Source organism: Cryptomeria japonica, chromosome 10 (genome assembly GCF_030272615.1).
Source record: "Cryptomeria japonica chromosome 10, Sugi_1.0, whole genome shotgun sequence".
In the NCBI taxonomy this organism is placed as follows: Eukaryota; Viridiplantae; Streptophyta; class Pinopsida; order Cupressales; family Cupressaceae; genus Cryptomeria; species Cryptomeria japonica.
Window position 1 is genome coordinate 218,805,573 of NC_081414.1, and position 72,089 is coordinate 218,877,661.

The 72,089-nt window shown below is 34.8% G+C and overlaps 1 protein-coding gene across 1 annotated transcript; it reads left to right on the forward strand.

Moving 5' to 3' along the window:
• The first annotated feature begins 6,114 nt into the window (after positions 1 to 6,114).
• On the forward strand, positions 6,115 to 39,565 carry LOC131040427 (short-chain dehydrogenase/reductase GME11361). The gene is made up of 3 exons (XM_057973328.2): positions 6,115 to 6,695; positions 6,799 to 6,958; positions 39,202 to 39,565. Exons 1-3 carry the CDS (start codon positions 6,329 to 6,331, stop codon positions 39,563 to 39,565), a joined length of 891 nt encoding a protein of 296 aa, XP_057829311.2. The 5' UTR covers positions 6,115 to 6,328.
• The last annotated feature ends 32,524 nt before the right edge of the window (positions 39,566 to 72,089 follow it).

Genomic DNA, 72,089 nt, shown 5'->3' on the forward strand with positions numbered 1-72,089 from the left:
GGAAGTAATTCTGCATTAGATAAGTCCTATTAGGATGGTGCATTTTTCTAATTATCTTAGAAAAATTTTCATACCTGATATGGTTACAAGAACATTGAGTCTGAGTAGCAGTATTATTATACATACAAGCATTTGTTGCTACACTACATTTCTAAGACGAGCTTGGCAAAACGAAATGAGTATATGATGAAATTTCAAGCACATGCAAACATGAAATGAGTTTAAACCTTTCAAGGATTTCATCACTATGTTAGGAAATTTGCCGCAACTATTTAAGAAAACTCTATTAACAATGCAGACCAATATTCCATCGTTCTGCACAACCTCAGAAACACTATGCGATGCAGACCAATATTCTGTAAAACGTTTGGCAGCACTTCAGAAACACTATGTAATGAGCTCTCTTATGGCAGATAATTTTCTCTTCAAAAGAGTCAAAATTTGTCAATCTTAAGCTAGATAAGGCAGTTATGCTAGGACATAGTTTCGTCAGCTAGTATATCAATTTGGGGTTTGCATAAAATAACAACATTTGCTTAAGATAAAAATAATTCATAAGTGTTAAGGATTCTAAAATAATGTAATGATATAAAGAATCACGAGGAATTGTTGTGATGTACTAGTATGTGTTAGATTCAGCAATTCCTTTCATCCATGTTTTTTTACAAGTAATGGTGAAAATTGCATACCTCGTTGATTTTCATTGTTTTTGACTCATTGAAACTTTGTCTGTCTTAAGCATAATGACTAGCATTTGGTATATTTTAATGTAAAACTTTGCAAATCGCCTTAATCTTATAGATTAAGACGATATACATCTTAAAGGGTTGAATCTGGCTCGGTTGATTTCGTGGGATTGGAAATGAACTTGGATAAGACTAGCACATATGATTGGTATATTTTAATGTAAAACTTTGCAAAGCGCCTTAATCTTATAGTTTAAGACGACCATATACATCTTAAAGGGTTGAATTTAGCTTGGTTGATTTCGTGGGCATGGAAATGAACTTGGATAAAAACAATTGTCATAAATACGTGTATGCTTCTGAACTTGGATAAGACTAGCATATGATTGGTATATTTTAATGTAAAACTTTGCAAAGCGCCTTAATCTTATAGATTAAGACGACCATATACATCTTAAAGGGTTGAATTTAGCTTGGTTAATTTTGTGGGCATGGAAATGAACTTGGATAAAAACAATTGTCATAAATGTGTATGGAAAAAACCTCACACAATCGAATCCAGAAGCATACACGTATTTAGACTAATGGATTGTGGAAATCTTTTGACATTAATTGTAATAAATTTTTAAATTGAGTTATTCTAATGTAATATTTTGCTTACTAGATTTGATTTCTCCTTGAAAATAATAGTAAAACAAATAAAAGTAATAGGAAAGCAAATAAAAGTAGATATAAGTTAAAATAAAACGAGCATGTCTAGAGTACAAATAGAACTGGAAATTTAATTCAGCATTTCATAGTGGGAAAAGGTTGGAAAGTGTTAGGGAATCTAGTGGAAGGACTTTTGGATGTGTTTGAGGTCATAGGAAATATGGTAGACAATAGAGACCTTTTAGGCATGTTGAAATCCTCTATACTATAAAAGGGTGCTATTGTTCGAAAAACTTGCTTGTGACCTTCATATGATAATGTCTTTTGATTATATGCTTGCCTAAGTTTGTGTTACTTTAGGGTGATTATAGAAGTGATTAATGAGTTTTAGAAGTGACTACGAGTAATCGAAAGCTTTTAGAGGAAGAAGAATTTTTGCATATTTGGAGCTTGCTTTACTTTGACCCTTTGTTTTGGCATGTTTTAGCTCAAATTAGATTGGATGTTAGATGTGTGATTTTAGTGTGTAAACGGATGAGTGATGTCTGCAATGGTGATGGGTAGGCTGTAGAAGCTTGCTAAATTGCGAAAGTGTGTGTGAGGTGTTGTGTATGGAGGAACAAAGGTGATCTAGTGATGTTTAAGTGTGCCTAGGATCTTCAACGAAGTTTTATCCTCAATCCTTTAATTGAATCCTTGCAATTGAAGGTCTATACATAAATGAATTGTAAAAATCTTATTGGTAGAATAGAAATAGCAAGAGAGGCGTTGAGAGGTTGATGGAGCTTTTTAAGATAAAACAATTTTGACAAATACATTATTGGAAGGCTTTGTGAGGTTGAGGGTTAAAATAAACCAATTTGGGTGAATGCACTATTGGAAGACTTAGCGAGGTTGAGGATCATTGCAAATCTGCACTTAAAAAATAATTTAAGAGATGTGTAGTTTCCTTTTGATGATAATCAAAGATGACAAAAGTTGTTAATCTTGTTTGCTCCTCATTCTCGAACACCTTCAAGTAAATGTGCTTGAACAAAACATATTGAAAGATGAGTTTGATTTATTTGTTTTCCAAATTTCTTACATTTTTTCTTAATAACTAATGCATTTCATTAATATATCAAGTTGCCTTTACAAATATAAGCTTTACTCTAGAAAACAAGTAAATATAAATTTTCTCAAGACCAATTTAGTAAGAAAAGCTTTTCTTACTAAATTGGTTGATAAATTCATAGTCATGTGCTTTAATTGCTTATAGGACTATGAATTTATCAACCAATTTAGTAAGAAAAGCTTTAAACTAATGCATCTCATTAGTACCTCTCACAAAAAAATGTCTTATTTTTAATCATTAAGGAAATATTAGTTTAGAGTAAAGCACAACATAGAAGAAAATATTTAGTCTTTGTAATAAAACTTCAAATTTTAAAAGTTATTTTCAATTTAGGTTTAAATTATTTTTATGATTAAGTAATTTTTAGATTTATAATTAATAATTAATCTTAATTTTTTTATATTATGAATATTAGAAAATGCATATATTACACATATATATACATATTTTTAAATATAGGTATGCTAGTCTATCTATCTACTTAAATGTAAGGACAAAATCCATTTAAATTTTGATCATTTATATTTTAAAAATTAAAATTAGAAACATACACTTATTCAAATTTATCATGTCAAAGGTGTTCCTTCTATGAGGAAGAGAGCTAACTTGTAGAATCAAGAGATATGGATAGCAATGCAAGATGACACATTTCATTTGGTGGTGACATCATATTATGTAATGCAGGTAGAGACAATTCAATTGGAAGAGGATGGCAATGACAAACTCTAATCTCTTTATTTTTTGTAGAGTTATTTCCACATGTTTAAATTTTAGTTGTTTTCTTTTGCATGCCATTGCATTAGAGATCCCATGCACGACTTAATTAAGTTTTATTTGTTGTAATAAAATGAAAGTAAGAAAGAAAAAAGAGCTTTGAATTTTGACTGTTATTGATGATTGATTTGAGTTTGGGCTAACATGGAATTTAAACTATAGACCTAGTGAAGGGGGATCTTTGTCATCCGATTTACCTCATACATAAGTATGGTCTGGGGTGACATTAGGCATGGACATCCTCTCGTTAATAGCAACTTCACTCTCCTCCTTATCTTTATCTTCAACGTGAATCGACGAAATAGCCAAAGCCAATTTGGGAAGCCATTTGGAAGAGTTAGGCTAACCACCACCACCACCACCACCAAAAGTCGACCAACCACTGCCACCACTTGAAGGTGGCCCTCCACCCTCAAAAGCTCACCCAAAGGCAAAACCTCTGCATAAAGGAGAAGAAGACTCTCATCTAGTCGAACCACTCCCACCACCAAAATGGCGACGAGGAGGTAGAAGCACTTTGGATGGATTTCTACAGGGCTCGTGATGCAGAGGGCATAGAGCAACTCAAACCACTCACCACAACCCTATAAGATTATGAGACCATCTCGACTTATAACCCCTTCAACCCCCGTTACACCGAGGCTCCTAATTGACAAGAAAATGCACTTCTTGGGGCAGCAAAGCCTTCACACCTTTACCCCATGGAACTAATGACCTGGACATTTGAGACACTTATAACACCCAAAAACAACTTACCTTGACTTGACAATGCTTGAGAGACAAGAAAATGGTGTCTTAGACCTACCCAGGTGACTAGGTCTAGAAGCCTTCCCAATGGAGTTTTGCAAACAACTAGGGTCTTAACCAATTGAGAACCCTCCAAGGACACCAAATAGAGTTGGTTTCAACAAAACAAAGAGACACAAATGTTTTTAGAAGGTTTTACAAAGGACTTCTATGACTATCCTAAAACAATGACATTTTTAGGCTTCACAAACAATCTTTCCCCACACAAGTTCCACTCCAATGACCACCCCATTATCCAACTCAGAGAACCAACACTTGTATTCAACCTCTACAAGTCCCTTTCCATCATATTTAGGCATCCAAGGGGTCAATTTCTTATGCTATTCCACTTATTGTTTAGGCTTCACAAACAATCTTTCCCCACACAAGTTCCACTCCAATGACCACCCCATTATCCAACTCAGAGAACCAACACTTGTATTCAACCTCTACAAGTCCCTTTCCATCATATTTAGGCATCCAAGGGGTCAATTTCTTATGCTATTCCACTTATTGTAGCCTTAAGTCACTTTCCTAAGCCTATCACATAGAGATGACAAGCCTAAGGCATCAAATAACCCCTTGCCAACTCCTCATTCTGCCTTGCAACCAAACGAATATGAAAGTACATACAAAAAACTAACATTCCACCAAAAATCAGAATTTTCCCACAGTGGACATGGGAGTTATTACAATTTTTGTGTCCAAGCCCTAGATAAGGAGGGTTTTTGGATTGTTTTTACAAAAAAATCAACATCTCACTCAAAACTCAATGAAATGAACCCAAACCAAAGCCAAATGAAAGGTATCTCATCCCTCTTTCCAAAAATGTCATGTGCAGGTCATGCGGATCCGTAGAACTCCGTACAAATTGACTGTTTTGGAGAAAAACGTGAGAAAAATGCAGAAATCAGAGTTTATTGATTGGATTTCCACCATACAAAACACCAACCACCATGCCTCGACCAAGGGGCAACATATTTAAAGCATTTTTTTGACATAATCCCAACTAATTCTAACCACTTTTCAAATCAGTCAGCCATTGGGGAGCATGATTTAACACAAAAGTGTAAAAAATGCTAATGCAACTTTTGCTCAAAAAGCCCAATATGACTCAAAACTCAATCCTAATCACTTTTTCATATCAAAATGGACCTAAATTGACCAAAATAATCATCTACAACCATTTATGACCCTATTAAGACATATTTGCCACAAAATGATAATTTTGACAATTCTTGAGCAATATCAACAATATGACCCTACTAGGACTTAACCTGACATCCAATGGTCTCAATGACCTTGTTACATCACATATGGTCTTAAAAGACCTTATTTACAACTCTCAACCTTCAAAACACAAAAGACTCATAATTTGCCTCATAGAGGCTTGATGGTGCCTTGGGTGCTCCTACCCCAACTTGTCCTCGGAACTGTGTAGGGGCCTAGAGCTTTACCTTGAGTAGTGATAATGACTTGTTAGAAGATGGGATGGAGTGGTAGGGCAAGCTTAAGGGGGAGGGTGAGAAGAGTGAGATTTAAAAATAAATAGAGAGATATAGGAGACAAGATATATAAAAAGGTGGAGATTAAAAAGAGAGGAAGAGAGATAAATATATAGAGGGGGAAACTCATAAAGAGAGGATAATAGAGAAGAAGATTGAGTAAGAGAGAGATGGAGATAAGAGACACAAATGGAAAAAAAAGATAGAGAAATCAATAGAGAAATCAAATGGCATGAAGAAGTCAAAGAGACATTGAGATAGAAGAAAAGGAAAAAGAAAGAGAAAAAGAAATTTATATAAAAAGTGGAAATGAAATAATGAAATGAGCCCATTAAAACATTACTCTTGAATCAATTATGTATTTAAGTAGGCCTACCTAATATTTCACCTTTAAAACCTCTTCAACATATGTTTCTTGAAGAAGCATTTGCCTCTGTGGGATGCATTACACGTGGAACGGTTCTCTACATAGCTACATCTAAACCAATAATTATAAGGAAGAAGAGTACAAAGAGCCGGCACGTTGTGTTCAATGCGCCGGCATTCTATGGTGAGTAGGATCAAGGCAGGCCTGCTGAGTAGGACCATACGAGATAACCAAACAAGCTAAATAATATTTCTAAAACCATAATACGCCAGAACACATCGTTTCACATTCAATTAAAAATAAAACCGTCGAATCCTGCATACCATGCCCGTCGGTACTTACAACAACCCAGATGAGTTATGGCCTTTCCAGGGCAGAGTAGAAAACAAAAGCAGAATAGACAACTCTGTTATGAATTAACTGCCCAAGAAAAGAGAACAGGCAAATGGCAGAGACAGAGACAGGTGCAGGGGCAGGGGCAGGGAAGGAAGTAGTATTGGTAACAGGGTGCACGCCCGGAGGGATCGGGCACGCCATGGCAATGGAATTTGCCCATATGAAATGCCAAGTAGTGGCCACCGCCCGGTCCTTTTCCTCCCTGGAAGCCCTCCGCACCAATGCTCAGGTGGCCCTCCACACAGTGCAGCTGGATGTTCTATCCGAGACAAGCATTGAAGAGGCAGTACGAACTGTCATGGACATGTATGGGCGCATAGATATACTTGTCAACAATGCAGGCGTGCACAGTGTTGGTCCCCTTGCTGAGCTGCCCATGGAACTTTTGCAATCAACTTTCAACACCAATGTTTTTGGTATAAGTCCTTTTCTGTCCAATTATTATGTTATTTTAGATGGTTGGTACCTGTTGTCTTCAAACAGGAGTAATTTAATTGAATGTTTTTGGTTGTTTGGAAGGTACGATGCAGGTGATAAAGGCTGTCGTGCCTCACATGGCATCGAGGAGGAAGGGGAAGATAGTTAACATTGGAAGCGTGTCAGTGTTGGTTTGCAATCCCTGGGCTGGTGCTTACGCTGCATCCAAAGCTGCCCTTCATTGTTTATCTGATAGTCTCAGGTTAGTACAATTTAAACCAGAACAAACATGCATTTTCTTACCTATCAATTTGTAAAAGTTGCAGGGGATTTTTGTAGTATGAAGTTTCCACGGTACTGTTATTATAAATTTTTTATTTTGATTGCGTGAACTTTCAAATCCTATTGCCATTTGTATAGAAACATGGTATAATGTGAAAGTATGTTGCAAACTCAAAACATCACAATAAATAATAGTGATAAATCATGGATGAAAGGAAATGATCTTACAAGAGATGCAAACTATTACACTATATATATAAGAAAAAAAAACTCCACACTCAAGGTTTGTATTAATCCTTAAAAAAGATATATAAATATTTCTCCTTTTGAATTTTTGGAGCAATTCATTTCTTTTACAACTTGCAAAACAACTTTTTCGTCCTCCTAGTCTAAACTCTAATATATAGACAAAAGTATTACAAAAAAACATAAATGGTTTTCAATGGACTCAAACCATGAGTCAAGTAGTCTACATGTAAAAGATACCTCATGACTTGCATTTGAAAGTTACACATCATTTTAGAAGCTTCAAGGCTTTTCGCATGCACTTGAGCATCCAACTTCATTAGAATACAAAAAATAGTACATTAGAAGACAATACAAATATCTTATGTCCAAAAAAGGCTACCCACTTCTTACTCGCAGTCAAAAATACTTTCTTACACCTCTTACAATGTCATAGATGCTTCTTAAGGTATTGCCATTGGGCAAATTAAGCTTTCCCACTAACACCACCTTGCAAAGAATATTTCAAGTGCCTATAAAATAACATTTAATTACAAAAAATGTTCTCCTTATCTGCAACAATGAAGTTCCCCTCCCATTATTCGTAGAGACACACAAAACAATAACTCACTATTAAAATATTAAAACTATGATGCATGCTCATAGGATGCCAAGGTTAATATTGCTAATCTCAAATTTTTTTTAGAAGATTTGAAAGCACAAAAGACATGAAAATGCATAGTATGTCTAGAGTGTTGTTTTTATTAATGAAATAGTGATGTAGACTACTCTAAATATGATTTGATATCTCTCAAAAGTCTTACAAGCCTTACCAAATTCATCTAACTGGATGGTGAATGGTAATTTTGTTTATGATTAATTTCTCTCTCTTCTTGTGAATAAAGAAAATATAAAATTGGCCTTCCTAGCCTTGATATATTCTACTAGATCTCTAGTTCAAGTATTTAATGGAAAAATATCTAATATGACAAATGGTCCTTTCTTCTTAAAGCTAGTCGGATAGACTCTTTTAGTTGGAAATTGATTAATCACTAGGTTTTTTTTTCAATTTTGTGTAATTCCTTTTAGGCTTTACCTACTATCTTATTACAAGTTGTCTTTACTAGAATTGCAAAAAGTTAAGCTATTGGATCACTAAGACTCTTTCTTTGGTTGGTAAATTCTAGGTGTGCTTTAAATTTTTGGTCACTACTCATGTATATTACTTCTCTTGTTAGGTCCCTTCTAAAGCCTCTTATTTACAAAATAAGAAGTTTCTTGGGGATTTTATTTATGCCTCTATTGAAAGGAATAAATAATTTCATCACATTGCTTCGAAATTTTGTTGTCTCCATGATGATGTTGGTGGTTTAGGATTACTCTCAATTTGTCCACTCTTTGTGCTAAATGGGTTATTGAGGCTTTAGAAGGGAACAATTGCTTAAAAATCTAATCAAACATTGCACTTCATTAGGAGTACCTACTCCTCCTTACCATGAGGGGCCTTGCATGGATACAAGGAACATTAGTTATTATGAGCATTTTGAAGACATGGGAGTACATCAATCCCTAGGGAGAATGTTGAAAATAGATTGATCATAACAAGTTTACATGACTTGCTATATTGATGTTTTTGTTGGGGGAGGTCTAGCACTGATATCCTTTCATCTAACTAATAATGGAAGTCAAGTTATAATCCAAGGGGCTTCATTGCCCGCTAGTAATGACTTCTAAAGTGGCCTCCCAATTAGTAAATATTCCATTTGGCAGTCTCTGGTTTTATGCAATCAAGACCATCCTCTTTCTAAATCCCCTTGAGTTCATGCTTTGAATTTTTTTAATAGAAGAATAAAAATTCTACCAAATCTTCTTGATAGAGTTGACAATTTTCTATCTTGGCCAAAGGCCAAACTAAATTTTGGTTTTCCAATCAAGATCAACAGACGACCTAGACTATTATTGATGCTATCCCTCCCCATATGGTTCAAAAAAGAGTTAGGTCCTTCAAGACTTAGTGGAAAGATTGTAAATAGTAACTTGAAGCACAATTTTAAAGATGCAAACCCTATAAGGGCTACTTGTGTCTTATGCCTCTCTCCTAATGGTGAATTAGTTAAACTATCATTGTTATTTTTATTCTTCCTCCAATCTTCATTTAAGGCACTTGACATTGACAAGTCGAGACTAATTATGTAGTCATTCTTGAGTCTAAATTCACTAATTTTGCATGGTGCATTCTCTACCAAGTTCTTTTGCTTGACTCTTATTTGTCTCATTTGGGGTTTCTTAACCCCTATTGTCCTTTATGTGGATAGGTTGATATTCTTAAGCATCATTTTTTATTTTACACCAAAGTTTAAGAAGCTTGGATTTGAATATATGATTTATTCGAGTGCTTTTGGTTTGACCTTCTCATGACATATGGTTTTTCTTAATGATTAGATTTGTCTCGCCATTTAAATTTCCCCATATTTGACAAGCTTTTAGGATGATAATTTTTAGTATTTAGAAATATGGAAACTTAGCTCTCTTTTCAATTTGTTTAGATGATGTTCACTTTTTTCTCTACACTAAAGCTATGATTTTTTATAATGTCCTTAGAGAAATCTAGGTGTAAGTAAGGTTGCACCTGAAGTTGTCTATTTGTAGGAGCTCTTAAATCATTGGGATAATGCACTTTACATGATTAATAGTTTTCCAATTCTTGACTCTTCTCTACCTCATGGGCATAGGTGTGATCACAATCAATCTACCAAAAGAGTTTGAGGATCTCAGTCTCAATGATCTCATTCTCAAGGCCCTAGGGATTATGAAGCTTGTGGGTGATTTCAACCTCCTCATATATTTTCTGCCTCTTCTCTTGCACACAATGCTCTTGGCTAGACAAAAAGTTTTTTTTTCTAGAGTTCCTCTTATTTGTGCTTATAGTCTACTAAAGAAAATTCCATCCCTATTGATGTTTAGAGTAAACCATATGACCGTGATCCCCCTCTTATTAGTGTTGCTCTTGTTGTTTACTAACTTTTTATGTTTGATGTTCATGCTTTGGCCTTGTGTAGACCATTTTCATTTTCTTTTGATTGAATCTTCATCCTAGTTAGACTTTAAGCATGTGCCTTTTTAACGCCCACCTTATTTTCATGAATAATCTATTATTTTTAATTTCTTAAGAAATAATAAATATTTTATTATTGAAAAAACCCTAACCACCTTGATTCATGTGTAAATGCCCTCCATTATAGATACTTGATTCCACACAGTCATGACTAGAAGATGTAGGGCTAGTCTCTCATTTTCCACTTCTTCAATTACATCTCTTATCATAGCTCTTGTAGACCATGATTGTAATTTATGTATTGTTCATTGAGATTATAGAGGTATAATTTTTTGGTGGAGATGATAGTTCTCAGTTCTCTACAAGATCCCAAATTTAGAAGAATATAATTCTCTATCTATTCTTGAAATCACAGATTTTGCTATGTAAAGTTTGGTTGAAAACCAACAATTATATACACATTCCATGTGTATGCTTTACAAAAGATTCCGCCACATATCTCTTTGGTTGTTTTGGCAGTGGCAGTTGTGTCTATGCTGTGTCTTATTTGATTTTATTATTATTCCTTTGCCACATTAAATTTTATATTGGATTTAAATTATTTTGGAATTGCCCAAAGCGACTCAACTTCCCTATCCAAGCTAGATCTGGAATTGAACTGAATCTTATATAGAGAAATCCTATGAGGCCTACAGTTAGTGGCATATAAAGACACAATTGACAAAAAGAAAATGGGTTGCATTTATGAAGATGTTGTTAGACACAATGCACCACTAAGAGGGGGGTGAATCAGTGGTTCTCAAAATTTTCCCTTTTGCTATCCTATGTGAGTATACTGGTTAATAGTTCTAACTGAATGCAAACTTACCAGTTAGAAGGGAGACTAATCATAAATGCACTCACACATAAAAGGACATCCCATAACACTAGCATATACGAGGAAAACCCAAGATGGGAAAAACCTCGGTGAGAAATGCTGCTGGAGTCTACTGCTCCAATCCAACCTCACAATGAATCTCTGATTACAATATTTAGGGCACCGACCCAAGGAGCACCAACCCTTAATTTAGGGCACCAACCCCTGATTTTAGGGCACCAACCCAAGGAGCTACAACCCCTGCATTGAGCTCCAACTCAGTGAGTACAAAAACATATTTTGATACCAAAGTTATCTTCTTGTTACCAATGGATTTTGTAACTCTTCTTCAAATCTTTCTATTGGTTCTTCTATCCAGTTCACTGTCGGTTCTCTGCTAACCCTCACACTGCTGCAACCTTCCTCTTTGCTGCATTCATGTCTGTTTAGCCTCTTCCCCTTCTCTGTCGGTTATACTCTTTTTCGGTTCTACTGTCTACCAGTTCTACACTTTACCGATTCTCTCTTCTCTTTGCTACATTGTTGCTCTCCATCGGTACTGCACTCCATCGGTTCTATGCTTGCCTTCTCTACAGTCTCCTTCACTTCTTCTTTGCTGGTATGGTCACTGTCAGTTGCTTCACTAATGTCGGTTGCTTCACTGATACTAGTTGCTTCATTGATGTTGGTTGCTTCACTGATACTAGTTGAACACTTCAACCTCTTCTTCTTCTTCTTCCACTGATACTAGTTGAACACTTCAACCTCTTCTTCTTCTTCTTCTTCTTCTTCTTCTTCTTCTTCTTCTTCTTCTTCTTCTTCTTCTTCTTCTTCTTCTTCTTCTTCTGCTGCTGCTCTCCATCGGTACTGCACTCCATCGGTTCTATGCCTGCCTTCTCTGCAGTCTCCTTCACTTCTTCTTTGCTGGTATGGTCACTGTCGGTTGCTTCACTGATGTTGGTTGCTTCACTAATACTAGTTGAACTCTTCTCCTTCTCCTTCTCCTCCTCCTCCTTGATGGTTCTATGCCTGCCTTCTCTGTAGTCTCCTTCACTTCTTCTTTGCTGGTATGGTCACTGTCGATTGCTTCACTGATGTCGGTTGCTTCACTGATACTAGTTGAACCCTTCTCCTTCTCCTTCTCCTTCTCCTCCCCTTTCCTCCTCCTCCTCCTCCTCCTTCTCCTCCTCCTCCTTCTTCTTCTTCTTCTTCTTCTTGATGAGCACTTGATTGATTTTTCTTTGCATGCAACAACACTCTCTCATCCAGCGACACTCTTCAACGATTTTGGCTTGCGTATTTATAACCTGGTTTTCCCTCTAAAAACCAATTCAAATTAGAGCGGTTAGGGTTTCCTCATTGACCTCGAGGCAAACCAAATCCAATCAGATCTCATCCGATCTAATCACCTGGATTGATGAACTGTAACTCATCAATCAATACTGCCATTGTTGTGCCTTTCTGATCACGCCTTCTATTTTTGGCAATTTGCTTTTGATCTATTGGCTGATTTCTTAGTCGATCACCAAGGTTGATTTTTCAGTTTCCTTCACCTGCCTTGATCTCCTCAATCAGTCTAGGTTGGATCTCTATTGTCCTCCTGACCTCGAGCCGCAAACCTCTGTAGTGCATCCCGTGAATCTCGCAGTCGACATAAAAGTTGACTTGTCACCATCTACCTCGCCACCTGACACTTCACCGACTCAACACACCAACCTGTGTATGCATGCCACTTCATCTCCATTTGGCAATTGTGTCAACATCCACCTTTGTGTTGGTATGGATTGGATCACCGACCAACTCCATTATCGAGTTCATCTACCAGCTTGCTAACCCTGTCGATTAAACCCTTAACCGATCTGTCATCAACCTTGCACTTTGCTTCTCTTCCAGTGGAACACTCAACCACTCAACACTCTTGCTAATCCTACCTTATGCACATCTTCATCATATGGGAGTTTTCTGCATCTGCACCTTGTTGCATTACCAGTGTACATGCTTACCGGTAAAACCATTAACGTCACCATGCCATCAACCTTCAACTGACTCCATCTTCAATCCGACAATTGTCCTTTGTCTGCAGCTGCTCAACCTTGCCTTCTTCTCCATCAGCCCAGACCACATCTGAACCGATTTGTCAAAGTGACAAACCCATCACTCTTCATCTGTCCCGACAGCTCATCATGCATTCTCTGTCAGTCCAGTGCATATCCCTGATTTCATGCACTTGAGGCATTCTTTTGATTCACCGATAGATCTGGCATGAGCCTTCAAACATCTTCCTTTACCTCTCCTTCCTTATCTCACAAAACTATGATGCACACTATGCATAATAGGAGATAAGCTCTACTTACCGATGGAAGTGAGTCCTTGCCATCTGCATCCTGCAATGCACTCATGTGGCTTCCCTGTTTGTGCAACATATCTTCAAACATGCACATGTGATCCGGTGTGGGCACATTCACTGTTAGTCATCTCTTCACATGGTGACTGCATCTTTATCTGGTAGGAGTCCTGTTGTTTTGCATCCACACAACATATCGGTGACCTGTACATTCTTCTCCTCCTATGTTGATGTGATTTAGGTAACATTCTGCCTCTTCATCACAAACAAGAGCTCAACATCTTGCCCACTCTACTTGTACACTAGTCATAACCTTGCCAGTTGGCAACTACTCACTGTCAACACAACTCTTACTAGTTGACATCCTTTCCTTATCGGTGATAGGCTATACCGGTAACAAGTCAAACACTGACTTGTTTACCGGTGACTCAAGTGGTCACTCATATGAATGACATCTTTTTCCCTACCGGTGACCTGCAACACTAGTTGACATCAATGACTGCATGTCAACAATACTCCCATATCGGTTGTCCTTCTATACTGGTTGACATCAATGACAACACAATGCCAACAGATGCCTTGTCCAACTAAATCCTTATCTCTTTACCCTCCCGCTTTCCTTCTTTTCCCAGGTTATATACTTTTCCATGTGACTGCCCTTTGAAATTCTTTTCCTCTGTCTTAATCTTCTAAAAGAAGACCAAGCCTATTTGAAAGAAGCACAATATTCTTTGTTGTCTTAATACCTCCTATTCCTTTTATCTAGCTTCTTGTTCCCCATTATCTGTTCCTTTCACACAATGAATCTTCTTTAGATTGTTTACTTGTCCCACTTCTCTAGGATTCGAAACTAGCTGGGCTTCAACATTGGTGAAAAGGGATGTCAAAGATACAGATGGTTGCTAGTAAAGATGAAAGTGCTACAAATTAGAGGAAGTAGGGATGGACCCAACCTAAATGTTAAAAGAAGTGGAACACACCTAATACATGAAAAATGTTTTTTTGAGAGATGCTTTGAACATAGAAGGAATATAAAATGTAAGTAATGTAATGCAGGTACATAACACATGACACTTGATGATGGATGCTTAAATATTTGAAAGGAGATGATGGAGCATACAAACACTATATAACAAATAATAGGGTAACTTGGCCCTTCGTGTCTATATGTGATTGTATTTTGATTGGCATTGAAGAACCTATGGAATAAGTTAGATTAAGGTAAGGAACATTTTATTATAGAATATTTAGAGATATATATTGTTTTTCTAATGAGGATTTAGTTTGGTTTAGGTTAAGTGAGGTTATAAATAAGGGATTTCATCCCTAGGATAAATATAATATGATAATATGAATAGTCTAAATTTGCGAGCTTAGTGATTCTTTTGGGACACACAGTCTATGAGGCGAATGACTTAAAATATAAAGTTGAAAACTTTAACATCAACAACTTTTTAATATGAATGTTTCAAGCCCACAGGCACAATGGTCCACTAAGAGCGCAAAACCTACAAGTACAATGGCCTAACAAAGACACAATATCTATGAGCACAATAACCTAGTAGAGGTTTGAATTTTGGTGGCAATAACAATGATATCACATGTTAACCAGCACACTATGCCATGAAAAACTACATAAACAATGTACTTAGTAAATAGAATAATACAATGTTTAATAATTAAATTTGTTTGTTATCTCAAATATTAATAGAAAAATGTTATGGATACCTACAATTGATTTATAACTATCATAGACAACATAAATATATTTATTTGAAAGACATTAATTTGGAGGTACCTATATTAAATCTAGGAGATTGAATTAGATAGGTGTCTTAAGATTGATATCTCTCAACATCTTTAGATAGAAGTTTTTAAGATATCTATTTAAGTATAATCAAGTTTTTAATCCTTCAAGGTTTGTAGGCACTTTGAAGGTATTATATATGAAACCTTGGTGATTGAGCTGCACAAGGAATTTGGAGATCGCTAAATACATATTGCCTTTTTTATTTTAAAACTTTGACTGCTACATGTGAAAGCCTTGATAAACCATAATGCATAGGGACGATGGGATTTGCAAGATGCCCAAGGTTAAACCTTTTAGGATTTACTAGTAGTTTTAACTCCACAAAAGACACACTTAGTATTCCAAGCACAACATTTGGACAAATAACAAGATAGCATGACAATAGTCTACAAGCAAGGTGATGGACATGCACATGCATCTAAGCCAATACAATGTTGATAACTTATAGTCTCATGGGATCTATGGTCAAACACTACATGTGAAAGTAATGATAAGTTGGATGCAAGACTAGAATAAATCAACTTGTATTCAACTTCTCTAATCCAAAATGCACTCAAACTTAGATTTCTAAAAATGGTAAATGACAAGAGGGAAATAGACTAGAGTTTATTAACATTTGGTATCTAATACTTGAGATTGAATACATGATAGACTATAGACATAAAATACCTAGTGAATCATGATATATGAACAATCTAGATTTGCATAGAAATCATAGACATGAAATGTAATTAGATAGGTTAATCTATTTCCCATGCATTTTGAATCTCACTTCTATGTGTCATAGTTGGATAGTAGACATATGTCACAACTAGATTGCATACATATTTTGTCATTAGAGGTTCTAGTATCTACTATGCAATCTCAAGTTATAATTTGTTCCATCATTCACATCTATAATGTGAAATCTTTTGTGCCCCTAATGTTCTCCTACCCCTAATGTCCTTATTTAGTATAGTTAAGTGACATTCTTGTGTTGATAGAGCACCAAAATGTTATCTTGCTCATACTTAATTCACATCAATATCAACTAATATATTTACAATTAAAAAATTACATTGTTAAACATATAAAACTAACATGTCACCATCAAAAGAACCACTTGGTTCTAACCTTTAAAATGAAAAACTAAATAATGCATACTTGATAAAACAAGTCAATTGAAAATTAAAATAAAAATACAAGGGTGAAATTAAATTGTTGTGTCAATATTTGGTAGGAGGTTGGTTATAGGTACTTTTGATTTTGTAAGGTCTTATGTACTTTTGCAATTATTTTTGGGCTTGAAAATATTTTTGATGTACAAGTTTCCTATTTATATTTTGATATTTGGTGTGACTACTAATGAGTCATAATTCAATGGGAATGAGACAACCATGTAGCCTCTTTTTCGACGGCTATAGGTAGGGAAAAGGGGCCTCCCACCCGCAATCTAGATAGTAGGGCTTCTCTACTTGTAGTGGAATGGAATGAAACTATTATTGGGGAGAGATAGTTAACTCCGATGATTCATTCCACCTTAATCAGGGTTGGGTGGGCAGATACAACTCACTCTTATTCGCTTCCATTCCCTATTCATTAGGGATTCAGGAGTGGAGGTTAAAATACTTTAGGAAAAATTTAAACATAAGCACGTCGTTTTGTGAGAAGACCCTATTTATGGCCATATTCTTTCAATGAGATGGATTGAGCAATGAAAGTAAGTTTTGTAGAAGAAAACATGGAACATAATCTCACAACACGTGCTCTAGAAAAATAATACATAAATAAATATATGGTAATGCAATTGATTCAAACAATTAAATAATAAACCTTAAATAATGAGTTCGCTTGGTAAGTTTATTAAATAAATATAAAAAAAACTAAAGAAATTTAATTTTAGGTTTGATGTAGATTTTGCCTACAATAAATGTTATCAAAAGATTTGTTAATAAGCTATAAAATTAAAAGATGTTATATAATGGTTTTAGGTTCAATCAAAATGTTGTCTTCTACTTCACTCTACTTTCATAATTATGGAATATACCACTACACCCATGAGTCTAAATCTTTTGTGTGGATCTTTATTATGTATTAAAAATGGTTTTGAAAAAAAATCACTAATAACTTTTGTGGCTTAAAGTTCACAATTTGTTAAAAAAATGGTAGTGTTAATATACACCAGTCAAGAGCTTTCTAGGCTAGGATTGCTCTCCTTGGTCAAACCCTTGTTGCCAAGTCAGTGGTATTGAACAATGATCAAACACAAGAGGTAGTCATGCAATATGCTATTTAGAGTTGTGATACAAATAATTTAATTCTCTAGACTAATCTCCCTATTTGATTATGCAACGTGGATAAGAACTCTAAGAGGGATATTCATATCTCTCTCAAATGAACTAACGCTTGTCTTTAACTAAAAAAATTAGCACACAAGTTTATAGTTTTTCCAATCAAGTTGGCTCATTATGGCTAACTGGATGGATTCAAGAAGGGCGTAAAATTTAAAATAAAAAATGTAAAGTTCAAGGATCACTTTTGTCCCTATAAAATTGGCTTGGTTTTATTTTGTACACCTAGATTAGACTCAAGACAATGAATGGAAAAATTGAGAAGTAATATGAGTCCCTAGGGATGTGCACAAATGGGATCAATGTAGGATTTGAGAAATACAAATCCACAGAACCCAAAGAAACTTGCATGCAAGAAACCTATCATAGAGAAAGAGAGAGAACGAAACAAGAGTTTTGGCTCTGACAAAGTGAAAAGATTTATTATCAGAGAAAAATGAATCAAGAATATGACAATAATACAAGAGATCAACCCTTATAAAGGAGATCAACACCGAAAGGAAAACCTAACCCTAAGGTGAGAGCATTTAATAATTAAATATTAATTATTAAATGACTAATATATGCATAAAGTGAAATCTTAAGAGGAGAGTAAAGTTAATTAATTACTTTACTCTAACACTCCCCCTTAAGATGAGCTACAATGCAGCTACAAACAATGTAGAAGAAAGCAAAGGAACTACAATGCAATAAAGGGTCCCGGCAACAAGGCCCGATCAGGTACTCGAATACAAGAAAATCTCTATAAAGTGGAGTAAAGGAGAAAACCCAGTGGGAAAAAACTCCTCTCCAAAAAGAGATAAAGAATCATGCTGAAAAGAAAACATGAAGGAAGGAAGGCCTCACTGAGACCCCCCAAGGACAACTTCCTTCACCCCAAGCATGGAGCGCAACTGAAGATAGCGCGGAGATGCCAAAGGTTTAGTGAAGATGTCTGCAACCTGCTCCTCTGTAGGAATGTACTCCAAGATGAGAGAACCATCCTGAATCAACTGCCTGATGAAGTGCATGTGGATTTCAATGTGCTTTGTCCACTGATGCTCCACTGGGTTGCGAGAAATGTGAATGGCACTCTGATTGTCACACCAAAGAGTAGTGGGATAATCTGGAGGAAACCCAAACTTTGTCATCAACTGCCGAAGCCATAAAACCTCCTGACTGGCTAACACTGCTACTCGGTACTCAGCCTCTGTAGATGATAATGCAATAGCAGATTGCTTCTTGCAAGACCATGTGATAGGACCAGAACCAAGGCAAAAAACAAAGCCAGAAGTAGACTTCCGATCATTGACATCACCAACCCAATCGGAGTCAGTGAAGCCAATGATGTGAGGGGATCCTGAAGTGTAGTGAATGCCATAATGAGTGGTGCCCCGAATGTACCTCAAAATACGTTTGGCTGCTTGCCAATGGCTCTCATGAGGATCATGGGAGAACCGAGAGACAAGGCCAACCGCAAAGGAAAGATCAGGACGAGAATGTGTCACGTACAACAAACTGCCAACCAACTGCCTGTATAAAGTGGGGTCTACTAAAGGAGTAGAGCAAGTGGAAGACAAAACAACACCTGACTGAAATGGAGTGGGGGCAGACTTGCAATCAAGCATGCCAAATCGCTGAAGCATATCAAGAGCATACTTCTCCTGAAATATGGAAATCCCATCCGAAGACTGAATAACCTGTAGACCCAGAAAGAAGTGCAAGAGACCAAGATCTGTCATCTCAAATTGCTCCATCAAAGCTCTCTGAACACTCTGAATCATGGAGGATGAGCTACCTGTAAGGATGAGATCATCGACATATAGCACAAGAATCAAAAGATCACCCTCCTGACGCTGAATATACATAGTGTGATCGGAATGACAACATGTGAAGTGAGAGGAAAGCAAGAAAGAGTCCATCTTCTCATACCAAACCCGAGGGGCTTGTTTGAGACCATACAATGAACGTCGAAGTCTACAAACCAAAGAAGTGTCCTGCACAACCCTGAGGCTGCTCCATATAGATCTCCTCATGTAGGTCTCCATGCAAGAAGGCACTCTTCACATCCATCTGAAACATTGTCCATCCCTGTGAAGCTGCAAGTGAAAGTACCAGGTGTATAGAATTCATCTTGGCGATAGGAGCAAAGGTCTCAGAGTAGTCAATACCCTCTAACTGAGAAAACCCCTTCGCAACAAGACATGCCTTATACTTATCAATAGAACCATCTACAACATACTTGGTACGATACACCCACTTGCACCGAACCAACTTTCTTCCCTTAGGAAGAGGACAGAGATCCCAAGTATGATTCTTCATCAAAGAAGAATACTCCTCATCCATGGCCCTATCCCACTCAAGGTGTCTTGTCGCCTCTGAAAATTTTTGAGGATCATCTGAAATGGCATGACTCAAAAGACTAGAACCAGATGTCTGAGCACGAGTGCGACGAGTATCTGAAGGATCACCTGCCAAAGAACCCGCTGCATCAACAGTATCACGGGCCCACCTCGGCAAAGATGGAGCAACTGGTGGCAGTGGAGATGGTGGATTATCATCTACATCATCCTCAAGAGATAAGTAATCCTCAAGAGATGAAGAGGAAGGAGTAGGCAATGAGGGAGAAGCTGGCGATGGAGAATCCATCTGAGGATAGAGCTCATCAAACTGGACATCCCGTCGAAACAGGACCTCTCTGGAATCAAGATCAAACAACCTGTATGCCTTAACATCCTCACGGTAGCCAACAAATATGAGTGGTCAACTTTTCCTCTCCATGGCTTTCCGCTGAGCATCAGGAATAAATGCCCAAGCCTCACTACCAAAAACTTGGAATGTAGAAACATCAGGCTTGACATGGGTCCAAGCCTCCTCAGGAGTCATATGTTGCAATGCCTTATGAGGCATCCGATTTTGAATATAATTGGCACAATTGACTGCCTCAGCCCAAAATGAAGAACTCATAGCTCGAGACTGTATCATACAATTTGCCATCTCCCATAAGGTTCCGTTCTTTCTCTCAGCAACACCATTCTACTGAGGGGTGTAAGGAATTATAAATTGATGCTGTAAACCATGCTCAGTGCAAAAATCTCTGAAAGCCTGATTAACATACTCCCCCCCATTATCTGTGCGTATCCTCCTGATAGAAAGTCCAGATTGCTTCTCCACAAATGTCTTAAAAATCCTGAATGAGTCAAAGACATCATACTTGTACTTAAGAAAGTACACCCATGTACGTCTGGAGAAGTCATCAATAAAAGTGAGCACATAACGGGCCCCTGAAAAGGAAGGAGTCAGAAAGGACATAAGATCACTATGTACCAACTCTAGGGCTGCCCTAGCACGAGAAGCTCGACCCTTAGGAAAAGGATCTCGATGATGTTTGCCAAGGACACAACCACAACATACACCATCCGTACAAGAAATATGTGGAAGCCCAATTACAAGTGCCTATGTACTCATCTGCTGTAGATATCTATAATTGACATGGCCAAAACACTCATGCCAAAGCCTGCTCACTGAATCTGCATGTGCTATAAGAGAGGAACCAACAATGTCTGAACTCTCAAAGCCATCAAAACTATATAAGTGAGATGCAGAATCCACACTCCCAGTAGCCACAACCAAGTCAGGATCATGAAGATCTCGAATAACCACATCATGAGGTGAGAACTCAACTGTCTTACTAGAGCCAGAGTGGCAAATCTGATAAACGGATAGAAGGTTTGTCGAAATGTCAGGAACCAAAAGCACATCCTGAAGACAACCACCATCCAATGAAACAGTACCAAAACCCTGAACGGAAAGTTGTGCTGAGTCACCAACTGCAATATGTCTAGTACCGGTAGGGGCAAGAGCGGTGACCAAATCCTCTGTGTGTCATATGGTGAGAGGCACCAGAATCTAGAATCCAAGTGGATGCTGAGGACAATGCTCGTGCAGAAAGAGCATGACCTTTCCCTGTGGGCTGTGAAGGAGGCTGAGGTGCACTGATATTATACTGCTGCATGGCCTCCTCCAAAGCCTCTAAACGTTTCCAACACCTGGAAACGAGATGACCTTCCTTGCCACAAAAACTGCAAGGATCACCTGATTTCTTCTTAGTCTTGGAGGAAGACTCACCAGACTTTGAAGATTTGCCTTGTTTAGAATTGGACTGTGGTTTTGAATCAAACTTAGGTGGTGGCTTGGAGGGATTTTCACTAGCCTCTGAATCTTTCTTAGGCTTCGGTTTCTGCTTCTGTTTTCCTTTGGAGGTCTGAGCTACCAATGCTTGGTTCTGTGAACCTGAAAGTGAATCCAACTGCTTAAGCTTAGCTTGCTCACAAGTCAGACGATCACAAAAGACCTCAAAAGAAGGCATGACATGTCGAACACCCAAGTCATCCATGGTGGAATAGAAGGTCGAAGAGAAGATATGAAATGGACCCCGAAGCTTGAAGAGGATCAGGAAAATGCACTCTGTATCAGTCTTAGTCTTACCACAACCCTGCAAGATAGATCTTTGTTGTTTGAACTTCATCAGAAAGTCCTCAATAGAGGGAAACGAATCAGGTACCAAGGAAGTTAACTCCGCCTCAAGCTGCAAAGCTCTGAACTCGTTGACAGTACCAAAAAGTCCATCAAACTTGGTCCAAATGGCTCGAGGAGTGAGACAACCCTCAAGATGAAACTGGAGACTGTCCGAAATGTGTAAAGCCATCAATCCCATAGCCTGATCCATATTGTTCCTGTGTTGCATAACCTCAAAGGGACGTGTCAACTGGGGTTGAACCTCATCCAAACAGGACCATAACCCTCAAGACTGGAGAAGAGTCATCATGCGACCCTTCCAAGTGTGGTAATTATGCGGTGTGAGAGATTCAATAGGTCTGTCGGCCATCTTGTGAACTGTGCCTCAACTGCTCTGAATTTTTTTAATTATTATTAAGTGATCTTTCAGAACTAGACAAAAGATGCAGAAGGGGTTTGGTTGTTTTGTTTTGGTGTTTGTAGATTCTGGTTTTCTGATGTAAATAACAGAAAGCAAGAAAAACACCCCCCCACAATGCAAAAAACTAATCCCCAGTACAAACTGAAAGCCCGAAAATGATAGAAAGAAGTAACTGGTTGAGACAAAATTTTGAGCACCTGAAGAATTTACTGATGAAAAAGACTATAGATCTGGAAAGAGCATTGAACCACCTTTCCGACGCCTATTCGCTTTCGAAAAACGGAGCAAAAACGAGCAAGTTATGCCCCTCGGAGTGCAAAAAGGCTCATCGGACTTTAACTTGCGAAAAAATGCAATCAAACTGGAGAAATATGAAAAAAAATCCTACACCATTAGAACGGGCTCAAAGTCAACTTTCCAACGCCTATTTGTTTTTGAAAAATGGAGATCGGATGCCCGATTTATGCCCGATTTTGTAAAACAGCTCCAAAAAGGTCCAGAGGGGCCCTTATAGCCCTCAAGGGCTTTAAAAAAAAGGCCCTGGTCCGCTGGGCGATCAGGGGCTGGCGCAGGGCTGGTGGCGCGGGGGCGGCACCGCTGGTGCTGGCAGAGAGCGAGAGGCGTGCAGGCGGCGGGTCCGCTAGGCGGCGTGACGGTGGCTATCGGGCCGCGACCGGGTGTTACCGCCGGCGGCAGTGGCCGGGCAGTGGCCGCCGGGCTGCACATCGGCGACGTGCGATTCAAATGGGTGGCGCCCTTTTTTTAAAAAAACTGCGTGGTTTTTTAAAGATTTTTTGAGATTTTGTTTGCCTCGAACTGCGTGCCCCAGGGTCGTACGGCCTTGGGGCAAATTTTTTTTGCCTTCTGGAGCAACTGTGTTCGAATCAGATGAATTTTATATGAAAATAGGGGTTTTTGGGCGCTGCGAGCTCAACGGTGAGGTCCGTTTGGGCTCAAAGTGGACAAAAAAATACCCCCCTATTCCAAAATAAAAAACAGAAGACAAACACAGATCTGATGCAACCAAAACCTAGATCTCAAAATCTTTCAAAAGTCTGAACAAGCTGCAGTAGATATGGCTCTGATACCATGTAGGATTTGAGAAATACAAATCCACAGAACCCAAGGAAACCTGCATGCAAGAAACTTGTCACAAAGAAAGAGAGAGAACAAAACAAGGGTTTTGGCTCTGACAAAGTGAAAAGATTTATTATCAGAGAAAAATGAATCAAGAATATGACAATAATACAAGAGATCAATCCTTACAAAGGAGATCAACGCCGAAAGGAAAACCTAACCCTAAGGTGAGAGCATTTAATAATTAAATATTAATTATTAAATGACTAATATATGCATAAAGTGAAATCTTTAGAGGAGAGTAAAGTTAATTAATTACTTTACTTTAACAATCAAGTAGAGAATAGGTCATTCCCTAACTTTTATGCTATAATACACATATTGTGCTCTATGTTAGCAGCAACCAAGAAGGAAGACTAAGAGAGGGGGGGTGTGGGTGAATCAGTCTTCATCGGAATATAGAACTTTAAGCACAATAACAGATCTACCAAATTACAATAATAGACAGATAATCAAATTAACAACACAACATACAACACCAAGATTTTGACATGAAAAACCCTGTTAAGGGAAAAACCACGGTGGGATCCTACCCATAGTAAGATGATACTCTGTAGTAGTATGTGAAAATATTACAATGGGGAATGCACATGCATTCAGGCACACTACCTAAAGCTCACTGCTCAAAAGATATTTTCTCGGAAGGCTACAACCCTTAGGGAAGTCTCACTGACTTACAATAAGATGTAGACTACAATCCAGAAGAAGTGAACTGAAGGAATAACATCTCCAAATGCTTGATTACAATTCCGGTTATGCATAGTTGTCTCCTCTACAACATCAATCTTACCTCAAACTCAACGTTGAAGGATAAATCACTTGTTCACACACAAATCTCTCTCTGATAATGTAGACACAATATTGACACACAAACTACATGAATAATTTACTTATATATACAATTCATCAACCTTGACAACAAGGTCGACTAAACCCTAACCTTCAACTCATAATTACAAAACTACATCACACGATACAAAGATCGATCATTGGACCAATATAATGATTTACATAGCATAGCAAGGTCCTAAATCAAATTCCCAAATGATCAAATCCACTGGAAATCACACCAACATCAATCACAACACGCTACACCACCAGAAATACCACATAACATGCAAATCAATACCGGTTGATGAAAACCACCAAAAACTTGCACAACGATCAATGTGGATTGCCAAAACAAATAGGGCACAACTAGAAAACACCAACAAACACGTTAGAACCAATCTGAAACAGTTGCACCAACACCATTTATCAAATCTTCATCGATCAACATCTGAAAGCTCAAGAACACAACCAATCAACAACTGTCACGAAGAAAGATAACTTGTGGAGCACCAAATCACAATCCATCTGAAATGAAGATATACAAGACCAACCAAACCAATATTCACACAAGATTTGATCACACCGGAATATACCAGAGGAAATATCAATCTCTACAAAACAACGATCAACAAACTAACACTACAAAGCGGATCAGAAAATCTTTCCAATCACATCGGAATAAATCACAGAATTATGTTGACATCAATGACAACAACATATCCTAACAGCATCAATGACCAACCATATCCAACAATCTGCAACACTCTAGTCATTATGTACTAAGAATAACCTTGTCAAAATGAGCAAAATGGATGGGAAAAGTGCAAGGTATACCATTCCACCTTTACAACAAGAGATGGACCACAATTTACAATTTCAATATTAAAGGAGTAAATTTATTATTCAATATAACCAATGCTACTTTGTACTTACTACCTAAATGACATGTTTTCTCTTTATATAAGTACTACCTAAGTGCCATTTTTTTTATCTCTATATAATTTGGTAAAACTCAAGTTCATTTGATAAATGTAATCATGCAAAATTGAAATTGAAATTACATTAAAATTTAATGTTGAATCATCATTTTTAAAACATTTTTTAGGGTTTCAATAGATGATTGAGGATTTGTTTATACGTTGAATTCATTTGAGATAGATGTCATTACTTACTTAATATAGTAAGTTTTTTATTATTGTTTGTTCAAAGTATTTTCATTCATGTGCATGTTTCTATCTCTTTGCTTCTAATTTATGAATTGTTTGGCAATTTAAATATTTGTTTGCTCAATTATTCAATAATATAAGATGAAATTGATAATATTTAATTTTAATCAAAAGAGACAAAAATGCAAGAAATATGAGATGAATGAAATGCCAATGGATAATAAAGGACCCCTCATAGCAACAAAATATATGATGAAATTATGTAGAATATAGTAAAAAATAAAGTTGTGGCTAGAAATCCAACAATCCTCATTTTAATTTAGTGTGATCATGCTATAGTGTGATTACATTATATTTCAACATTGGAATTAATATCACACCTAAGACCTAGAATCCACTCAAATTTTCAATACTAGATATTGGACTTGCAAAGAAACTCAAAAATTCATGTTTTGGACCTCATCAAAATTACATACTTTATCACAAGATTTTATGAGAACAACATTATAATTTAGTTCTTGTCTTTTTAACCATCTTTTTTTCCATAATTTTAATATACTAAAGTTTTAGTCTTTATTTAGTTTTACAAATGTCTTTATATATTACAAATATATATGTATTGTATATCTAATGTAATTTATATCCTCTCATTCAAATTTGAAAAAAAATGCTCACAAGCTACAATTCATTTTATACACATTGAAAAAATGCATTTTAATTTTTTTTTTGATAGTTAGAGGCTACACTTTATAATTAATTTTTTAAGATCTATCTACTTTGGTAATTAATAAAAAAAATATTGTAATGAAATAACTTGCACAAGAGTAATATAATAGGAAAAATGTTGCTGATACTTGTTCAAATATACCACTTCAAGGTGGCAACCTCCTAATCCACTTCAAGGGGGATACCTCCAATAGTCTTCAATAAGAACTCAATACTCAAAATGATGATAATAACTAGCATATACCTTTTGTATATACCATACTTATGCCTTTGATACCACGTAGGCCGACTTAGATACTTAAATATAACTCCTAGGATGACCTAAATAATATATGATTATACTAATTATTATGTAGCTTATTTAAGTGTTAAGATAGCGACAAGTTGACTACTCATAATACAATACATACTATAGGGTTAGGGGCATAACATTGTCCCCTTCTTTACAAAATCATTGTCCTCAATGCTAACTTTTTCTTTTTCTTCTTTTTATTCTTTGTGATTCTTGTTCTTCTTGTTCTTTCTCTTCCTCTTCCTCTTGCTCATTCTCTTGTTCTTCTTTCTTGTGTTCTTGTTCTCACTCTTACTCTTTTTCTTTCCCTTGTTATTGCTCTTGTGCTTGCTCTTTTTCTTTTTCTTGCTCTTGCTTTAGCTCCTTCTCTTGCTCTTGCTCTTGTTCTTCTACTTCTTTTTCTTTTTCTTTTTTTTTTTTCTTCTACTTCTTGTACTTGTTCTTTTTTCTTTTTTCTTGTTATTCTACATAAGCCTATATATCACTTTCTCAAAAAATTCTCCAAGAAATTAGTTGATTTGCAACCCTAAGAGTGAAGTTATTGGAAACTCTAATTTTACAATTAATAACTTATTTATGCTCCAATTTTTCTCCAAAATTGAAGAAAATGCATTGCCTTCATGATACCAAGGTCACACTCAGATACCACTTGCAATGAAATAACCTGCACAAGAATAATATAATAGGAAATATGTTGCTAATACTTGATAAAATATGCTACTTCAAGGGGGCAACCTCCTAATCCACTTTGAGCGAGATACCTCTAATAGTCTTCAATAAGAACAATACTCAACTTAATGATAATAACTAGCCTATATATCCTATATATACCATACTTATGCCTTGGATACCACCTAGGTTGACTTATATGCTTAAATATAGCTCCTAGGATGACCTAAATACATATATATTACTATAAGAATGGTTATGTAGGTTATTTAAGAGTTAAGGTAGCCATAAGCTAACTACTCATAACACAATACACACTATGTTAGGGGCATAACAACTATGTTGTGGTTAAATGGTTAAGACACATGGTTCTCACAATAGAGATCTAAGGTCAAATCCACCTTAGTGATATCTGTTATCACAAAAGTTTGCACCCTGTGATGATCAAACCTTGATCATCAATCTTGTGAAACATGGAAACAACCTCTCAGGTGTGGGACCTTGTGATGTTGTGAGGTTGAATCTCCAGAGAAGATCAACTTCCTTTCAATTTGATGTAGAGTGTTGGACCAACCTGACACTAGTAAAACTAATTTAAGCTCTGATAGGGAAAATGAAGATGTAGAAGGGTTGCTTTAAAGAAGGGAAATAAGTTTGCACCTAGACTAAAATATGATCTTCCTGCCTATAACTGCACAAGACATCAATAAGACTACCCCAAATATGCACAAGATTTTATCCTAATCAGCTTCCTAAGAAAGAGTGGAGGTTGGAAATTTGTAGGATGGAATGAGGAACTAATTCAATTCATAGATGTCATCCACAAAAGGATCAACACACATACTTGTACTAAGGAAAACAATTAAAATGCATTCATACAAAAGGGTAAAATATTACACAAATTGTAGGAACTGAATAAGGGCAAAATAGGTAAATTCCATTAATGAGAAGGCAAGGCAATTTTTTACAAGTACAGAGAGACATAAGCTTTTTGTAGAAGAAAAAGAAGAGAAGATCTTGAGAAAATTATAAAATTGTGCCTTTATAGTTGAGGCATAACTCAAAATTGAATCACAACTGAAACCCTAACCCATCTAGGGTTAGGTTACAAAATATCCGAAAGGAGGAGAAGATCAGATCGACAAGCTGATAGCATGTTGAATCTCCCCTGCAAGTGGTCATCATCTCTGAAAGAGGAAAAAAGGGCTGCAAGAGAAGACATTTCTACGAATGATGCGTCTGAGATGGCGTATGCAGGCAAAAAGTCCTCATTCTACAATAAAGAGGTATGGGTGGCGTCCAAAATGAACCTGCACATCGTTTGGATTAATGGCCATCGAATCGTGCAGTTGGAGTGAAATTTGATCGAAAATCAGGCCTTGGTCACCAAACTTCGTGTTATGCACCCTCACACCTGTAGAGGATTCAAATTTTCCACTTGTTCGTGAGTTTAAATCTTGGCTATCAGATTTGCCATTCCGCATGAAGATGGACACATGAGATGGCATCAAAATGTCTCCATAGGCATCGACAAGACAAAAAAGTGACTTCGTTGTTGTTTAGAACTTTCGCCGAAAAGGCCTTCACTATCTTCCAGGTAGGCCCATTGGAATCTTGTGTTTCGCTAAGACATGGCCTTTCGCCAAGTTGAAATAATTGCTTTATCAGCCCTCAAAAGTTTGGTCGAAAGGGCCACTTTCCATTCGCAACCTAGACCCACCAAAGTCCACCTGTCCATTGAGACCACATAGAAGTTGCCAACCGGTCCACTTGGAATGACGTGTTGCATGGGAACCTCAAAGCATCTTGCAACATTATGAAATTAGCTTGGCAGCGCATCTTCAATCAATCGCGCAATCATGTGACTCTTATAACCGTTGATCTGGCCAGAGTTGCATGACGAATATAGATCCTTCAGAGCACAGGAAAAGGTCGGGCCCACCATCGCATGTCACATGAAAATGGAACAATTGGCAAAAGGAACAAAAGTTGAAAGCTCTTGACCACGCATTATAGCAAAAGGAATCCCGCCACACAACCTCATCCCCTCTCACCATCATCTATTGCGTTTTCACATGAAAATGGAAGATCAAAATAGAGAACAAAAAGGAAGTGTTCATGTTCGGTGTGACAATGTGATAACCAACTCTGTGAGTCGTTAATAGGTGAAAGGGGAACCGTCTGCCAACGACCATGCCGACCTCAAGTCAGTAAGCCTTAAGTGATTTGACAATCGTGACTTGTCAACTCAAAAAAATAACTTGGAGCCCAAAAACAAATGGTTCTAACTGCTCCCTGCCAACATAATTCATATAACACGAAGGTTATGCAAAAAAACAAAAGATCTCAGATTGGTTGTCATCAGGGCAGGGTTGACACAAAAATGGTCAATATTTCTAGCGACTCGGAGGGGATGGCAAGCCTTCTTGGCACAATATCAGTAGCCTGAAGAGTATCTATTGGGCACAGAGTCAAGGCCTCAACAAAAAAAAAATAATATCTACCCCTGCAACTTGGATTCAACTTTTTTTTCTATTCCACAAAAGAGAAGAGTGTGCACATGCACTTATTGAAAAGAAAGAAACTGAAGCAAAAACCTAACTAACTATGTACATACTTTGCAATGGAAGAAATTAAACAAATCCATTAACTGGCTTGTCAAAGTAGTTGTCTTTCCTGACCAGGCTCTAATGCTCTTCATGCCTGTTGAAGACTAGCCAGGGAAAGAGATTCGACAATCATCCAACAGACTGTTGGAATGCCTCCCAAAACCCGAGAGCAAAGAAACTCACCCATGCTTGAATTTTATCCTCCTGAGGTGGATGGGTGAAAAGAACTTGCTCTCCTTCATGATGCTGAACTTCATGCTTAGAAATAAGCATGACAAGGGGTGAATTGCAGGTCCGAGCCAAATGTCTTTTAGGACATCCCCTTGAAGGAGATAGATTTAGGCCATCACTGCTGGGCTGCCTTTGGCGACAAAACAGGAACCTCTGAGATATGCCCCTACTCTTCAAAATTTATTGCCTCTACTAGCAATGTAAGATCTTCCTCTTGCTCCTCTCGATTCAACTGACTGGAAGATGTCAGCTCAGTGTCAAAACTTGATCAAATGCACTCAAGATCATCCCAAAAGGAATTATCCTCTAACTCCACCCCTAGATTGGTCTCATGTTGTAGCTCAAATGTAGGCACATTCTCCTCCTCAAAGAAGGAGGGGAGCTCATCCATTGAGAAAATGGCCTCCACCTTGTTGTCATCCTTTTTTCTAGCCACAGGGGAGCCGTCTAACTGGTTAACACCACAAAAATCAGCCTCCTGGCAGTTTGAAAAAACAAAATCTCCTTGCGCCACTAAGGCTTGAGAGGCATCTTCATTTCTGCAAGTGGCTTGATTTACATGATTGGACTGCATAGGGACACGTGTTCTTGAGGTACTTGCAGTTGCAGAGTTTAGGCTATTCAAAGGCCTAGGGCTTGTCCATTGGTTTTGCCCTTGAAAATTGGGTTTGTTCTGTTGATAGCCTTGATTTTGTGGTTGGTAAGGCATGTTGTCTTGAGACTGTTTCTTCTCAACTAAAACTAGCTCATTGTTAAATCTCTACAACATCCTCTACATGGAGGTCTCCAAAGAGGACCTGAGCTCTTGAATTTCTGTAGACAATAGAATAGGTGTAGGTAGTTGGCATGTTGGTGCTATTGGTATGGGTGCCAAAGTAGGCTGTTGTGTAGGAGCCCCAGGGAATAAGGGCATTGGAGGCCTAGGATCTAACTTTCCAAGTTGAATTAAACACCTTTCTGCCTTGATAGCAGTGCCATAAGCTCCTAAATTTTATCCCCGCCCATTGACTGTATCATCATAGCTATATCACAATTTAGAGCCCTAAGGAAGTATAAGAAGGTACAATGGGAAGATGGTTTGACTAAAGCAGGGATTCTATCCCAAGTCTTTTGAAACCTATAGTGAAAAATTTGTCATAAACTCATATGGGGCTCTCTTTATGGTTGTTAGTTGTTCTACTAGTGACAACGGGTCACTCTTGTCTTCAAAACTCTTGCATAATCTCTCTCCCAACTCATTCCAGTTATGAATGGAGCTAGAGAGCAGACCCCTATACCATTGTATAGAGCTTTTACCTTGAATGAGGAGGCAAGAAGCCTCACTGCAACATTATCCTCTATGATGTCAAAAACAAAGTAGATGCTTGCAACATCTTTGATGTGCTCAACTGGGGTGACAAAGGTTTCCCCAATAAAAAATGGGATAACCTTTAGGGCTGCAACTGGGAAATCATTATTTTGGGTTAGAGCTAAGGGGTTACCACCATTAAAGGTGGCAAAAGTATGTATTCTAGGGTCTACCATGAGAAATAGCAACCCCCTCTTCTTCTACAATCTGAAAGTTCATAACATTAAAGAAAAATACCTCTAAAAGGTGCTCCTTGTTGAAAACTTGATGTGAAACGATAATTGGTCCTAAACAAGAGCCTAGATTTGATCCTCAGAGTCACCAAGTGCTGAATGTGATTGCCTCCAAAGGCAAGGTTGCTAAGAACAACATTGGATTCTTAGCAAGATGTTGAAATGTGTGTCCCATTAGGCGTGCCAAAAACTTTTGACACAAAAGTTTGCACCTTGTGATGATCAGACCTTAATCATCAACCTTGTGAAACATGGAAACAACCTCTCAAGTGTGGGACCTTGCATTGTTGTGAGGTTGAATCTTCAGAGAAGGCCAACTTCCTTTCAATCTGATGTAGAGTGTTGAACTAACCCAACACTAGTAAAACTAATCTAAGCTCTAACAAGGAAAAGGGAGAGAGAGAAGGGTTCCTTGAAATAAGGGAAAGATGTTTGCACCTAGATTGAAATATGATCTTCCTTCCTATAACAATACAAGACATCAATAAGACTACCCCAAATATGCACAAGATTCTATCCTAATCAGCTTCCTAAGAAAAGAGTGGAAGTTGGAAATCTGTAGGATGGTCTGAGGAACTGATTCAGTTCACAAATGTCATCCACAAAAGGATCAACGCACACACCTGTACTAAGGAAAACAATTAAAATGCATTCATACAAAAGGGTAAAACATTACACAAATTGTAGGAATTGAATAAGGGCAAAACAAGCAATTTTCCATTAATGAGAAGGCAAGGCAATTTTTTACAAGTGCAAAGAGACAAGCTTTCTGCAGAAGAAAAAGAAGAGAAGATCCTAAGAAAATTATACAAATTTTCCTCTATAGTTGAGGCATAACTCAAAATTGAATCATGGTTGCAACCCTAACCCACCTAGGGCTAGGTTATAAAATATCTGAGAGGAGGAGAAGATCAAATTGACAAGCTGATAGTGTGTTGAATCTCCTCTGCAAGTGGTCATCATCTCTGAAAGAGGCAAAAAGGGTTGTAGGAGAAGACATCTCTGTGAATGATGCGTCTAAGATGGCATATGTAGGTAAAAATTCCTTATTCTGCAATAAAGAGGCATGGGTGGCATCTAAAATTGGATTGCACATCAAGTTTGGAGTAATGGCGATGGAATCAGGTAGTTGGAGTGAAATTTGATTGAAAATTGGGCCTTGATCGCCAACCTTCATGTTATGTACCCTCACACCTGTAGAGCATTCAAATTTTTAACCTGTCAGCGAGTTTGAATCCTGGCCATCAGATCTGCCATTTTGCGTGAAGATGGACGCGCAAGATGGCATAAAAAAGTCTCCACAAGCGTCGACAAGACAAAGGACATCAACAGGACAAAAAAAGTTGCTTCGTTGTCATTTAGAACTTTGGCCGAAAAGGCCTTCACTATCTTCCAGCTGAGCCCACTACAATCCCGCGTTTCGCTAAGACATGGCCTTTTTCCAAGATGAAATAATTGCTTTATCGACCCTCAAAAGTTTGGCCGAAAGGGTCCTTTTCCATTCACAAGTCGAACCCACCAAAATCCACCTATCCACTAAGAGCACATATAAGTCGCCAACCGATCCACCTAAGATGACGTGTTGCGAGGGACCCTCAAAGCATCATGCGGCATTATGGAATAGCTTGGCAAGGCATCTTCAATCAATCATGCAATCATGCAACTCTTATAACCATTGATCTGGGCAAAGTTGCATGGCGAATATGGAGCCTTCAGAGCACAGGAAAAGGTCGAGCCCACCATCGCATGTCGCATGAAAATGGAACAATCGCCAAAAGGAACAAAAGCCGAAAGCTCCGGACCACGTGATATAGCAAAAGGAAACTCGCCACACGACCTCATCCCCTCTCACCATTGCTTATCACGTTGTCGTGTGAAAATGGAAGATCAGAACAAAGAACAAAAAAGGAAGTGTTCCTGTTTGGTGTGACAACGCGATAACCAACTCTACCAGCCGGTAACGGGTGAAAGGGGAACTGCCTACCAATGACCCCGCCAACCTCAAGACGGTAAGCCTTAAGTGATTTGACTGCCACAACTGATCAACCTGAAAATAGAACTTGGAGCCCGAAAAGAAAAGGTTCCAACTACTCACTGCCAACATAGTTCGCATAACATGAAGGTTATGCAAAAAAACAAAAGATCTCAGATCGGTTATCATTAAGGTAGGGTTGACACAAAAATGGTCAACAGTATCCTAGTACTATTTAGGTGTGCTAAAGAAGTATTCCCCAAAAGTTCAAGAAGTATCTCCAAAACAAGATCAAGTTTTGAGTGGTAACCTTGAAGGTGAAGAAAATTAAATGGCATGTATTTGAAGAAGGATTTGACATGGAAAAAGGCAAAGTAGGAGGTAGGTGGAATATGGTATCCCTATAAGAAAAGGATTTGGAGCAACAAGCACAATGGTATGCATAATTTGTTAAAATAATATTAATATCTTCTATAATGATCATCTTCTATTTTTAGCAGTTATCTTAGTTGTCGACTTATTTAGCTATTTAGCTTTTTAGTCGACTTATTTAGCTTGTTAAGTTAGCTTTTTATTATTTAGCCTTTTAAGCTATATTTAGCTTTTAAAAGATTTTTAGCTTATTTGATTTCACTTTAACAACTATTTCTATTTATAGAACAACATCTTGTAACTTATATATATACGTGTGTATATCATTCAATGTAATTATCCGATTATTGAATCATTCATTCAATTTATTTTTCATGGTATCAGAGCATGGAAATTAAAAATTTCGAAAGTTTTTGTTATTAAATTTTTTTGAAGTTTTTATTGAAGAGATTTTTTAAAAACTGTCTTTTTTTTTTAAAGAGGAGGTTCTTTTTCTCTTCCTGGGCAGTTTTTTTTTTTTTGTAGGTTAAAAATTTTCCTAGGGTTTCTGCAATTTTTGACTAGGGTTTTGACCCTTCAGTTTAAGTCAAAATTTTATTCTGGTTGCAAATTCTTGGTGGGTTTTTTGAGACCTCAATTGGGTCATCGTCATATTTTTTTGGGAGCATCGTTTTCTATGCCTCAATTTTTTAGCCATTGGATCTGCATTTTGATTTCAGATTCTTGATGGGTTTTTCGAGAGCTTTTCTGGGTTGGTCTCAGATTTTTTGGGTGCCTCATTTTTTGTGCCACGAATTTTGTGCCAGCGAATTTGCCTTGGACTTTAAAAACAGTTCGCGATTTCTACTAATTTTGTGGACGTCAGGAATTTTGGTGTCTTCTGGGCACAGTTTATGTTGAACATCCGACCTTAGGGTATTTTTTTATTTTCTGCAAATTATTATTTTTTTCTGATTATTTTCAAGAAAAATTTGAAGTTTTAAGTTTGTAGAAAATTTTAATTTATGGGTTTCTTCCAAACCTCAAAATTCGCGCCTTCAAATTTATGCCAGAATTCTCCTCCAGGGTTTCAATTTTTCTAGCAACTGCTTCTATTCTGATTTTAAAAAAAATCAGATTCTTTTGTCTTTTGCTTTCACTTGGTTGACCTTGTTCAACCTCGATTTTTGTGATAGCATCTTTGACCAACATTATGTTGGAACACAGTTAGAAGTTCAATGGCCTCAACTACAACACCTGGAAATAACACATGTTCACGATATCTGAATATCGTTACCTTTATCAAATTGATTTAGGCCAGACCTCGTCTTACAGGTCCCAGGGTTTTCATGATTTTTTTCTAAAAAATTGTTCGTCAGTTTTCTAATTTTTTCCACAAAAAATCATGGGTTGGTTTTCACTTATTTTTTTCTTCAAAAATTGTTCACAGGGTTTCAAATTTTTTCCTTACACATTATTATCTGTCATCTGCAAAGCTTGCGTGGGATTTCTAGGTTTTCATAATTTTTCCTTCAAAAATTGTTTGCTGGTTTTTACGATTTTTTCCTCAAAAATCATTTGTAATACACAAAGTTCGCATGGTATTTGTGATTCGCAAAGTTCTCTAGTTTTTATCGATTTTTCTCCTCAAAAATCGATCTTTGTTGCAGTCAGTTTGGGTCTTGCTTGCCAGGGCAAACATTTGCAACTGTGGTATCTTGCAGTAAGTTTTGGAGTTGGTACTCTTCTGCAAAAGGGTTTGCTGATTTTTTCCTCAAAATCATGGTTTCAGGTTTCAATAGTACATGTGTGCCAAATCTCTAATTCGCTTGTGAACGCTACATTAAATTGGATGTCTTTTGGTACTCTTGGTCATTTACATTCTGCAGATCCTAGAAGGGTCTCTGTAGCAACAGAGTGTTCTTTGCATTTGTGATCAAAACACCTGCAGTGTCTTCTCTAGGGTATTGAGTACGATGACCATTAGGGAGGGTGTTAAAATAATATTAATATCTTCTATAATGGTCATCTTCTATTTTTAGCAGTCATCTTAGTTGTCGACTTATTTATCTATTTGGCTTTTTAGTTGACTTATTTAGCTTGTTAAGTTAGCTTTTTATTATTTAGCCTTTTAAGCTATATTTAGCTTTTAAAGCTTTTTAGCTTATTTGATTTCACTTTAACGACTAGTTCTATTTATAGAACATCGTCTTGTAACCTCTATATATACGTGTGTATATCGTTCAATGCAATTATCCGATTATTGAATCATTCATTCAATTTATTTTTCATAATTATAGTACATATGGAGATTGGTATCACCATAGGTGAAACAAGTGAAGTACTGGTGCACATGTGATGAAGTAGGTGTGATTGACAGTTAAGTGAGAAGTGAAGCATGATATCTATATAGGTGAAGGAGTTGAAAAAATTTGCAAGCATAATGGTAAGTGGAGCATACTAACCCAATAGGAGAGCCAATAAATGGAGAGTGGCATTCCCACAAGTGGAGTGGATCAATGTCCCTATAAACAAAAAGTACAATATTGTCCCAATAGGTAGAGTGGTATCCCAATAAGTTGAATTTTAATGTCCCATAATGGACAAGATGTTTATCAAATCCTTACTAAAACTATCTAAAATAATTATTACATTAAATTTCAATTGAAGGATTTAGAAAATACCTAATGAATCTTTAAAAAGGGTGCAAGAAAGCCCACCTATCTACTATGTTTCAATAAAGAATTAGATGTACCTCTTAGAAACGTAACTACCTTTGAACCACTTAAAATTCACTATTTTCAAAAAAATCTTAGAAATTTAGAGAATAGTTGAAAAATCTACCATTACTATTCTTAAAACTTTTTCAATTTTTAAGTGTAGGCATCTTGACTAGTTCATTGAAGTTCAAGTTTCATCATTTTAAAGAAAAAATGATTAATTAAGTCTCTTTTTTGGTCCCCCATCTACATAAACTTACCCATATATCATGTGTAATAGTGGTGGAATATGGAAATATTTATCGTCAATTAGTGATACATTATCCTTACTCATACCATCTAATAATTGCAAAAGATTCTCAAGTTTTACTTTATCCTTATTTATGTCTAAGACAAGAGACTCAATAGAAGATGTTTAAGAGGATGCTCTAAATGTAATAAAGAAATATATCATGGAAAAGAATAAAAGTATATATAAGCATCAAACAAAGATATATAATCATGATGTATAATTTTTATAATAAGATCTCATAAACAAGCTCTCTACTAGAATGTGAATAATGATATTCATGCGAAACAACTATTCAAGAGCCATAAATAAAATAATCTCCAAAGGAAAATGATAAAGAATGGAATAATGCATAATAAGCATGAGGTGAATCAAACTATTGTTTAGCTCGATAAATTGAAGTATTTTCAAACACATGTATCAAAGCATCATCATGTAGTGTATATGATTATAATATGAGGATAAAATAATTTAACATGTCCATTTATATCTTCATTACCACTAAATGATTCCGTCATAAGTGTGTTAAAAGAATGTGTGTCATAGACCAAAGAGTCATCAACCACATCATGAGAAGATAAAGGAATAACACTCTACCACTCATTAAATACATTATTAGTATACCAAGAATAAAAATATGGAGGACTAGAAAACTAATCTACAAAGGTGGAACATGCACATTATCATGAATAGACTTCTAAGAAAGATGAAGCAAGAGAGACACATGGAGAGAATCCATAGATTTGTAAAAAAGGGTTTTTGTGAGTTGGAAAAGGAATGTATGTTCACAAGGAAATCATCGCATGAATAAATATCCCTATCTGTATCAAATGAATATATGACTAAAATGACAACCAATTCATTATCATAGACAATAAAAGAGGTATAATTAGAAAACATGGTAGCTTGTAGGAAGTGAGCTTGGTTAGGTAGGTGGGAAAAGACACCTATAATAAAAAGCTAGCAATGACAATGCATTGGATAGGGCTACTTGTTAAAAATAATATAGGTAGCAAACAACCTTAACCTAAATCAAGGTAAGTTAATAAAATGAAATGAGGGACAATCTATTAGCTAATCAAATTTAAAATTATCAATGCAAACAATCTAAAAATTTAGATCTAAAAGTCTAAGATATAAAAAATGCAAAATATCCTAGGTAAAACCCTAGAGGGTTTCAATGTCAAGTTCACGATTTTATGTAAGAGAAAACAACACATCTACATCAATAAATCTAAGGTAGTGCAATGAATTATCATGAGAAAGCAATAAACCCTAGATCAATGAGTTGGAATTAGTAAAAGAATTTAAATAAATGCTCATGAATTAAATAATAAAAATAAGAATACCCAACTTAAGGTCATATGTAGATTTTGATTATGATAGGTGTCACCAATGCTAATATGTCAAAAGTTAGATATTGTTAGACAATTGCCTCATGACTTCAATGCACTTCTATGACTATAAAATTGATGGCCGCAAAACTTGTGAATCCAAATATTTTGCATGAATTTGAACTATACATGTTAATATCAAAAGTTATTGAAATTTATCTTTCTTTGATGTATTCAACCTACATCTAGAAAAAGTAGTAGTGTAGATATACATCGTTTAGGATTTTGATGTGTTCTAATATCCTCTCTATGTGATGATGCAATGTAGATAAAAGCTTTGAGATGGATGTTCAAATTCATTTCAAATGAATTGATGTGCACATGCTTAAATCCAAAAAAAATTCAAAAAGATTGTGTTCAAATCAATTCATAGTGACTAGTTGGAGGGAGTTGGCCAGGGCCAAAAATTTAAATTTAAATATGAAAAGTTCAAGTAATTATTGTGCTTGTGGAACTAACTTAGATTAGTTCCACACCCACATTTTTCTTTTGGAACAATAAATGTTAAAAGAAGAATCAAGATTGGTATCTATATATGCACATATGAAATTAAGACAGGCTTAGATTATTATCAAATTTTACACTAGATACACTACTTGTATACTAATCATTATACTAAGAAGAAATAGCATTAATTTCATCATTACATTGAATCATATATTTTCAACTAGCTGATATATGTTTCTAACACACTTAAATCTTTTTGTGTTTTTGTAGGGTAGAATTGAAGCCATTTGGGATAGATGTAATCACAGTGGTTCCTGGGGCAATTAAATCTAATTTGGGTTATAATTCCTCAACTATTTACTCGAATCTTCCAGAATGGAGGCTCTACAAACCTTTTGAAAAAGCAATTCGTGAAAGGATTGATATTTTTCAAAAGAATGATTGCACCCCAACAAATGTTTTTGCAAAGAAAACTGTGGATATCCTTCTAAGAAGAAAGTCCCCTCCTTGGTTTTCATATGGCCAGTTCTCCATTATAACATCCATCATGTATTATTTACCAATATGTCTGAGAGATTTTATCGCAAGAAGAGTATATAAAGTATCGACCCTTGAAAATGTCAAGGATAAATAATGTGAATTGCACATATCCTTATGTCATATGTAAATTTTATGAACATAAAATTATATAGTTATCATTATTTTAATTAGTACTTACTACATTTTAGAAGTTAGAAAGACAATAAAAATAAAATTGTATAATTTGGAAAGATCTAATAAATTTGAAAAATAATTTTTTTAATTAAATGAAAATAATATTATGTTGTTTAGTGCTTTTGTTTATGTGTTTATATTCCAAATTGTTGTTCCACAAATATTTTAGAGCCATGTCTATTTCAACTCACCTTTTTTTTCTTGAATATGTGTAACATTATTTTTGTAAATGGTAACATAGGCACTTATTTATAAAAATATTATTAAAATTTTGAATATAAATATCATTAAAATTAAAATTTCTAAATATTTTGAAATATCAAAATAATAATAAATATCTTTTAATATTTATCGGCTCGTTGGTTTTGTTCGCTAAATAAAAACTTGTTTCAAACTTTATAATAGTGTCAGTACATATGATCCAAGATTCCGCATTTTGACTCGAATAGGATTTTGGTTCTTGAACATGATGTTGGTTTTCAAACGACACTTTACCAGGCCCGACTTCATGGTGAGCATGTTTTGCAACAAGTATCTCTCAGCTCGTTGGCAATGCTCCCTTCTCCTGTTGGTAGACCTGACCTCGATGCAAGGTCTCGATTTCATAAGGGCTCGAGTGTTTTTTGGGGGTCGATGCCACATAAGATCATCTCTCTTGCATTTTCTTGGTTAAATGCATGGGTCCACAATGCTTGGATGTCACCTTTCCTCAGGGAGCTCTCATCCAAGTCACCTCTCGATCTTGGTTTTCAATGTCTGGACCTATGGTCTCCTTTTTGTACAAGATCAACTATCTAATCTCGAGTCAGTTGTAGCCTTCTAGGCCTTCCAATCATTGGGTGATTGGTATTTTGTTATCCAACATTTTCTCTGTTTTTTGGGCAAGCTCAGGGTGAGCTTGATTTTTAGACTGTATTAGGATATTTCAGGCTATTAGTCTAGGGTATTTATTTTTTAATCTTGAGTTATAACCAGAGGTTTTCTTACTGGCTCTTTCCTCTCGGTATGCTCTCTGAACCAATTTTTTGTAATCCTTCTTATTACTATATTTATATATTCTGGTGGCTTGCCACCTTTGCCTTAAAAAAAAATTAAAATAAAATCTTTTAAAAAATATATAAATTATTAATTTTTCTATTACAATTAAAAATAAATTTAAACTTAATATATTAATTTATTTTTTAAAAATAATTTTATATTCTAAAAAGAAATATTCAAAATTCATATATTTAATATTGTAATGACAAAGAAAAAACTCATTCACATATTGTATAATAATCTTATACTTGATATTTAAAAAATATTTTAAATTGACATATATTTTTATAAGAAATATTCTAATTTTTACTTTAAATATATATTTTTTAAATTATAATTTCTTATTAAATAATATATTACATTCTTTTAATTATTAATAAATTTTATATACAACCTAAAATTGAAAATTGGTTTGTGTACCATTAAATTTAGGCTTGTGTGGAGCTGGTGGTTCATATTTAGCATTAGTCTTCTTTAATTTTTTAATTAGTTGTCCCATTAATGAAGACGATGAAAATATTTCAATCATAGAACTTTCTTTCCAAGACAACGAGGGACCATGGATTTAACTTGAGAGAGGTTGAAAAGAATGCTAAAATTGAGGCTTAGGTTGATTTTCCCCCTCAACCAAACAAGAACAATTTGTTTAATTATCACTTGAAACACCCAAAGGATGTTTAACACTAGACAATTCAAAACTTACCATGTCCATGGCTAGTGAAGTAGTAGATGATTCATAGATTCTTGATCTCATTTATATAAGATGAAAAACTAAGATTGCTAAAGACCAAATTTATGAATCATATCATGAATTAACATTTTGTTCTAACATACCAAACAAACAAACAAACACACATGCTTTAAATGAGATACATTTGTTTTATAAATATTTTTACAAACCACTCTTCCAAAGGAGGATGTATCTCCCCTTCTCTTGTATATCTAGTATTTAACTTGAACCTTATTGTTTTATCATGTTCCATCCAAGGCTATCATCCTCCACTCATGAGAGAATTCTTCTTTCCTCTAGAAACTTATAGAGGATCTATTTTTTATCTTCTTGAAATTGAATCGATTGTAAGTCTTCCTTTTACTTATCTTCTAACCAAATTAACAAAGGATTCATCTTAATAATCACAAATTTTAGATCCACTTCTTTCAAGCCACGAAAAATAACCAATGGAGGATACCCCTTGTAAAAATCATCCTAAAAATCTACCTTGCCACCTTTCCCAATCTCCTAGGTTAGAAAATTACTCATTGAATTCATAGAACCTACAATAAACTTTCAAACATGTGAATTTTACTACTAAATGAGGGAATGATAAAAAGTGTTACTGTATAAATTGCTTTTAGATTCAACAATTTATATTTTTGCATTGATATTTCAAATTACATTCAGTGATCCATTATCAATGGTGAAATGTATTACTAAAATCTAATAATTGATCTCTTAATAAATCTCATAAAAGTTTTAGAAAATATTTGAGATCATATTAGAAAAAATTATAAAAATATATTATAAAAGGACATATGGGTTCTCATATGAAGTAGTCGGTGCCCTTCCATTCAATAGTAGTTTAATGAAGGCAAATCCATAGTAGTTGTCCATGATTATATTTTATGCTAGAGCTCACTATAAGAACAAATAAAATTCTATAAATTCGAATTTAAAGACTATAGATGAACGTAAAGAGAATATCAAAATTTACATAAGATAAACTTCTCAAATAATATTTTCTCATATGATATTAAATCTCTAATATTACTACTTCTATTTCCTTATTCTTCCATTCCCACCATTTAATTTCTCAAGTGAGGGAAAAAAAACTAATATAAATAGAAATTCCAGGTTATCTAGAAAATAGTGTATTGGAATTTTTATAATTTAACATGACTTCTTGGAAATGGCTTTGCGCTTATGCCCGCGAAAATTTCCAGATATCGAGCGACAAAAATGGTTCTTTGGGCATACAAAATATGTTGTATCTGATTTTAATGTGGGGTGGGCTCCCCTCCCTCAGCCGAAATTGGTTTTCAAATGGCAGACGATGAAATCTAAGAGAATCTAGAACACAGAAAGAAAGGGCTTGAGATTACCGATTAAATCTAGGGCAGGAGGAGGTTTCTGAGGTAAACAAAATACCCTCTGCCTGGAAGGTTCCTGTAGGCGTGCCATCTCCAACAGATTCACCCATCTGCAAGATCTTGAGGGAGGTTGTTCAAAACTAGTTCCCCGGAACAAGCCCCCCAAAAATATTAATCTTTTGGATAGCTAGACATCTGGTGTCAATAAAGCTAAACCTCAGATATCTGATGATGGATGTTGGATACCCAATTCTTTGCATCCTTCCAAACCCACAAAGTCTAAACCGATTATGGAGATAAACCCTAAATCACGAAATAAGATTACATTGGAAATCAATGACAGTTTGGTGGAAAGGCTTCAACAAACATGCAAGACTTTCGGGGTTTTTGCTAGATGGTGTGGACTCGGGGTCCAGATAGAGGTCATCACGGATTGGTTCAAATCTTCCTTCAACCGGATAGTGGGTATTGCTATCTTGTCTGAAGGCTTTCTTTATATTGATTGCGGTAACGCCAAGCGTAAGAATGAATTCCTAATAGGTAAATCTCTGACTTTTAAAGGATATGATTTTAAATTTTTAGATTGGTAACCTGCTTTCAATCCATGTAAATCAGAATCATTTAAAGTAGATAGACCGGTTCTGATCCCTAACTTACCAATAGAATTAATGGATAAAGAAATTATAAGGAAAATAGGTAATCAATTAAGAAAATTTGTAGAGATTAGTGATAAAGGACATATGTATTTAGACAGTGTAATGATAGTTAATATGAATATTAATGTTAATTCTTTCAACCCTATCAAAATTAGAACTAGGGAGTCCTCTTTCTTAATTTACCCTGAAATCTATAGAGGGGTTTTAGATTTAGATTTAGCAGATAAACCAGTGTCGGTGGTTATGCCCTCTCATAAGAACCCTATGGAAGGCCCAAAGCTTGATATTTGTTTCAATGCTGAAAAGGGTGGGTTTGTAATTATGGATAGTTCCCCTCCGACAAAGCACTTTGATGAGGTAGAGGATGGAGAAATTGTGGGAGATTAGAGCATTGCTGAGGGGGTGAATTCTTCTCCCTTGCTATCTCATGTTAAGGAAATGATCATTATGATAGATGGTGAGGGAAGGGATATTGTCACGAATCGTATTTTTGATAATATGTTATTAGGAGAAATAATGTAGGTTTTTATTTATGAATTGAAATTGGAACAAATATGAACATTCATTTTGATGATAATGCAATTATATATAAATAATAGGAAATGGTGTATGCATTCTACTCATGCAATATGTAATTAGATATCTAGTATTATCTTAATTAGGGATTGTCAAGGTTGATGAATTATTGAGTGCAAGTGATGTAGGGATAGGTGAACGAAGATTAAGGCGAGAACATGACTTAGGTAGAGTTATTTTTAGCTTATGACTTCGGTAGACTAGGGGAATCCCACACACCACAAAAGAAAAGTTGTCTCTGTAAATATGACTTCATCGATGCATCATTGTTTGAATTGTGACTTCGTCGATGCTTAATTTTAAATTGAAATGATTTGAGTAAAAATTAGTCGTTACGTTGATTTCATATATAAAAATGTCTAATAGTTGAAAATTTTGAGTTAATTAATTAGCGACTTTACATTTCTATTAAATATGATTTAGAATGCAAACTTTATGTCGACATGATTTCAATCGTATGAAGTTGATTATTGTTTTTATAAGTTATTGTTCATTTGAAAAAGAGAATAATAGTCTTGTCGATTAAGTAATTGTTTGTGAGTATAAATTTCATAATAAGTTTAATGAAATCGATATATATATATATATATATATATATATATATATATATATATATATATATATATATATATATATATATATATATATATATATATATATATATATATATATATATATATATATATATTTTATTAATCATAGAAAATCATATTAGAATTTAATTATTAATGAATTAAAATGCAAAGTTTTAATTCTAATATGTTATTGTTGATATTAATGTTCTATTTCAAAAGGTGGCGGATGTTTGTTCCACAAAAGGTGGCGATGGTGGGTATTAGTTGACTAGTGGAAGTCGACAAAGCCAACCTCTCCGCCAAGTAAGAAAATACACCCCACATAACTACAGATCACCCCACGTAATAGCAGATCACTCCGTTAGACTGCAGAACGACCATAGTTAATGGCTCATGACTGGATGGAGGGAGGAGTAAATGGGGATGTAGTGTAGTGCCCCACCAAGAACCCTAAAGGAAAACAACACAACTAGGCAACTAAACGGTGAAATATTTTTTTTTAAAGATTAAGTGCATTAATTATAACAATTGCACGTTTAATAACACAACAGAAGTCTAACACATGATTTCCTAAGGGTTACCAATGAAGATTAATTTGCAGATTATATTAACACCACGGTTAATCCAACTATCCATTTAATTAGGTAAATTAAATGCTTATGATTAAAACTACACACACATCTAAATTCCAAAATGAAAGAATCAAAGTATTCCATGCATTCAATTATCCATAAATCATTTATAAATAAGATCAAAGCAACTGAATTAGCATACATTCCACTGACATAATATTACAATATCCATAAATACATGGCTTCCAAAAATACCACGAAATCCAAAGTTACAATATCAAGGTTACATAAAAGTCTGATACAATGACCACAAGGTCTCAACTGAACAAAGATCACGAACATGAGCTGGTACATGAACCACGAACCAAGAAACACCAGCGAAGCCTTTTCTCGCTTGAAGATACAATCTAGAACATCCAATGGGAAGTGGCACTACCACCCGACCATGTGATCCCGAAATGGAACCACCCCACCGTGCTAGGAGATAGTAGAAAACCCTCAAGAAAGCAAAGTAGACAAGTACGAAAGAACTACATGACTTCACAAACATCCATGTGACTCAACTCACAAAACACTAGTGACTCTAAGGAGAGAGTGCCATCGCATAGCTTGATGATTACCATGGTAGGCCTCTTAGGTCCTGGATCTCTGTCCTGGTAACCTCTCCCGACTTCTGGCTCCAACTAAGTCTCATGCGGACCCTACCAATCCTTTCGTGAAGACAAGGTGGTAATTTTTCCATTCTAGGCCTTCTCGTAACATTATGAGCCCTGTACAAGCACTCACCTATACACGAGGTACATTATCTTAATTAATATTTATTCCACTCCCCCCTAATATATTATTATGTTATCACTTTTAACTAACTTTCGACAGGTTATCCTGTCATCCACTTCGGGCACAACCCCCGCTCGAAAGCCACTCTCTCTCATAGGACACTAATAGAAAAGGTCTCTCTATGAGAACTCTATGGCGAAACAAACAACCATAACTAATCCCGACAAACCACAGGTGAAGGATACATAGTCACTAACCCAGGATTGACCATTTGGACAAAACACACAATGGCTCACATCAATAAGGTTATACGATAACACCTGACCAAGGAGATATAACAACATATGACATAATGACAACTCAACCAGAATTGCAATGAAATTAAGCTTGATTGCAAACACCATTTACACAAGATCCTACTATAGGCAATCTTTCCTTAAAATAGTCAAATGCATAAATAACTTGCAATTAAAGATTTTCCAGAAAATAAGAAAATACAAGTATACAAATAAATCAATTTTGTCATTTGTTCAATAGGGCTTAAATCAAGCACATAAAAATTAATCTCCTAATGTTTTCAAGCATAAATATAAAATCTCTAAATTTACAAGCTTTTCTGAAAACACCAAACTATAATTTATTTTCATTCATAAAATATACTTATAACTATAAATTAAATTATATTCATATAATATAATTGTATGAATACCTATAAATAATTCACTTATAATTATATTACAGAATATATATTTATCAACTCAGAATTTAATTCCACAGTATTAAAATATTAGTACCAAATAACATAATGTCCAAAATAATATTAACTTACATATAAATAAATAAATATGTATATATATATATATATATATATATATATATATATATATATATATATATATATATATATATATATATATATATATATATATATTATATATATATATATATATATATATATATTTCGTATACTAATAAGTTAATTTAATACCAAATTAAATACCCTACACGGATATCGAAACTCTGTATTTCGGACTGCACAACAAAATTTTAGGGAAAAGCGAATTTAACCATGTCCTTGCCATCGTGCACGGTAGCACGTGCTACCCATGGCAACCCATGCTACCGTCGGTAACATGTGCTACCGCACGGTAGCAGGTGCTACCACCAGTAGCAGATGCTACCACCAGTAGCAGATGCTACCTAGGTTTTATTTTTATTTTTTATTTATATATTTTTTTTGTTTAATTTATTTTAATAATATTTTAAAAAAAAGAAAGAAAGCAAAAACCTAATTTACAATAAACTCTATTTCTAATAAAATTTATTTCCAATGAACTTTTATTACCCAATACCATTTATTTCAAGGAAATTTAATTACTACATATTTTTAAAAAAGAATAATATAGTAAAATAACTTTTCCCAAAATCTAATTAATCCAATAAATTTAATTAATAATTAAGTTTATTTCTAAAGTAAATAACAATTTCAGAGAGAAACAATTAAAAGACTGCCATAGGCAATAACGGAACAAAAACAAACAAGAGGGAATGATTTTTCTGGTAAAACTCATTCCTTCCAAATCTTGCAATTTCTATTCATGCTAAAAATCTTGGCAAAATTTGCCATAATAATTTTCCCAATTTTTTCAAAATTTAATCCACAAACACCCAGGAAACAACTTCTTTCCATACACCAGAAATTCACTTCAGGAACGAACTTTAGCCAAGAACAAGAAATAGACAGGATATGACAAACATCTTAACACACACATCATTCAGAAGATAGAAGAAAAAGAAATATTTTCTTTAAAACAAACAATCAACAAAACCCACCCAACCTGGTATAGCTTTCCTGGAAGAAATTTGTAGAAGAGAACCAATCCTTCAACAAGCTTCCAAATAAATTTCTTCACCTAAATCCCTGACCTTTTTCCTGTGTAAACTAAAATAATGACCTATTCCCCTTTTTAAACTAAAATTCTAGGTTGAATATCTTTTTCTCCAAAAACCTAAATTTAGTAATAAAAGTAATTTTATTTTATTTTCTAATTTTCTAACAAAAGATAAGTTAACATGCAATAATTAAAAATCATTATTCTTTCTTTTATTTTCTCATGCAAATTAATTAATTTCTAAATAAAGAAATTAAAGCAATACTATAATTCTAATTAATTCTTTTATTCATTCATTCATTTATTCTTTTATTTATTTAAAATTCTAGGAAATAATAAATACAATTAATCTAATTTATTTTTCCACTAAAATTTAAATAAAATATATTTTTAATATCATGCAGCTTGCAACTTAATTTTATAACTTCATTTAATTAATTAAATTTACAATCTCAATGCATACATAAATCAACTATGAGATAACTCCATAAACTTAATTAATTAATCAAATCCACTAAAACACACAAACAGAACAAGTCTCAAGCATATACTCATAAAAAGATCAAATGACAAAATACGAAGGCCGAACTAACTGACATGACGACCAACTGACAACACTCACACAAGTGTAAATGAGTAAAATAGGGTCAACTACTATCTCCTCCACTTCCATCAGAAAATATAAGGCACGCTCAGACTTGTGAAGCCAGGTGGAGACAATACCCCGTACCTACCCGATACTTGTACCTGCAAAATCCTGCATCACCGAACCACACATGCATATATATACAATATAGAAAATACGACATACACACCAATGAAGGAGAATCACAACATTCCCTATCTCACCGAAATGAGTGAAGGAAAATCGTCCCCTTGCATCCAATACATTTGCAGACACACAACATATACTTTACACATTGCATAGATAAAGTAAAATGTCAGTACATAGCAATAATCCATAAAATGCTATAAATCACAAGTACTAAAATACTGCAAATAAATTATGCATCTCATATCCAGATAAAGCATGAAATAATGTCATAAAAATTTGAATAACACATCATGGTAATGTATCCACTGAAAACAAACAATAATAAAATATGAGTCTAATGAGTTCAAACGAGTAGGGGTACTACACGTAGTGCCATGGAGATAAGTAATTGCAGATTGTCCATGATCCACAGAGGTAGTTGGAAGACTATAGACTCCACGATGATGGTGGAGAAGACCAACCATCTCTCCATGATCCGAGGTCGATCACTGCAGAAGATATTACTTGGCCTCCCACCACTCCAAGAGGTGTAGACTAGAGAGACCACTAAATTGGTAGCACTTTGGGAAGGAGAAGACATGGAATAGTTAAAGCATCAGACCTGTCGATAATGCAGCAAAGACTACAAATTGATAACAATAACCGAGCCTTAGACATAGCAGATTTTATAGGGAAATATAGTATAAATAAAGGCACAGGCTCGATAGGTAGAGGAGGGAAAAAAAGATAGAAAATAGCAAGTGGAGCAGAGAGAAAGATAGTAAGTTAGAAGAGAGATTAAAGAGAGAGCACTATAGAGCAGAGATAGAAGGAGAATAGATAGGTGGTTAAAGATAGATCCATGAGAGAACTCTTGAGCCATCAAGGAAGAAGTAGGCCAATTTAGAGAAGGCACAGAAGAGTTCATTCCAAGCCAGTCTCAAGCATAAGGAGGTAGGATGTCAATGGGTTAGGAAAGATTTTCAATTAAAGAATGTGTACTCAATTTTAACTCATTTATATGAAAAGAATCATACTTGTGTTACACCTTCTTCTTACTTTGTACTTATTTGATTATTTTTGATGAAAATATATTTGCTCATCAAATTGCGAAATTGTTATTCTACAAAAGATTGTTTTCAATCAGGTGAAAGTAATGAAATAGTGTTTAATTGATGAAAGTGATAGAAAAGATGTTAGTTCTATTAGTCAAAAGATTGTATTCTTTAAGGAAATGTATTCTTGTTTTGTTAGAACCAAGCTAGATAGGCTTGTGTATGGAAAGTTACCTTCCAAGACGAGTGTCGAATATGGAATCTTAGAGAGAATAGTTGCTTTTTCCAAACTATTTATTTTTGCTATGCATGGCATTATACTCGGCCGAGTAATGAATTGAATTATCCATTGAAATAGATGGAATTATTTTATTTTATGCTCTCTACCATATCCTTGATTGATAATGCTTATTTCTTAAAAGAATTAGAAAAATGAAAATGCTTGTATCATCTAGGCACACACCAGATTCCCTCTTGTCTTTCAAATTCTTTGGTTAAAACAATTCGTGCAAGGTCGGGTATTTTTGATTAACCAAGAATTCTGGGGAAGTGTAAGCTTCAAGGTTGGGCGGAAAAAGCGCTTGAATCTTGTTCTAATCTTCATTCGATGGACTGAAAGGAAGCGACTCAAATTGGAGATCGACAGATGTATCTCACTTTTTTTATGTTTGTTTAATACTTAAGGCAATTAGAAAGCCTCAGTATGGTATAATGATATGTAATGAGATATTTGTACCTTCCATTGTATATGAAAATTTTATTTAACTCTTTGATATCTATGATTTTTTTATCAATTTATTAAACTTGTTTTATATTATTTATGAAATAGACTTCTTAATTGATCTATGAGTTTATTTATGAATAAAGAGTAGATTATGTCATATAGAGTAATTTACGTCTTTACAGATATTGACACAAAGGAGGGGAATATCATTTGTGCTCTAGTGGAAGAAGGAAATGAAAGGTTCAGAGATTTAGCTATAGATAATAAGGATGTACTCAATCATGACAGTGCTCGACAGGATACTATTGTGGTGGGGGATTTGGTTCCTATTCCTGATCAGGATTTTGGTGCAAAAACCTTGGGAAGTCGGGAAGCAGTTAGTTTCCCCCAACAAAATGCGATGGTGGCTCCCGACAGATTGGAAGAGAATGAATGAGTGGAGGACTTGGATCGTAAATAATTGGAGGTGAATTGCATTATCAACTATTTATGCGATTTAGTTATTGAGGACATCCTGGAGAATTTATTGGATGATATAGTTGATACAAAAGAGGTAGATTTACAAAAAAGGTTTTTAATGAAAGGAATTACAAATTCTATTGATCCTCCAAATGTCATGAAAATGGAAGCCCTTATAGTGGAATTAAATGATAAAGAAAATGACTATACTTTTGATGCCTTAGGTATTAAACAATGGGATGGGGAAAAGGCTACACCTGACTGTGCAAAAAATTGTAAGAAGAGGGACATAAAGTCCCTATCTTAGTTAAGAGCTAATGATGGAGAAGCTGAGGGTCAGGTTGAACTTACAGATATGTTCCATGCTGGAAAGGGGAAGGTCCTTCCCACAACACCATGAAAGTTTTATCATGGAATGTTAGGGGTTTAAATGCCCCTAGCAAGCAACAGATTGTTAAACATTGCCTTTCTACCTCTAGTTCTGATTTAGTTATGTTATAGGAAACCAAACTAGAGAAAGATGATTTAGCCTCTTTTGGGAAACGATTAGGCTACAGACATATTACAGGAGTACCAACCATTGGAGCCTCTAGGGGTCTGGTATGATTTGGGATCCTCGCAATATTGGCTTCTCATTATTAGAATCCCATGACAATTGGCTCAGTGGCAGAGTCACCAATTTTAAACATAAACTTGACTTTCTTATTATCAATGTTTATGGACCAACACAAAATGAGGAGAAAAGAAGGGTTTGGAAGGAAATTGAGGAATTCATAAGTAACGCCCAGGGATAGACTTGTATCTTAGGAGGCAACTTCAATGCTATTACTAATTAATCTGAGAAACGAGGAGGCAAAGGCAAAACCTCTAGAGGTACTTTAGATTTTGTAGATTGGATTCATTGTAGTGGCTTGGTAGAGATTAACATGGTTAAGGATGCCTTTACCTGGAATAACAGAAGGTTAGGTTTTAGTAATATTGCAGAGAAATTAGATAGATTCTTTTTATTAGGCAGTCTCATCAATTTCCTGTATACGTTAGAAGCCTCGATCTTAACTTTTTCAGGCTCAGATCATTTCCTGATTCAACTGAACATTCTTTTGGACTCAAGACCGAGAAGATGTCCTTTCAAATTTGAACAAATGTGGTTAAAAGATGATAATATTCTTAGGCTTTTAGAGTTTTGGTGGAAGGAAGCAGAGGTTTTTAGGTCCAGGATCTTTAAGGTAGTCAATAAGCTTTAGATAATCAAGCAGAAGCTCATTATATGGAATAGGGAACACTTCGAGAATATATTTGACAAGAAGTCACAGGTGGAAGCAGAGTTAGTGGAAGTAAATAAAACAGCTATGTTGAGGGGGATGAATGAAGCTCTGTTTCTTAGAGAAAAAGAACTACTTTTTGAACTAGAAAACATTCTAGCAAAAGAGGTCTTTTGGAAACAAAAATCCAGGGAAACTTGTCTGGATGAGGGAGATAAGAATACTAAATTATTTCATAATATTGTCAAACTTAGGAGAGCCATTAACAAAATCTCTAAGATTAAGATCGATAATGGCTCATAGGTGGAAGATCTCAAGCTTATCTCCAAGGAGGAAGTAGATTTTTTTCCAATATCCTCAGCATAGATTTGAGTCCTCACCGTTCAGACCAAGATAAGATTCTGAAATTTACACCCAAATTCCTTAGTAAGGAACATACCCATGGTCTTACTGCAAAATTCTCTTTATCAGAAGTAGAAGCAACTCTAATGCAGATGAATCCAGAGAAATCCTCTGGTCCAGATGGCTTTCCGACTGGATTTTTTTAGAAATGTTGGTCCTTCATAGGGGAGGAGGTGATGTGTGCTCTTGAAGGTATGAGGAACTCAGGTAATATTCTAAGAGAAATCAACAATATTTTCTTGGCCCTCATCCCAAAGAAGGAAAAGCTTGACTATTTTGCTGAGTTCAGACCAATTGCACTATATAACACCATCTGTAATCTTTTTACCAAGACCTTAGTTAATAGGGTTCAAAGACTCCTTCCTCTTTTGATTAGTGAGTAACAAACGGGTTTTGTTCCTGGAAGGTCTATTTATGATGGGGTCATAATAGCTCATGAGGCCATAAATTCTGTCCAAAAGAATAGAACCCCTAGCATGCTTTTAAAATTAGACATTAGAAAGGCCTATGACAAGGTGGACTAGAGATTCTTGTGTAAATGCCTAAAAGCCTTTGGTTTCCCCTCTTCATGGATTAATTTAATATTTGAATGCATTTCGATGCCTAAATTCTTGGTGTTAGTCATTGGTACTCTAGAGGGATTTTTCACCTCGTACAAGGGTCTAAGACAAGGAGATCCTATATCCCCTTTCCTTTTCATCATCATGGTGGAATCACTAGGCAAAGCTATTTCTAGAGCCAGGGAAAGCAATCAGATTTCAGGAATAAGGATAACTAGCAACTTAGATCCAACTACGCACCAACAATTTGTGGATGATACTATGTTTTATGAGATTAGTAATATAGGGGAAGCTAGAGCTTAAAAGCAAATCCTAGATTCTTACTCGAAGGCTTTAGGACAAGAAATTAATCTGACTAAATCTGAGGTCTTCTATTTCAACACCAGGGAGTGCTTACAATCTACAAAGTTTTGAATTTTAATATGGGTAGGCTCCCCTGCAAATATCTAGGTTTTCCCTTGGATAAGGGTAATGGATCTTCAAAGTTGTGGGATTCAGTGATAGACAAGATAAAGAAGAAGGTAGCAACATGGAAAGGAAAGTGGCCATCCTCTACAACTAGAGTAGACTATGATTAAATTGGTTTTGGCATCAATGCAAATCTATCAGTCTTCATGTATTAACCTCCCATGGTCCAAAAAGGAAGAGCTAAGTAAACATCTTAGGTCTTTCTTCTAGCAGGGTACTGGGGATAAGAAGAAGATCTCCCTCATAGGGATTAAGAATATTAAGATCTGTAGGCCAAGGTCAGAAGGTGGCATAGGGATTAAGAATATTAAGGATTAGAGTAGAGCGCTAGGGGCAAAATTAGTTTGGAGAATGTTTAGATTTCCCCACCTCAAGTGGGCTCAGATTTTATTCCACAAATATCTCAGTGGTAGGGACCATACTAGCATCTTTAGGAAAATTTCTCCTCCGAAAGGATCTCGAATTTGGAAATTTATGCTCGATTGTAGAAAAATAATCTTAGATAAGTTAACTTGGAACTTGGGTAATGGTGAGAAATCCCTTTCTGGACATATTCTTGGGGATGATTCAAGACAACACATAAGAGTGCTAATCTAGAGACTACTAAAGCAGTGCTTGAATCCACTTGGGGTAGGTATGCCAGGGATTACATAACACCAATTGATAGGGATCTAGCTAAAGGTTGGGAGTGGAAATCCCTGGATCATTTGGATTTCCCAGAGATGGAGAAACTTAAGCTTCAAGACAAGAAGGTCTCCTTCAACTTGGGAACGTATACTCTTGTTTGTGATGGATCAAAATCAGGAGAATACACCCCTAAAGATAGTTATAATCTTCTTCTTAGTCAACAACTCTCCTTCCACACTTATGTCCCCTTAGTTTTGTGTTGGGACAAGATGTGTTTGCAAAAGGTAGGGTTGTTCTCTTGGTTTGCCCTCCAAAATAAGATTCTTACTGCGGATAGATTCAGGAAGATAGGCTTTGAGGGTCCTAGCAGATGCCCTTTATGTGAGAAGGTAGAAGAAGATAAGGATCATATCCTCCTCAATTGTAATTATGCCTCTCGATGCTAGCTATGATTATGTAACAAATTAAGATGGAGCTCCGCTTTCCCTAATTCTATTCTTGGTATGTTTCAAGGATGGCCCATTCTTCATCAACGTTCCCTTTTTGGAGGTGTATGAAAATTGGCCCCTTTTGTGGTAATTTGGGAGCTCTGGAAGGAGCACAATAGGAGACTCTTTAAGGAAAAGAAAATGGAATGGCTTCAACTGGTGAATAAAATTGAGGCCTTAGTAGTAGAAACTCTTAACAACATGACATCTAAATTTCCTAGTAAACTTTCTAAGATGACACACTAGGATGAGAAAATGAGAGGCAGATGGCAGGGTTTGAAGATTCCTCCCTTTGTAGGAGTGAACAACACTAATAAAAAGGAGTTAAGAGAGGCTTGTAAATGGAAGGTCCCAAAGAAGGGTTGGGCTAAGCTTAACTTCGATGGAGCATCTTGTGGGAATCCAGGTCCAACAAGGATAGGATGTTATTTGCATGATGATGTTGAGAGGGAATTAGCTAAGCTGGCCAAGCCTATAGGTATTGAATCCAACAATAAAGCAAAACTTTTAGCTTTAATTGAAGGCCTTCTCTTATGTCAAAACATGGGTATTAGAAAGCTTGCCATAGAAGGGGACTTGGATATTATTATCAATAGCCTAAGAAAGGGTTTTCTTCCTAATTGGAAGCTAAATGTGATTTTATCAAGAGCTCTAAGCCTTCCAAAGGTTTTCAAGAAAGCTACCTTCAATCATATTTATAGAGAAGGAAACTCCAAGGCAGATGAACTAGCCAATGTAGGGGTTGATGGGTGATTTCTAAGTTAGGATAGGTCCCTTCTAATAGTCTTAGGAGCTTGTTTTCAAGATTAGATTTCCTAGGTTAACTGTTCTCCATTAGTTAGGATCTTGGTACCTCTCCATGGTTCTTTCTACGAGCCATGCTACCCCTTTAGGATGAAGGCTTGCATGTCAGGGTTTGATGGTGAGGGCTAGGCTTAAGAAAGTAGAGAAGAAATTCTCTAGATTAGATGACCGTCCCAAATCCAACTCTAAGATCATTGCTATGTTTATAGTCTCAATTCTCCTTATAAACAGGGATAGGACGGACTTAAGAGATCTGTGTAGGGTCCTCTACATTATTTTCTGATTATGTGTATTTGTCTTGGTCCAAGATTAATACTCATACATTCAATCTTCTAATATTCACATGTTAATACACACACACACATATAACCGTACATATATATGCAAACATACATATACACACACATACATACATACATACATACATATATATATGTGTGTGTGTGTGTGTGTGTCTATATATATACCTATTTACATATATACATATATATACTTATATACATATGTACCTATATATATATATACACTCTTATGTAAATTTATTTATCTAAACTAAGCCTTAAGATAGCCTTGAAAACCGCTATCTGCAAAACAATGGGGTAATAATTACTTCAAAGGATGGAAGGATAATAATTAATGAACACTTCAATTGACTCTGGCGTAATTATGAAGGAGCCACCTCACTAGAAATCATGTGAATTGATGGTTCTCTACGATTAGTACTCAGATTTTTTCTCTATATACATTGGTATGTAGGATGTAGTTTTCCAAGGAAGGCTTTAAGATTTCATGCTGAGTATTCTAGCAATGGAGTCGAATATCAAACTGGTATCTGCTAGCGATAACAGGCTCATGGCTTTCCATGGTGAAATTTGATAGTTCTGATACTTAATATAAGTACAAATCCAATAGCCAACAAGATGAGAGGGGCGGGGGGGGGGGGTGAATCATACAAACTTAATCATCCATAAAAACATCAGATTCAACCTCGGTAACATATATTCCAGTAATATAACCAAAACTGTTAAACATGCAAACTCAAAAGCATATAAACATCATAAACCTCATAACACCAGATTTAACATGGAAACCCAAATAGGGAAAAACCACTATGGGATTTCGGACCCACTATGAAATATACTCTTCTAGAGTATGCTCGGTTAAAAGCAAATTCTGTTAAAGATTACAAACACATTGCTAGATCTGACCCGGTTAAGGGATTTCCCTCAGATTTGTTAGGATCTTCACCTTGTTAGAAGTGACCTTGTTAAAGGATTTCAAACACTCAATCAGAATGTCACCTTGCTAGAGGGTTTTACAAATAAGACTGTTCAGTCCACTTGGTTAAGAGATTTTCTGTTACTTTCACAAAATAACAGTAATAAAAATCTATCTGCAACTTCACATCTAAAATGCTAAAGCAGATTCCTATTTGTTCAATACAATCTAGACATAGAACTAATCTTGTCTAACTGCTGGGCTTCTATACTCTGTTATTCAAACAGGTCTTCAAGCTTCTATGCTCGGTAATCACTATGTAGCATCCCTGTGCATACACTTGCCCGCATGCATTGTTTATCAACAATTTCCTATTTATAAACAATTAGGTAACCGCTTAATCTCCTTGATCACATTTCCCATGATCAATCATAGCCATCAGATCTTAGATCTTGTCTAGGTTCAATGCATCTTTCGATCTGAAAATGTTTTACCCCCCCTAGGAACTTGTATATATTTCTTGGAACTTGTGCCAGGGTATTGCGGTTCAATCTGAGTTGTAGATCTTCATGTCGACTTTCTTTTGCCTTAGATTCATTAACAAACTTCATGCACGACTCACCAATCATTTAATTAGTTCCAGCTCATCAGCTTCCTTAATTAAATATCGCATGTAAACATTTAATGCATTCTGTTATAGCTCGGTTACTACTTGGTAACAACTTGGTGAATACTAAACTTCACTCGGTAGACATTCCACCTTCATTAACCGATAGCGATAACCTTAGGGTTTACCGACTAGGTTTCTTTTGTTGGTAACATAGTATAGTATTAACCTTTAAAATTTACAACATATGTATGATGTTAAAACAATCTAAACATCATGATCTCATCATTGTCCGACTCGGTAATAGTTGCCCATTGAATACCTTATTCATCCCCTTATTCATCATATTCTTTCCTGTGTCTTTTACCGACATCTTTATACTCTTTAAATCATACTTCTCAAGATATGGCAACATCATACTGAATTAGAAAATCAATTTCTTGACATCAATGACAAAATAATTATATCAAGACAGTAAACATCCTTAATCAATTATATCCATAATCATCAACAACCTTCTCAATATCCTTATTGAAATGCCAACAATATTTCATTGTCTGTTATAATGCTATATTGCCAACAATCTCCCCCTTTGGCATTGATGGCAAAACCAATTGATTTGACTTTAAAAGATTCGAATTGCTGTGATTCTGAAATGCTGAAATGCTCTCCCCCATACATTAGACTTCTCCTATTTCTCCATTTTTCTTTCCAATCTGTAGTCTTCTCATTAGTCGTCTCCCCTAATATTAGTCTTCTCACCCTTTGACAACAATGCCAAAAAGTAAAGAACTAAAACATAATTACTTTCTGTATGAAGTGATTTCCTGCTGTTGTCTATCAACTGAGTCTTGGTCAGAGCATTTGTCTTTAATTCCTGTTCTCGGTATAATTTCCTGTAATAATTCCTGTACACCTTTAGAAAACATCCTAAAGTGTATAAATCAACATCAACTCCCAAAAGATATTCGATAGAGTCATCGGATTGATCCTTTCACCGAACTTGGTCAGTGAGTAGAAGATAGGGGTAGGACCCCTAACTTACTTCTGAGATATTCAAAAGTGTCCCATGGTAGTGGCTTGGTGAAGATATCTTCTATTTGTTCCTTTGTGCTAACATACTCCAACACCACTTTCTTCTCTTGAGCTTCTTCTCTAAGATAATGATATTTGATAGAGATGTGCTTTGTCTTAGAGTGCATAACAGGATTCTTTGAAATATTAATGGCACTAGTAATGTCACAGAATATAGTTATTGGCTCAGTAACTTTCTCATTTATACCTTCCAATAGTTGTTTGATCCATGCAATGTTGGTACAATTCAATGCTGCAACAATGTATTCAGCTTCTACTATTGACTGTGAAACACATCCTTGTTTCTTGCTAAGCCAACTCACTAGTCTTTCTCCTAAAAAGAAAGTTCCTCCACTTGTGCTTTTTCTGTCATCAATGTTGCCTGCCCAATCAGCATCAGTATAAACTTTTAAATCAAAATCATTGCCTTTATGATATACTAAGCCATAATCCTCAGTGCCTTTTAAGTATCTAAAAATTCTTTTGATTGTTGTCATGTGTGTATCCTTAGGATTTGCAGAGAATCTTGCAACTATACCTACTGCATGTGCTATGTCTGGTCTGCTGTGAACAACATATTGAAGTTTTCCAATCATGGATCGGTAAAGTGTCTCATCAACAAATGCAGATTCATCATTCTTTGATAATTTACAGTTGGTAGTCATAGGAGTACTTACTGGTTTTGAATCCTCCATTCCAAATTTCTTCAAGATTTCCTTTATGTACTTGGATTGAGTAATGAAAATCTCATTTTTCATTTGTAGTATCTGTAAACCTATAAAATACTTTATCTCACCGATTAATGACATCTCAAATTCTTTGCTCATTTCATTTCCAAAGTTCTTGCATAAAGAGTCATTTCCACAAAATATAATATCATCAACAAATATGGCTAAGATCGGTATTCCATTTTCATCATTCTTCATGTACATGTTGTTGTTCTCACTTGTCCTTATAAAACCAATCTTAATCAAATAAGAATGCAATCTTTCATACCATGCTCTAGGTTCTTGTTTCAAACCATATAAAGCTTTGTTCAATTTACATACTTGATCTTTATTATTGTCTTCAACAAATCCTTCAGGTTGTTCATTAAAAACTTCTTCTTCTAATATTCCATTCAGAAATGTAGATTTGACATCCATTTGATATACCTTGAAGTTTTTGAAAGCAGCATAAGCCAACAATGTTCTTACTCCTTCAAGTCTAGCAACAGGTGCAAAAGTTTCACCATAATCAATTCCTTCTTCTTGAGCATAACCTTTGCAAACTAGTCTTGCTTTGTTTCAAATGACCTCTCCTTTTTCATTTAGCTTGTTTCTGAAAATCCACTTTCTACCGATTACATTTTTGTCCTTTGGTCTTGGGATTAGTGTCCATGTGTCATTCTTCTTGATTTGATCAATCTCTTCCATCATAGCATTTATCCAATCTTCATTGTTAAATGCCTCTTTCACTATTCTCTGTTCAAATTCAAATATCAAACATGTGTTTTGTCTTAGTTTGTTCCTTGTCATCACTGGATCATCCTTATCTCCTATAATCTGACTTGGTGCATGATGTCTTCTGACATACTTGGCTAATACAGGCTTGGTAGGCTCTGTATGATCTTCTTCATCACTCGATAACTGGATATTCTCTTCATTTTCTTCAACAGCCTTCTCGGTAAGACTTATCAGTTGAACATAGACAAATTCATCATAGTCTTCTGGTTCCTTGGAATTTCCTTCATCATTTCTTTCTACACATTCATCAATTTTCACATTTGCACTTTCTACTATTTTGTTAGATGATTTGATCAGACATTTAAATGCTTTGCTTCTAGAAGAATAACCTAGAAATGTTCCTTCTTCACTTTTCTGATCAAACTTGCCATTTCTATCATCTTTGTGAACATAGCGTCTACTTCCAAAGATTTTAAAATAACTAACATTAGGTTTCTTATCATACCAGATTTCATATGGTGTCTTCAAAGTACCTTTCTTCAATTGAACTCGGTTCAAGGTGTAAACAACATTGCTTATTGCTTCTCTCCAAAATGTTTGTGGTACCTTCTTTTCAATCATCAGTGTTCTAGCACAATCCACAATAGATCTGTTTCTTCTCTCAGCTATTCCATTCTGCTGTGGAGTTCTCGGTGCAGAGACTTGTCTTTGAATACCATGATCATTGCAGAATAAGTTGAACTCATCAGATGTGAACTCTCCTCCTCTATCTGATCTACGACATTTCAATTGTCTTCCTATTTCATTTTCAACTCTTGCCTTGTACCATTTAAACATTTGAAAAGCTTCTGATTTTTCTTTTAGAAACATTACTGACATCATCCTTGAATAGTCATCCACAAATAATATGAAATATTTATCACCATAATAACTTTGAACTTACATAGGACCACAAAGATCAGTGTGCACTAGATCTAAAATTCCCTTAGAAGTGTAAGACTTACTTGTAAAACTTTATCTTGTCATCTTACCCATCTGGCATCCTCGACACATAGCATTCTCAGGTTTTTCAAGACTCGGTAGACCTCTTACTCGGTGCTTCTTGCTTATTTTGATCAGATTATCAAAATTTACATGACAAAACCTTTTATGCCATAACCAGGTATCATCAATCTTTGCATACAAACACTTATTACGAGTTGAGTCAGGTGAAATGTGTTACCTTTTGTTTGTGTCCCGGTAGCAGCTAACTTTCCATTCTTGTCATGAACTTTGACAATTCCCTTCTGAAATTCTATTCGGTAACCTGTGTTGTTTAGCTGTGCTACACTCAACAAATTATATTTCAAACCTTCAACCCAATAAACATCATTTCATCTTGCATTATCAAGAAGTGTTATAGATCCTTTACCTCTTACTGGACATGGTGCATCATTACCAAATCTAACATAGCCTCCATCATAATCTTCTAATATAACAAACTTGTGTTTATCTCCTGTCATATGATGTGAGCATCCACTATCTATAATCCAAGAATCATTAGTGTTTATGTGAGATATTAGGGCTTTTTCTTCATACCTTTCTTCATCTGATCCATCTTTGATAGCCACATAAACTACTTCCTCTGTATCAGTATCATCTGATTTATCATCATTGGATTCCTCATAAGCTATTAAGCATGTCTTTCTATCTCTTCTTCTGAAGTCTCAGTGTCCTCTGTAATGATTATCTTTCTGTCTGTCATTTCGGTAATCTCTTCTTTCAGTAGAATCTTTGTCAAGACAATTAGAAGCCATATGTCCTATCTTATCACAATTGAAACATTTCAAAGGTAGTTTTCCTTTATACTTACCTTTGCCTCTTGGCAACCTTTTGGCTAATAGTGCTTCAAACTCTTCTTGCTTTCTAATTTCCTCATATAGTTTGTGTACCGCCTCCATGTTCTTACAAAATCTTTCACTTGCTCCACTGTGATCTCCTTCAGAGTACTTATACTTTCTTTCATTGTAATCATTAGATTCATCAAGATGAAAAGAACTAAATGCAGATTCAACTTTATTTACCGAAGATCCACTATTATCAAAATTACTTAACTCAAATGCATGTAGCTTACCAATAGTAGCATCTAAAGAAACTGGCATATTAGGTACAGACCTCAATTCATTGATTACAGAGACTCGGATTGCATAAGCTGGTAGAAGGGTTCTTAACAACTTACTTGTTATGTCCTTTTCTTCAATAGTTCCACCTGCTCCTTTGATTTGATTGACAATCTCCTTTAGTCTTGTACTGTACTGAGTTATGTTCTCACCTTCATTCATCCTCATAGACTCAAGTTGTCCTCTTAGACTATCTACTTTTGATCTTTGAACATGTTCATCTCCTCCATATACTGATATGAGCTTATCCCACATTGCCTTTGCATCATTGCAGCCTTCTAGATCATGAAACATTGAGTCGGTCAATGCAGATGTTATTTCAATCATTGCTTGAATATGTTCTTGCTTTGCCTTATCTCTTCCATAGTCAATGGATAGGTGCTCGATGTAACAAAATCATTCTCCAGATAGTATACAACATATTCTCCAACTCTTGATAGATTTAGCTTCATCGTTTTCTGCCATGTAGAGAAACTTGACTTGTTCAGCTTCGGTGCATCCCTCTTATACATCTTTGGATCTTTAACTCAAGTGCATTTAAACTTTCCTTCCGGAGTCCAAAGCTCTGATACCAATTGATAGTTCTGATACTTAAAATAAGTACAAATCCAATAACCAACAAAATGAGAGGGGGGGGGGTGAATCATACAAACTTAATCATCCATAAAAACATCAGATTCAACCTCAGTAACATATATTTCAGTAATATAGCCAAAACTGTTAAACATGCAAACTCAAAAGCATATAAACATCATAAACCTCATAACACCAGATTTAACGTGGAAACCCAAATAGGGAAAAACCACTATGGGATTTCGGACCCACTATGAAATATACTCTTCTAGAGTATGCTCGGTTAAAAGCAAATCCTGTTAAAGATTACAAACACATTGCTAGATGTGACCCGGTTAAGGGATTTCCCTCAGATCTGTTAGGATCTTCACCTTGTTAAAAGTGACCTTGTTAAAGGATTTCAAACACTCAATCAAAATGTCACCTTGCTAGAGGGTTTTACAAATAAGACTGTTAAGTCCACTCGGTTAAGAGATTTTCTGTTACTTTCACAAAATAACAGTAATAAAAATCTATCTGCAACTTCACATCTAAATTGCTAAAGCAGATTCCTATTTGTTCAATACAATCTAGACATAGAACTAATCTTGTCTAACTGCTGGGCTTCTATACTCTGTTATTCAAATAGGTCTTCAAGCTTCTATGCTCGGTAATCACTATGTAGCATCCCTGTGCATACACTTGCCCGCATGCATTGTTTATCAACAGTTTCCTATTTATAAACAATTAGGTAACCGCTTAATCTCCTTGATCACATTTCCCATGATCAATCATAGCCATCAGATCTTAGATCTTGTCCAGGTTCAATGCATCTTTCGATCTGAAAATGTTTTACCCCACCTAGGAACTTGTATATATTTCTTGGAACTTGTGCCAGGGTATTGCGGTTCAATCTGAGCTGTAGATCTTCATGCCGACTTTCCTTTGCCTTAGATTCATTAACAAACTTCATGCACGACTCACCAATCATTTAATTAGTTCCAGCTCATCAGCTTTCTTCATTAAATATCACATGTAAACATTTAATGCATTCTGTTATAGCTCAGTTACTACTTGATAACAACTCGGTAAATACTAAACTTCACTCAGTAGACATTCCGCCTTCATTAACCGATAGCGATAACCTTAGGGTTTATTGACTAGGTTTCTTTTGTTGGTAACATAGTATAGTATTAACCTTTACAATTTACGACATATGTATGATTTTAAAACAATCTAAACATCATGATCTCATCATTGTCTGACTCAGTAATAGTTGCCCATTGAATACCTTATTCATCCCCTTATTCATCATATTCTTTCCTGTGTCTTTTACTGACATCTTTATACTCTTTAAATCATACTTTACAAGATATGGCAACATCATACTGAATTAGAAAATCAATTTCTTGACATCAATGACAAAATAATAATATCAAGATAGTAAACATCCTTAATCAGTTATATCCATAATCATCAACAACCTTCTCAATATCCTTATTGAAATGCCAACAATCTTTCATTGTTTGTTATAATGCTATATTGCCAACAATTAAGGTAGAGAGATGGTATAGGGTCCTCAAGGATGTTGACAACTTCACCCTCAAGGCAACTCAAGTGATCATGGGGGAAGAGCAATTCAGTCAAGAATTTTTCTATAGGGTAAATTGTGACATCCCTGCAAAATTCTCGGACATCTTGCTGCGAGCAGGCACTCGTAAAAGGAAGGTAATTGTCCTTAGATTAAAGATTTTTAAGAAGGAATTTTTAGGTCTGTTTGAGATTTCTATTGGTAACATAGATGAAAGGCTTTTGATTCCCTTTCCAGAGGATTATGGTAAGAAGGAGAACTATATCACCAAGAGGCCAATGTTAATGGTGAGGGACAAAGCCAAGTTAAATGAACGAATGCCTACCATCTACAAATGCAGATTTCCTACTAAAAATGCCTTCACATTTAGGAGGCCCCTTACCCAAATTGGTGGATTGAATATCTTAAGGAAGAAGGGTATGAAACCCCTGCACCCACATATGATATCTCATTGGATAAAATTCAAGTGCTTCCACCGGTAATTATCAAAGCCGCGTGGGTGAAAGGCATGAACAAAAATGATATGGGGGCCTCTTGTAGCCTTGCAGAACCGAGTCAAACTGGGAAAAGGACCCCTCATTCAACTGCAAAAGACGTTGTGGACCTGTCGGACATGGAAGAGGATTATTTGAGCCTCTCTGATAGGGATGGGGTAGTATCGTTTCTACATATTAATAGGAAGAGGCCAGATACTATAAGATTGTCTTCTGAGGAACTTAATCTCTTTTTGCAGTAATAGACTCTTGTAGTATACTTTAAATCTAGACCCTTGTATAAATGGGGCGGAACTATTTATACTCTTAAGACTGTCAAGGATATATGTTACTCCGATCTATAAATACATGGTTATTACTAACTCGAATGTATTTGCGAGACTTTAGCTATCTCCTGGTGCTCTTGCATGATTTTTAAGTGAACAAATAAGAGGATTAAATTCCTTCTCGGTTAGGCTGAATTGACATGCAATAGATTAAGCTACATAGTAGTATATCTTGTTTTAGCTTTGGTGATGTTAAGATTGAAATGATTCAGTGGATAGGACATCAGTGTTTTGCCTTTCTTGTCTCTCTCTATATATACATATATATACATATATGTATATGTATATATATATATACACATATACATATACATATATATATACATATATATATATATGTATATATACATATATATACATACATATATATATATGTATATATACATATATATATATATATATGTATGTATATATATGTATATATACATATATATATATATGTATGTATATATATGTATATGTATATGTGTATATATATATATACATATACATATAAGTATATGTATATATACACACACAAATATATACGTGTATGTATATATATACATATATATATATGTATACACACATATATATGTATACATATACACACATATACATACATATATGTATACATATACACATGTATGTATCTATACATATGTATGTATACATACATATATGTATATATACATATACATACATACATACATATATATATGTGTGTGTGTGTGTGTATATGTGTATATGTATATATATGTATGTATGTATATGTATATATGTATGTATATGTGTATATATATATATATACACATATACATACATATATACATATACATACATACATATATATACATATACACATATACATGTGTATATACATATATATATATACATATATATATATACATATATATATATACATATATATATATATACATATATATATATATATATATACATACACACACACACACACACACACACACACACAGACACACACACAGACACACACACACACACACATATATATTCAGTTTGTTCTTAATTTTATAATATAGATAAAAGCATACATTTATAAGGAATTGATTCCTAATCAGCAGAAGGGCTGTGAACTATGTGATTTTTTCGTTTCTTTGCTTCACTAAGATATTTGGTCGGGTTAATGGTGGACCTTTGGTGCTACTCTTTACTTTGACTGAAGCCCTGTAGATTCGGTCTCCTGTGTTAGGCTTAAAATAGCCTGGCAATTGACTGTTATTTTGATATGAATTTGTCATTTTTGTGATATGCTCTGTCCTTCTAGGTCCTGACATTCATACAGGAAATTAGTTATGGAGAAGGGCAGGGATGTCTTTTTTTTCTGTTAATACACCAAATTTAATATCATGATCTATTCATGCAATGTAAAGGTTCGATGGCATACATGCTCAGATGGAAAGGAATAAGATGTCATTGATACTTGTTCTGATAGTATAATCATGATGTCTTTAGCTTTGAATTTTATGTACTTTGAAATATCTGGTTATTTCACCTTTCCTTCAGGTTATTATAGCCTTGGTAATCTCTTATAATGATATTAAAACAACAGTGGCGTATGATTCCAAAATAAGAGATGAATCAGGGTACAATACCTTTTATGGGAGGGTGATTTCAACTACTAAGAATAGAAGATTAAATTTAATTATCGATATTTTATTGATTAGCAAGGCTTTTTAGTGCTACTAACAATGGTCTTGGCTATAAGGTGTGTTAAGGTGCTCTATTTTGTAGAATTAAGGAACTCGGTTGCTTCTAAATGAGCTAGAAGGAGCAACAGGGCTCAGATGTCGGCATAATCCCAGACTCTATGATACATGTGGCATGGTATACCTTAGCAAGGAAATCTAAAGAGGTTTGATCCTCAATGTATAAAGGCCGATCTTAAGAAATTTTCCATTATATCCTGGAAATATATGTAACTAGGAATGTACGTTTCTTAGAGAATAAACATCAGTTAGGTAAAATATCAATTTGATTTTTCTGATCCAATAAAGGATCTGGGCTAGACCGGAGGTTTTCTTCCCTCCATTCTTTCCTACCGGTGCCCACACAAAATGGAGCTGTATTATTCATTATTCATTTTTATAATAAAATTTCGACTTCAGCCTTTTACCAATAAAAAAAAAATGTATTAGATATATTACATCATTAGTGAAATTCTAAAACTATATGATTAACTCATATTAGCTTGCTTGAACAACGAATCATTTTTCTACTTCCCTAATTATATAAATAAAAAATAACATAAGTTTCTAGTAAAGGAATGCATTCACTACCCAAATTAGCTTAATTAATATGGTGTATACATGACCCTGCCAAAAACCCCCTTTAAGTGCAACTTAGGGATTGTTTATAATAAAAGAGGATCAAACCTTTGGAATCAAAGAAAAATATATGAATGGATTAATGGAGATACTATAAACAAGTTAATAATATGAATTTATTGTTTCTGTGATGAAAAACTAACAAACATATTTTTTAAGTCTATAAATTATTATATTTTTTCATAAAATCTATTGAATGGTAGCATTTTTTGTAAATAAAATTTTAAGAGCATTTATCAAACAATTAGCAATTAATTGAATTATATTATTTTTTCAAGATTCGATTGTATTCATGTTTGAGTCAAATGCATTGATCCATATTTCATGAGTAACGGTTCACATGAAACTATATCGCATGAGCATGAATAGTCCACTTAGTATTCATTACATCTCATTTATTTGAAAAAATCAGCAAATGAGAGCAGATAGATGGCCCATGATTGCCACAAAAGAAAGTTTTCAATATGAGAGAAGACATAGATGAACCAAAATAACAAATGAAATTTTAGCTTAAATGAATTTTCAAATTATAACAAAGATATAAACACATTTGTTATGAATAAATAATATATGACTATGTATGAATATATGTTATGTGAAAAGATAAAAATTTATATTGATAAATTTAGTCTTATATGTAATTACCATCAAAAGATCTATATAAGGACAAATATCACTTGGAGAGCTCAAAGTTCAATTGAAGACTAACATACATCATATTTGATACAAAACAAGTAAATGAAATAGATTAAAAAGAACAACCAAAAAAGATATATATCTTTTGCCTAACCAAGATAATTGATTCAAAGAAACATTTATTTTAGATTATGAAACTTATAACATTCATGTCAATTATATAAATATTTAAAAACAAAATTACAAAATTCATTTAAAAAATTAAAAAAGACAAAACTCATCATTAAATAATTGACACAAAATTATAGTTATAAAAAAACACAAATAATATCCCATAAAATCATTTTCATTAACATTAAAAACAAGAGCTGTGATACAGCTAGAGTCCTTGCCTATTTGCTAAAAACTGATAAGTTATTGTTTGTTGTTTAGATTTCATAAGGAGTTTTGTGATTGATGTTATGTGGTTTTTGGCTTGTCTAGTACCTTAGGACAACTGTCTTTTTGTTTGTCACCATTTTTGTTTTGATGTTGATACAAACATACCAATATTTCGGTAGTGAAAGTGAAAGAAGACAATTGATGGAGCAATCTAACATCAGCCTTAAACTAGCAATTGCTCCTTGGTGTGCAATAGATATGCCAAAGAGGTGTGGAAGGTCAATTAGGGATTTTTTTTGTCTATTAGTTGCATACTCTTGTGTATTAAATAAGGTCAATTGCTAGGCCATTTAGCAAGTGATGTTGTTATTGGAACAAAGGTCTTAGTGAAGAGATGATATCTTGAAATCAATTATACATCCACTTACGAAGATCTAATTAGGAGTGAAATAAAACCTATGAATTGAGAAGATATTTAGGCTCATGTTATGTTCATAATAGGGAGAGATAGAGTGGGGAAGAGTGAGAGAGAGGGGGGATAAGGAGATAGAGATAAAAAGGGTATAGATAAAGATAGAGATGGAGGAAAGGGATATGGAGAGAAGGAGAGAAGGAGAGGGAGATAAAGAGATGAGATGGGGATAGATAGAGATGAAAGAGATAAATATGTAGAGGTAGAGGTAGAGATCTAGGGAGAGATAGAAAGATAAATATAGAGATAGGGAGTGATATATAGATACAAATAGAATGAGGGAGAGATGTAGGGGTGAAGAGAGAGGACAAGATAACAAGATTGAGATAAAGGGGAGTTTTAGAGAAGAAGTGTGGAGAGATAGAGATAAATAGACATTGAGATACATATATAGAGGCCTAAAAATAGTGAGAGGGACAGAGAGGGAGAGACATAAATGAATGAAGGGACACATGTCTAGAGATAGAGGGGGAGGAAAGAAGATAGAGGGAGACAAATAGATATAGATATAGAGAGAGGTAGAGGGAGAGATAAAGATAGAGAGAGAGAGATATAAAGCAGAAGCGATAGAAAAATATAGAGGAAGAGGGAGAAGGAAAGATAGATGTATATGACAATATAGAGTGTAGAGAGTAATACGGATTCATTGCCAATATGCACATGTTATGTTTGTGATAGGGAGAGAGGAGATAGAAGGGGGAGAGATAATATATAAGAAATAGTATTTAATATAATATCTTAAAATATTTGATATAATAATAAGTATAAATTATGTTATATATTTAAAAAATAAACAAATATAATTGAATAATAATTTTATATAAAAATTAAATATATGACATTTAAGTATATAATATTATTATATGAAGTTTTTTAAAAAAAATGTAACATGTTTATATCATATTATTTTATTTTATAAATTAATTTTAAATTAATATTTTATAGGAATTTTTTAAAACATAATAATTTAAAAAATATATATAACCAAAAGAGCTCAGAAAATAGCTTCAATCCTCTCCATAGGGTTTTTGAAGATATTTATTAGCACTTTGCCTTTCCTTTTGGTGCTATATTTGGTTAAAGATTAAAAAATTACATTTTATAATGTAATTGTGTGGGCCTCGTTATTTGTTAGCCATGTGACTTAATCAAACATTAGAAAATTATCTAAATTTTTTTCTATTCACATTTCATTGGCTATCTATTTTTATTTTAAGGAAAACAATAAAAAGCCCAGGAAAAAGTTCACTAGCCAATCAGAAAAATGTAAAAAGAGAAAGAAAAACATGTTAATAAATAAAATAATGTAAACTATAGTATAACAATTTGACACGGTTTTCGAAGCAAATTTACTTGGACAAATGAGGGAGATGGAAACATTAGTCTCCACCTATAGATAGGCAAGACTAAAAGGTTGTAAGTATTCAAATTTCCACAAGGAATATCATGAAGGATATAAAGGCCATTAGGAAGTTGAAAATGGATGACATGGACTACATGGAGGAATCAAGGGTTGAGATTGAATTTGATTCCTTGGGATGAGGAAATGGACATGCATCCAAGAGATTAGGAGGTTGGACCAATTAGAGGGTAGGAGATTACGAGGGAGGAAATGGGACATGGAGTGGCAAGGGGAGTGGAAACCTCTCGAGGTGCCACTTGACATGTTTGGGAGAGTTCTAACGATTTAAATAAATAAATAAATTAATATTCATATGCATTTTAATCCCAAATTAAATAAATTAAGGCATTTATTTAATTTAGGTGAGAAGGATATGAAATATTAATTAAATGAGATTTAATAAATGTAGAGGAGTGAATATTGATTAAATAATGAGAGATTATTTAATTAAATGATGGATGAAGGGATAGTAATTAAATAATAAAATATTATTTAATTAATGGGACAGTAAATTAAATTGGAGGGAATTTAATGAGAGATTAGGGGAAATGGAGAAAATTGATATGTCGATCTTAGGTGTTTATAATTTAAATTCTATTAAATTAAATTATTAAGTAATAATGATGATTCCTTTATTAAACCATTACATTATTAAGTGAATATTAATATTTATTCCAAATAAATATGGAATGTGCCTCTATCATTAAACATATACTAAAATTTTAATAAAAAAAATTGGAAAGCTTAGAAAGGAGATTTGTTGGTAAATCATTAGATTATAATTGTGAATCATTTTACATTGTACACCATGCAATATAATGCTACTAAGAAAAAATATTTTTAAAAATATTTTAAACTTATATTTAGATACTAAATAATAAACATCTATTTTTTTAAGTAACATTTAATTATGAATTTATTGTTGAAATTTTTAATATTTATATATATGTCAAAATTTACAATAATTACATAAAAAGATGCTCTATTTTAAAATAACAATAAGTCACAAATTGACATGTTATAACTAATGTATAAAAAAAATAGACATTATAATTATATATAAAAACCAAAAAATAATAAATAAATATTAAAAAAAAATTAATATCCTTAATTATTGATATTAAAAAATTTATATTATTTCAACACTATTCTTTTAAAATTTCATGAAACCGCCAACACTATATATTAGAGTTCAATGTTATTTACTTTCCTCATCACCGAAGTCTTTATATCTGTGTTATATTATTTCATTGGTCAAGGTATATATGTAGGACATTTAATTTCCTTATGAACCGGCACTGAATGTGGGACTTAAAAAACAAGCCTAATAGACACTTTGCATCAAGAGAAGGACTCTTGAATCGAGAAGCAAACTGCTACGGGAACAGGAGGGGCAAACGACAAATGAAAACGGAGGAAAAAAACGTTACAGAAACGGAATCGTTGAAAGGACAAGGAATGGAAACCTGAGATAAAGTGGGCCCGGCCACCTAAGCTGTCAGCTTAGTGTGTCGTTGTACTCTTCAATGTAAAAATAATGAATCTTGTACCTGTCATGTACCTGCACGGGTAAACAAATATTTTTAAATTTCAATTTGACAGCTGGGTTGCAATATACCTTGTCTAATAATAATAGCAAATATTTTCAAAAATAAAATAAATAAACCCCAACAAAAAATGAAACAGCCAATGATGGATAAAAAAATTAATAATTTTTAAAATAGTTTAATAAGAACAAAAATAAAACTTTGATATAAGATTAAATTTTTCAATTTGCACAGTTACCAAAGCATTTTAATGCTGGAAGTGAAAACATTAGTTCCTTGCTTAAGGCAAAGACTAATAAAAACAATTTATCTATCAATTTAAATCGACCCATATTTTTTTTTATCCCTTCTAATAAAAAAAACCAAAACCAAACATAAACTTCATCAAATTTATTATCCTTGTTGGAAAAGTATTTAC

What these genes read in the sequence shown, in the direction of transcription:
- LOC131040427 (XM_057973328.2), top strand. Translation starts at nt 6,329, where the DNA reads ATGGCAGAGACAGAGACAGGTGCAGGGGCAGGGGCAGGGAAGGAAGTA. An exon ending in TTTCAACACCAATGTTTTTG is followed by an intron (nt 6,696 to 6,798) that starts GTATAAGTCCTT and finishes GTTGTTTGGAAG; the next exon opens with GTACGATGCAGGTGATAAAG. An exon ending in TGTTTATCTGATAGTCTCAG is followed by an intron (nt 6,959 to 39,201) that starts GTTAGTACAATT and finishes GTGTTTTTGTAG; the next exon opens with GGTAGAATTGAAGCCATTTG.